The sequence below is a fragment of the Lycium ferocissimum genome, chromosome 11 (assembly GCF_029784015.1).
Source record: "Lycium ferocissimum isolate CSIRO_LF1 chromosome 11, AGI_CSIRO_Lferr_CH_V1, whole genome shotgun sequence".
NCBI lineage: Eukaryota > Viridiplantae > Streptophyta > Magnoliopsida > Solanales > Solanaceae > Lycium > Lycium ferocissimum.
Window position 1 is genome coordinate 20,904,619 of NC_081352.1, and position 72,089 is coordinate 20,976,707.

Below are 72,089 nucleotides of genomic sequence, written 5' to 3' on the forward strand. Positions count from 1 at the left end.
AGAAATAAAAAGTACAAATCACAGCATAATTTTCTTTTCTTCAGAAGCCATTGGCCCTGCAAGTTGTATATGTACTCGTATCACTGCCTTTTTAAAAAAATTCTATAAGTAATATCTTTCGAAAGTCAAACATAATAACTGTTTACTATTTATAATTGGAAGAGGCATACAATGAGGAACATATAGGATGTGTTGGAAAATGTTTTCATAACACTGATCTAGGACCAATTTGTTTAACGCTCTACATAAGATTTTATTATATGCAATACTGCATTTACTACTTATAATCCCCATGTAAAAAAATATCAGTCGCTACCAAGCCCGAGAAATAATTGTTTTTTTCTTTTCAAGTGCAACCAAAGCAGAGAAACCAAAAGACACGCTCTAATACCATAGCGGCAACAACGTAAAGGTCAGCAACAAACACTAAAAGCCAATAAAAGCACGTAATTCGTAGAAAGTCGAAGAAAGAATGAAGTCGGAAGTAGCAATAGAAATAAAAAGTAGAAATCACAGCATAATACCCAGGAAGACTGAAAGACCCTAAAAGTAGTAGTTGTAATTCACGCTTAAACGCAGATGAAGGATGTGTAAGAACGATGATTTCCAATCACCAACTAAAATACGAAGGCCGACCAAAAAAACCCAAAAAGGAGGAAACAACAGCAGTGAACAGAGCACAGGCAGTGTTTGGACTAAACTGTGTCATCCTCCACAATCACATTTCTTCCCCTACACAATAGCCCAGCCCAATTTAATTCCCTCACGTGCCCAACCATGTCCGCTATTTCTTCCTGTGTATTTATCAAAGACTTTAAATTGTCTTTTCTCGTGTCATCTCATTCACATGACATATTGTAATTAGGAATAGGATTTTATGTCAGTTTAGGTTTACACTAAAGAACGACTTTCATTTGTTAGATGATTTATACAGATTAAAAAATGTTACAATATCAGGAAAAAAATTAAAGCAAAGTGAATTGAAGTTAGGCATCCAATCTTAGTTATAGTGACAAAGAAAAAATTAAAATGATCATTAAAAATTATTTTAAAAAAATAGAAAAAAGATTATATCCAAGCTTTAAATTTATATAATTTGCTGATATAATTCTTACAAATTTTACCAATATAATATATACTTTATATAGTAAGTTAATTACTCTCTCTTCGTTCTCCTCTCTGCCTTCTCTTTATATTTTTCCTCTCTGTCTAATTCTTCCTCAAACCTCATGGCGGATGGAAACAAGACCATGGAGAGGCAGTTAGAAGGTATCAATGTTAGACTAGACAAAATTGATGAGGATATACAAGAGGGAAAAGAGTCCCTCATTTCATTGAAAATTCAGGTCTCTGATAAAGAGAAGGAATCCGCAAATGAGATTTCCAAAGTTGCTCAACTCAGCATGAATATGTGTCAAATCCAAGAGCAGAGAGAGAATCTTTTCAGGGGCTTGTATTCTAGAATGGACAACCTTGAAGAGTTTATAAACCCTGTTAAGGCTGAGATAGTTCCAACTGAAGAAGGCTCAGACAGTTGTCAGGCTTACAATGTGAGTGGATTCCATGAGAACTTGCCATTGAATGACCTAATGGGCAAATCACTGCGTAATTTCATTGATGAATCCATTGCGGTTAGGCTGGATGCATCAAAGCTGAAATCACACCTCATCTCTCAGTTCACACGCCTGATGGGAATGTTATTGCCGTCTCGAAAGTATGCCAAAACTTCCAAGTCTCTCTGGATGACACACTGCTTACCGTGGATTTACTTGTGGTGCCATTAAAAGAGGGTGACATTGTGCTGGTAGATCCATTTTTACGCATGGTTCAGGGGTTTTACTTTATGCATGGTGAGGTGAAGTTCAAATACCAAGGAAAGCAGTTTTCTTTGAAGGCACGAGAACAGAAAGTATCATTTCTCATGAGCGAGATTTTGGGCTAAATGTATCCGGTCATTAGTAGTTGGTTTCTTATTTTGTACTTCTTTCTTGTTGAGTTGGTGGTTTTTCATTACGTATTGTTCTATTCACTGCGGATGATTTATGTTTTCATGTTTAGTCCCAAAAGTTGACCCTTAAAAAAAAAGGTTAATTACTAATATTCTAATGTCTCAAATAGTAAGGAAAGGAGTTTCCTTTAATTTGCATGTGAGTCTTCTTAAAACATTAATAAATTTCATGAAACAAATTATATGACAAAATTTGGGTTTTAACAAGCTCTACATTTGTAATCACACCTAATAAGGTGAATTTTTAAGTGCATAATACTAACTACTCTAACTGAAGCTAACAACGGACATGCCAGACTGAAACATAATTTATTGCAAACATATCTTAATAGCTTAGTTATCCTTTTCCTAATTAGAATATGTCATTTTAATGAAATGGCATGAGAAAAGACAATTTAAATTCTTTGAGAAATACATAAGATGAAACAACGGACATGGTTGGGGACGTGAGGGAATTGTGTGGGGGAAGAAGTGTGCTTTCATTAGAACTATTTAATAATTTCTGACTGCTTTATGCAATTATATGGATGTGTGATGGAACCCGAAAACAAATATGCAGAATGAGGTAAAAGACGTTTTCGAACTGTGCTTCTTCCCCGATATGTTGGAGACTATTTGTTTCACTTAGTTTCCTTTCTTTGTTAGCTTCAACTACTTCAAATGTCTATGATACTTGTATACTACTATGTTGTAAGCTGTTAGTAGATTGGATAATGGATGAATACAACCCCCCATGGAACATCATGGACACTATTTTGGATATCAAAAAACTCCTGGAACAGGCTGATAGATGGAGCATAGCTCATTGTTATAGGGAAGGCAACAGAGTGGCTGACAGTTTATCTAACTGGGGATTAAACTGCAACTCGATCACTTGGATAACTGAATTTCATAATCTTCCCAAAGAAGTGAAAGGAGAAATGAATATGGATAGAATGCAGATGCCAACATTCCGGAATAATATTAGTTCAAACTGTTGTAATATAGATAGGAGGTTAGATAGGATTTACTCTTTTGATGTTCCTTAATGCCTTATGGATAGATGAAGAGGTTCTACTCTTCCTATAACATACTTTTGTAAGCTTATCAGAAATCCTACAATTCCCTTAGTATGGGGATGTCCATACAAGGTAGGTACAAGGAGGTTGATCTCCTTTGTTTTGTGTTTTAGATGAAATCAATAAAGTAGCCACTCAGTTAGAGTGGTTGATTGATAAAAAAAAAAAGGACCATTAAACAAAGTTTTTCTAGGCATTCTCTTCAATTAAGAGAAAGTATCACAACATTGATTTCAATTGCAAGACTTGTGCAGCTTGGAATATACTTCATATACTGTTATTATATGTGGTCGTAGTGACTGCTCTGTAGCAACCCTTTTAGCTTTTGTTCTGAGCACAAATACGTATTTTGGTTGCTCACTCATACGAAGATCTTATGAAAGCACTGAAGATCATCGCATTTCTAATGAGCGGAGTTTCTTGTTTGCTCTACTCTCATTATGTCCACAGTAATTGACTGCCGATAATCTTTTGTGAAGTCTAAGTAAGCATTTTGGGTACTGGAAACAACTGTTTCTATTAAGAAATTATGTGTGATGTAAATCTGCGATCCTTTACCACTTCTTGAAGGTTACACAAACAAAGCATAGAGCGTGTATCATAGTAATGTAACAATTATGGATTCTGTAGCATAGTACAACGTACAAACTAAGATGTCCGACCCGTAAATAGCACAGGCGACATCCCACTAGTGTCCACTAGAAATGCTATGCACAAAAGTTAAAGCAAACCAATCTGATCATGAACAATATGCAACGTGTCCTTCCGAGACTCATGGAACATGCTCGATATCCCTGAAGTACGCATGTTCAAGGGCGCTCTTGGGAGTGATTCTCTTTTTGGGGTCCAAGCAAAGGATTTTCTGGAAAATAGTAATTGAATTCAAAAGATTGAAGCCTGTGCATATAATTAGTGGTATTATTAAACACCTACTTACTGTCCCCATACAAGGGAAAAAAGCACTAAGCCTTTGATATAATCCGCTACATGAAAAACATTGACTTGCAAAACAAAAACAAAAGTCCTGGCCCCATTAGGTGTTCTCCAGATATAAATTAAAAATGCAAACTAAGGGATACAAGAGAGGGAGAGAACAAATAGATTTAGACTTAAAGAGATAGAAACAAATATATGTCATTTAGCTGTGAATACCTACAAAAATGTCACTGGATTTTTTCAGAGAAAATTAAGCAAAAACGTTGGAGTTTCATCCAGAATACAAGAAAACTTTGTTTGAGTAACGTATAGGAGTGATTGCAATATAATTACTATTAAATGCATCTTGTGTTACTGCTATGCTACGTGGAGTGTTCTTTTTTTTTTTTTTTTTTTTTAACATAGCACATTTATATCTATCATGAAGAGCACCTTATATTATTTTTTTTCGAGCTGTAACCTGTAGGCCTCATCACATAATAATGATACGGGAAAATAAATTCCCATCATTTCTCCAAACATACATATAGCCACCCGCACTAAACAATAACTAAGAGGAGTTCAGTTGTCGAGTTTAGTCTAGGAATAAAACAAAATAAAGCTCTTGCAAAGGATCCTATTGAAAGCCCTATGTCCTCACAAATAGTGTTGATCTCCCAAGACTGAGGGATCACTTTGTTAAAGAAATGCTATCTAGAAAGAACAACAGAGCTAAAAATAGAGGCAGTAGGTAATAGGCTTTGGCTCTGGCTTCTTCTTCATCCAGTCATATATCTTCAGGGGAACTCCCTGTTGTTGGAAATATGCAACTCCTGTTGTTGGAAACATGCAGTCTTGTAGGCCAACTTAACTTTGAGGGATCGAACTGGAAGAAAACCAACGTCACTTTTTTTTTCTTTGGAGTAGAAAAATTAGCAACTTTTCTTACAACAGATATTAGCATCTTTCTTAGTAACATAAAATTTGTTATCATCTATAGGATGAACGATGCTCTACTGACAATTCAGAACAATTTGATTTATGAGGTTGCGTATTTAGCGAAGTTGAACTAGTGAAGGCAACTAGTGAGCATGAAGTTGGGATAGAGATTGAGGGTCAGGGTGCGTTGATCCAACAGAATGCATTTTTTCATCGAAGTCGGGATATCGTGTACTCATATCATTTTATGGGGTTTGATAAAAATACCACACAAAACTGAGAGCCTGTCATATTTTGGAACGAAATTGATTCACTTTTTAATTGTGTTCCTTTTTACGGGGTGTTCTATTGTGGACTTTTCTGATGGATTAATTCATGCCCATAATATGGAAGGATATTTCCTGAAAGGACATTATGGAGTTGGTAGTAATTTTTTGCTTTCAATGCATAGGTAAATAAATTATGGTATGTCTACTTTATTTTTTTTAGGATTGTTGGGGGCTTCTTTTGTTTATAGTGTGATGACTAGGTTAGCTGGATGTAATGTATTAGTCTTTCAAGTTATTTTAAATTACTTTTTAATTTTTTTAAAAATTAGTAAAACAAACCCCTAATGAAAAGTTTTGTAATAAATAAAAAATTCAACTTGTATATCCGCTCGTACTAAACTTTTTCTAGTACTTATCGACTAGGCACATTTATTTTATTATTCATTAATTAAGATGGTTAACACATGAAGTCAAAACCCGCAATAATAAAACTTCAGTTGCAACACCTGGGTGTGACATATTTGCATACGGTGTAACACTATTCCAGATGGTTACAAATGAAATCAGCATAAATGTAAGTAGACAATTGTTTCATCAAATGATAGAACCTCTTGTTGAACAAGGAGAAACACTTGAAGCATTATTCAACGGAAGACTAAGAAACATGAGTTGTCAAGGAGAGATAGCAAAAACAAGTATTCGTCTTGGGGCACGTTGCATTGGAACAGGGAAAAATTCGTCTATCTGCATTGAGTATTTATAGGCAACTTCAAGACATAAAATTTTGATGTTTACCTTCAAAATGAAAAGCACCCCAACATAGTTGATGTAAAAGCAAAAAACTGTAGTATTTTCTCCAAAACTTCCTTTGGATTCCGTTACTTGAACACTTTACCTTTATTGATGCATTTATTTTTTGTTTGAAAAAACCAGCAAATTAATTCTTAGTTTACCATCTTTTATATGACAAACCTAATTAGCTAATTTTACCTAACTTCATTTGTGGATTGTAATATGGCCGTTTCATTCATTGGTTTTACGTCTGGATGCACAATGCATAAAACATACAAGCATTTTTGCACTTTTAAGTAATCAAATATTAATTATTATCTATAACAAAAAACTTTAATGAGTTTTCTTTTACATTTTAATTGATGTTGGTTGGCTTTAATGAGAATTAAATATAAGGGTGTTAAGGGGGCCGAGATAGAGTTTTTTTAGGGGGGTGTGGGGCGAGTTAGGGCTTTTTTAGTAGGGCGAGGGGGGCCGGGTCAAAACTTTTTAATTACCGATCTCAATACTTTATACTGTCCAGAGGCTTCACTAAAGCAAAATGCATAAGCAACACGATAAACACTTTTCTCCCATTCGGTCAATTGAACCTTAAAATTCTCCCCCAAAAGAGGTGTTGGATATTTAAACTGGGTCACGGGTCGCTCCATATGGGCTGACCCTTCCCATTTGAAAAGGATAAGGATAGAAGTTACGGAATAACTTCCCTGAAGAGAAGTTACTGCCAAACGTGGTTAATTTAAGAAATGGGCAAATCAGTTTTCTGCTAATCTCTTGAACGCCCTTCTTAAGAAAAAGAAAACCAACTCTCTGTTCTTCTTCTTCTTTCAAGAAGAAAACTTTTCTTCCGAAGGTTGTGCTATGTTGACACAATTCGAAAGGCATTTAGTTCTTGAAAATCAACTTCGTTTCCTAGTGAATCGAAGTTCGACTTGGGGGAACTTTTTCGATGGTGAGTTCAACGATCTTCCGCTACGCTAGAAAGGTACGCAATATTGTTCTTGCCCCGTGATTTATTCTTACATTGGCATCAGAGACTAGGGCTTTATTCGCTTCTAGTTTGAATAATTCTTTCTTAAATAATATGGATGAAAGAAAATAGCCATTCTCAAAAGACTAGCAGTTTCGTTGCAATTTTGCTTTGCTTCTGTGGCCCCGTGAAAAGAGACGGCAATTGCTATCTCATGAAAAGCCAATCAAGCTTTTGACTTGGCTTTGCAGGACACTTATTTTTCTTAATTAAAAGGTATCATGTGAAGTTTTAGTATGTCTCTCGACTTTGATAATAATTAGTTTTCACATGTCTTTAATGGTGACGATTTACATGATAAAACGTGATTAGCACCATTGCGGCTATTTCGATTTACAGTTTGCTAAGGCAAATTACAAATTCACTTGAAGTTGCTTGTTTTTTCATGTTGGTCACATCTCCTCTAAAGAACTGGTGACCCTTGACTTTAAAGAAAAGTGCTTTGGCGATTCTTGCTATTTTTTTAAAAAGTAATTCACTGTGAAAAGGGACTTGTAGTCCTATACTACAGAGAGATTTTCTTTGGGCAAACTTGATGACAAGTATTGTTGATATGACTTCAACTGTGTAGAATTACCAAGCATTTTTTTTTATATACAAACTTGCAAAGTCCTGAAAGTTGCAAAATTGAAATATTAGTGAGCAGACATGGCTTTGTAGTCATTATTATTGGAGACAATGCAATATGAGTTTCAATCAAGTTGTTATTTCAACAAATGCATATTACAGTTACACGGATTGAAAATAGCATATGTTATGTAGCTTTCTATATGAATGTATCCCATTTCATGGATTTAGTTATTAAAAAAAAAAAAAATCTATGTATATAGTCAACTCATTATTCCTTGGAGTGAATGGATTTAGCCAAGTCTTAGTCATTTTTTATTGATACTTGAGTGGTCCTGAAAGGTCTATAATTTATTTCAATAAATAAGAATATGACCTTTTGCTAATTTCTCTTCTACGAGTTAATGTGACATATGTTGTCACTTAACCATCCTAGTTGTATCCTTGTTCCCGTTTCAAAAATAACTGGAGGAGGACGAGCTCGAAGTTCTCCAAGTGAGAGTGACACTGAGAGCGGAGCTAGGGACAACGTAGAAGAGTACGTCGACACAGGACTATTTTCAGGTTTGATGGATATGATTCTGAGATCATCAGGTCTAATGTTTCGATGACGATATGAAGGATCTTTAGAGATGAGAGAGATTGTCATAGGGAAGGGAGAAGAAAATATGAGGAAATTTATAAAGTAAAAATGGACCTTTTTGCTACTATATCGTATTTGCCTATTTGGGGCGAAATTAGCAAAATTAATAACTCATTATTCATTGATTGAATTTTGGGTTGCTTTGTTCATATCGAGGAATTCTCTCCTAGAGCATTGGGGAAAAATATTGGATAATATTTATCATGAGTATGGTCTATATTAGTCCCTTTGTGTATATACTCTGACACTTGAAGCCAAGTGGGAGGAGAAAAAGGACATAGAAGCTAAGCTTAACAAGTCTTAAAGAGTAAAGAGATGTCCTACGCCTTCTTTTTATCAACCTTCTCCTATAGACAAGCTAGATAAGAATTTGCCTTAAAGAGTTGTAAACTTTTTTTTTTAATGAATATGTGTTATTTGTCTCTTCTGCTATATGTTCTGCTCATTTGTTATGTATAGCATAGTATGTAAGAGGATGTGACTTAAAGAATCTGTATGATTCTAGTCACAAATGTAATTTGATACATACTAAGAAATGATTCCCATTTTTCATTAATCATTTGGATAGTAGATGATGATTGGAAATTAAATGACCTTTTGATTCTACACTAAATGTGAAGTCATTATGGGAATTGATTTTCTTGAGTATGTATATCACATGCATAATTGATGAGTCTTACTTGCATGATTGTGTCTCATAAAAGACTATGGCTTTAAGAAGTATAATTGTTGATCTGAATAAAGGTGATAAGTCGAACGGCGAAAATCATGATACGTGAAGCCGTAAGATATGGTTTGTATTGAAAAATCAAGATGCTTTAAAGAGTATAAACCTCGTGATGTATCACCCAAAGGAGGGTAACACTACCTAATATAGGAGAGATCTTGATACTTACAATGCGTAGAAAAAGAAAGACTCCACTACATGTGGAATTATTGTAAGTTCAGTTGTTAATGATCTCATCTATGATGTGAAATATATTTTACTGCTCATGTCATGTAGGCACACTTATATGATATATATGTATATATATATATATATATATATATATATATATATATATATATATATATATATATATATGGCAAGATACAATTTTGACTCGCCTGAGACAGTTGAGAATCAAGTTTGACACGCAGAAGAAGTGAATTTCTCATCGTGTCAAGAAACACCAAAGGGTGATGTTTGGAATGATTGTTCGACTTAAAAGTGTTGGTCATGTTCTATTGGATGAGCAGTAAGGGCAGGCAGTGATTCAGTCTCTTCCCAACATTTAAGAATCTTTTAAAGGCTAACTTGACACCATAAAGATGGCATCAAAACAATTATCAATGTTAACCATCATGTGGAACTTGAAGATGAGCGGCTTGGTGCTGCTAAACCAATACCTAGTGCTTATGTGGCAAATCAAGTGCTATAAAGAAACTTCCACGCTTCAAGTGCAAGAAACTTAAATAGGGTCAAAGAGACTGAAGATGGATCCTCCAAGGAAAGAAACCTATTGAATTCCAACAAGGAAAAGTGGCATTACAAGAAGAAAGATAAAAATTGTGGTGCTGCAACTGTCAATATTTGTTCTTCTTGTATTAGGTTTCTCTCTAGCAATAATATTGCGAAAATTACTCTATAAAATGTCTTCTATGGTTCTGGACACCTTTATGATGGTTTATTTATGTTAAATAGTAATCATTCCACTTATGACTATTATGTGGACTAATATATTATCACATGCTATTTGCGTAATAAAGATGTTGTTACTACATGGCATTTATTACATAGCATGTAAGATTGGGTTGCATTGGGCAAGATAGAATGAATTGATTGGCTAAGGAAGGACACTTGGGTTCTTTCTCCAAAATAGACATGCCACTTGTGAACATTATCTTGTTGGAAAGATTACATATAAACCATTTGGGAAGGCTAAGAGAGCTGACTTCTTATTGCAATTAATCCATTCAGACGTCTGTAATTCACAAATACGAAGGCTAGGTCTGTTGTGTTTCTTTTCATTATGTTTGTCAATGATTTCACGCACTTTGATTATATCTATTTGATTTCTCATAAATCTGAAGCACTTGAATGCTTTAGAAGATATATGAATGAAGTTGAGAATCAATAAGAAGGCATGAATATCTATCAAGACAATTTGATAAATTATATAATGAAAAAGGCATTACCAGATGGTTAACTATTCCTTACACACCTCAACAGAATGGTGTAGCAGAAAAGAGGAATAGAACACTATTGGACATGACAAAGTCCATGATGGCGCAGACAAATTTACCTATCTCTTTCAGGGGAGATGCGTTATTGACTGCGGCCTACATATTAAATAAAGTGCCTTCTAAATCAGTTACTTTCACTCCTTATGAGCTATGGACTGATCATAAACCGAACCTGAATGATCTACGACCTTGAGGTTGTGTTGCATATGTAAAAGATCACTTTAACAAGTTTGGTATCTTTGGGTCCAAAAGGCAAGAAATTTATCTTTATAAGATACTCTGACACTCCAAAGGGTATGTGTTCAATGGTGATTAAAGGATGGAAGTGTTAATCACGAGATGTCATATTTCTGGAAAATGATTTTCCAAAGTAGGGCGAAATAAAGAATGGAGAGCCTCTTTATGAAGTGTTGAATTCAGACAGTTAGCAAATGTCTTCAGATATGTTTGATAATTAATATATGAAGGATCGGTTCCTGATCCAAGTGGGAGTCTTGAATCCCAAACTTTGTCTGAGGAATCTGAATTTCAATTACGTAAGAGTACCAGAAAAGATATACCTAAACGATCTTATGAGATTGAAGATTACGTTTTCTTGGTGGCTCCTACAGAATTGGATGAGCCTAATTCTATATCTGAGGCTTTAGCGTGTCCTGGAAAAGATGAGCGGATGAAAGAAATGAAAGAAGAATTAGAGTTCATGAGAACCAACAAAGTTTGGGATCTGGTTGACCTTCCTCTTAGCATAGAGATATTGGGAACAAATAAGTTCTCAAAATTAAACGCAACGCGGACAGGTCAATAGAAAGAAACAAGGCACGATTATGTCACGACCCGACTAGGCCCATGACGGGTACCCGGGGCTAACCACCGAGCACCGCTCATTCTATTACTTATCCTGCCTTCCTTCATATTTCTCATCATTCATAATCATAGAAAAACGACTTTCATTTAAAACATATTTACTTTATAAACATAAGCCCTTCGGCTATCAAAATAATATATACATGCATATACATAAAGACTGTGAGACCATACTACCCACACATACGTATCTACGAGCCTCTACTAGAGTACTAGACATATGGACGGGACAGGACCCCGTTGTGCCCAAAATATATGTACACAAAATACTGTCTCAAAATGGCACCTCCGGAATAAAGGAGGGCTTCTGCCAATCTGCTGATAGCTACTATGGATCTGCACCGTCTCCCTGTCTACCTGTGGGCATGAACACAGCGTCCAAAGAAAAGGACGTCAGTACGAAATGTGTACTGAGTATGTAAAACATGATCAATATCAATATGGAAACAAAATGGATAATCGTATGAAATAACATAAGATGGGAGACAATAGCATCCTCATCATAGCACGTACCTGCTTTCCGTAGGGACGTTCCATTTCTATTTCGTACTCACATACATACATTCATATATTTGCACATACATAGCCCTTACTTGGCACTTACATGGTCTTAACATATTCATACTCTAATCGATGGCATATACATGGCATAATCGTACTCATAAGGATGTCATACATATAGCTTATTCGCACTCATATAGGTATCATACATGTAGCTTATTATATTGCGTACCCGACCATGAAGGTTCGGTGTTATCCTTAACATCATTATACGTCACATAAGCATATCATGATCTTAGCACGACTAATCATCATCTCACATTCATCATAACGCATACATATACCCATCATAGTGTCGTATCTGTTTATACACATTTGAACAATATCCGTATTCGGCCACGTAGGGCTCGACAATATCCGTATTCGGCCACGTAGTGGCTCGACAGCATCCGTATTCGGCCACATAGGGCTCGACCATATCCGTATTCGGCACGTAGGGCTCGACAATATCCCACATTTACCTTTCGTACCCGGCCATAACGGGGCTCGGTGTGTCTCTTATAATCACATACACCTCATATGCTTATCATAGCTTTCCATAAAATATGCATTTACATCAAGGACAGTCTATTAGAAATAATATAATTTCCAAGACGTGAACTTCATAACATATACCGTATACTTACCATTGTTACTCGTCACATATGCGTATGCATCATCATCATGCACCTCATAGGTGTATTATAAGCTAAACATCATCATACATATCAAAGACTCATCATTTCTAATCATCTCGTAAGCATATCATGGCACTATCATAATTGCTCATCATAATTCATCACAATGCATGCATGGGACTCATGGACGATTACACTTTATCGGGGTGACGTAAGGTCGTGAACCCCCGATTACATTATAGGGCATTCATGAACATTCCACCTCACCTTGAAGGAATTAGCACATAAGGTGAGTGTATACAATAATCAACATCAATGAACTATGGATAGCTTCATTAGCTTTATAGGATCATCATATCATAGACTATAGCATCTCTTAGACTTAAGCTTATCATTATCATTATCATACTCATAACGTATCTCTTATCTCGTATGGCTATTCATGAACTAGGGCTCATAGTTTTCTAGAAGATAGGAAATTCGTAAAGAAGGAGGAAATTCATACCATAAGATTCATGCCTTAGAAAGAAAGGACTAGCCTTACATACCTTTGTCGTTTAACTATTCTATTGCTTGCTCGTTGTCCTTTAATGCACACGTTTTACCTTCAAGAGAATTCGTATCGGCATTAGCTACACAATTATATGAACGGGCTTATTAAAGCTAGAGAAAATTGGGCAGCATTTCCTTTGTTTATATGACTTCCTCCATATTCCATATCAACTCCCAAACATCTGTAATATCATTCATAATATCATAAATAACAATCATCATTTATCTATATTATTCACATTTCACAATTTCACTTCAATTTCCCCATAATCATAGTCATAATTTACTATTATATTCTTACATGTATAATACTCATTCCATGTTCTAAATGTCATTCACAATCTACCAACAATCACAACATATCCATTTTCGTGATGCATTCCAAACTACTACTCAACACTAGCACTATTCCCACATTTATGACCCATTTTCTATGTCCAAAGAAAATCCAAGTATTTCAACTTTTCAATACTTCAAATAATATGAAAAGATCATGAAACTCACCTTAGATGGTTTAGGAATAAATCTTGAGTGGTAATACTCTCCTTACACAAAAACCCTAGTTCACTTTTCTTGGGATTTCTTGACTTAGATGAACTTTGATGAATTTCTTACACTTGATTCACTTGATTTCTTGGTATTGATCTTTGATTTCCTTTGATTTCCTGTGGATGAAGAGTAGAGAGAGTTCTAGAGGGTTCTAGAGAGAAGTGGTGTGGAAATGAAATGAATTAATGAACGTGGGTCTCCTTTTAATAACTTAAAATCTGATCCCGTCGGGTAACTCTACGCCCATTTTGACGGGCCGTATAAATTCCTACGGACCGTCAAAATTGTCCGTAGAACTGCCCAGTCAAAAATGGGTCACTGTGACCATTTGACGCTGGGCTGGGTCCATTTTACGGACCGTAGGATTTCCTACGGACCGTCAAAAGTCCTACGGGGCGTCAAATGGTCCGTAGGATTTCTCTCTCGCCGACAGTCTGTCGTAGAATGGCCATAACTTTTTACTCAGACCTCACATTGATGAGAGGTTTGTTGCGTTGGAAACTAGACTCGATGAAATTCAATTTGAAAGAAAGAAACACACAAAAACTCCTCATATTCTAGGAGATATTCCCCCACCAATGTGGACCAAAATTTTGTCCGAAAATTTTGCCAAGTTTTACCAAAGTTCCCATAAACTCAATTCCTTTATTTGTTTGTTCTTAAATCCTTATGGAACCTTCTTAACACTTATTTAACACTTCATTAAAAATACAAGGGGCATTATAACTCTTCTCCAAAACTTCATTAAGTCATCATCAACTCGATACTCGTAAATCTTGCTCGACACATGACATATACCTCACTTTCCTTACCAACTTTAGTCTCCTACTTCAAATGTCTTTGAAATCTTAATTAGGACCATTAAGGACTAATTCTTACTTGCCCAAACATCATATACATCTTATCCTTCGTCAGCCTATTCACTGCACGTTAACGGGAAATTTTTCCGAGGTGTAACATTAGTAGCAAAAGGTTTTACTCAAGAAGCTGGAATAAATTATGAGGAAACTTTTTTTCACCAGTTGTGAAGTTTACCTCAATTTATCTACTTTTGGCTATTGTTGCACGTTTGGATCTAGAATTACACCAAATGGACATGAAGACAGCTTTTCTCAATGGAGAACTAAATGATGAACTCTACATGGAACAACCTGTGGGTTTCATCATTGAAGGCCAAGAACATATTGTCTGTAAATTGAAAATATATATTTATGGCCTGAAGCAGTCACCAAGGCAATGGTAATTGTAATTTCACAAGGAGGTGATGTTACACCCTGTAGTTTTGTATGTCGAGATTCGAGTTACCCTTCAGGAGGTATATGAGATTAGATGCGCCTATCTTATGTTTATGAGGGTTTAAGTTTATATAATAAGCTGCGGAAGGATTGGAGGGCAAGTGGATCAAGAAAATTAAGTTTTGTTGGATTTTGGAGGAAATAGGAGGGGTAATTTTGGCCCTACTTGAGGAAGGAATATCTTATGGTATACGAGGAGTTTTGAAGTGAAATAAATGCCTAAATTGAAGTTCGGGAAGCCTAGTTTCCAACTCAACAACCGCGCATCGATACGATGTCGAAGTAGAGAATTATGGACGTTACAAGTTAGGCGGGCAGAGCAAGGCGCGCTGCTACAGTGCTATAGTGCCAATCGACTCTAACCAACTATATAAGGGGCAAAATCCCATTTTTTTCTTCACAAATTTTTTTCCAAATATTCCAAAAAATTTAGCAAGCATATGAGGGCATATCTACACCATAAAAGTGAGGATTTTGAGTAAATTTCGAGTGACGGAGTATTAATCGAGGGCCGGACAGCGTGTAGTCGCGATTATAGTTTTGTTTGTGTTGGAGTTGGCCCGGATTCAAGTAGATATTGAAGATCTTCCTATTCTAGTGAAGGTAAGGTGTGAATTTCTCTTTATTAATGTTGATTTAGGAATATTTATGAGAATAAGAGTTATAATTATTGTGTTGGTGTTGTTGACTTATGGATGCAAGTTTGAAGAGAGTTTTGGATGAAAATATACATATTTGTCTTGTAGAATCTTGATGATATTGTTGTTGATGTTGTTGGTATTGTTTGGGAGTTGTTTTGGTATTTGGAGGAAGTGAATAATATGGGGGAGATCTTTGCCCAAATTTTCGTAACCCAAATTAGCCTTCAATGAGTAATGCTTATAAGTTGATGGAAATATGATGGAAGTATAATTAAAGATGTATTTCTCAATTTATAGGTTCAGGTGAAGGGCAACCATCGGAGTAAGGGATTCTTTAAGTGGTGGCTTGACGGATAAGGTATGTAGGGTGTTTGTTTCTCTCTTTCTTTGGCACGAATCCAACTAAAGCATGAACGTGAGCGTCCCATAACAAATTCATTCCATTCCTATGCTATGTATTTCAAATCTTAATGCCTTAATTACTTGACTGATTCTACCATATTATCATGTTAATCATCATTAAGTTATTTCCTTGGATTCGATACGAACTGCATAATTCATTCGGAGGTTACGACCTTATGTCACTCCGAAAGGCCGCCGTTACTTCATTGGCTTATTATGCATGGTGTATATATATATATATATATATATATATATATATATATATATATATATATATATATATATATATATATATATATATATATATGTAGATATATATATGCACTATTTTACTACACTGAGCCGCTCTATAGTCGGCCGGGTATGGCACCTATTATACAACCACTGATCAGTTGGTATTATATATCGAGTCCCGAAAGGGCCGGGTACTTACACACCGAGTCACGAAAGGGCCGGTTACTTATACACCGAGTCCTGAAAAGGCCGGGTACGTTATGCTGATGATACTATTTATATATATATATGAGCATATACCTGCATATGATTTTAAAACTCATGCATTGTATATTGTACGTTCTAGGATGGCAGGTTACTTCTATTCTCTTTGTACCTCCATCCTACTTATGTTATTGATTCCAGCCTTACATACTCAGTGCTTTTATCCGTACTGACGTCCCATTACGCGAGACGCTGCATTTCGTTCTGCAGGCACTGACAGGGTTATTGAGGAGCGATCGCATTAGGATTTTCCAGCTTCAGCGGTGTTAGCAAGTGCCACTTCTCTGGACTTCTTTGTCTTTTGGTATTTTTCTGCTAGTGTAGTATATGTTCATAGGTACACTCTTAGAGGTTCATAGACATAGTGGGGTATGTATATATTGTGTATGGTCACGTTAGCCTTGTCTTGGTCTGTAATACTTTCCTGTTAGCCTTGCCGGCTTTATGATACTCGTGATGTTATGGTGACCTTGTCGGTTCGCTTATGTACAGATATGTTGGATTATCGGATATTTCTATGTTGGGCCTTTTCTGCGTGCAGGTGTTCTTTGAATTACGGTATATGAAGTTCAAAGCAACTGTTAAGTCAGGTGGTCTCCGGCCCACGGGGCGGAGCCCGTCATACTCCTCGTCGGGGTGTGACAGGTGATCTCATATAGTCTTATCATGATCAGTGAAGACCATTTCATCTATGTGAAAAAGTCCAATAAAATGTTTGTAATTTATTTCCTTTACGTGGATGATATTTTATTAGCCGAAAATAATTTGGAGTATGTGAAAACTATCAAGTCATGGATTTCAAAGTTATTTGACATGAAAGACATGGGTGAATCTGACTATATATTGGGTGTTAAGATCCAAAATATCATTCCAGAAAAGTTTTTTGAGTATGTATCAAAAAACATAGATAAGGAAAGTTTGGAACGCTTTTGAATGAATAGTTGTAAACCCGTGGATACTCCTATGGCAAGAGGTGAAACTTTGAGCCTTGATCTGTGTCCAAAGACTGAAAAAAAAAGGAAGACATGTCTCGAGTTTCATATTCAAGTGTTGTCGGGAGCTTGATGTACGCTATGAGGTGTACTTGTTCAGACATTTGTTATGCCATAAGTCTGGTAGCAGGTATCATAGTAGCAGGTATCAATCCAATACTGGAAGAGATCATTGAAAGATGTGAAGAGGATTTTCTGATACTTGAAAGGAACTGCAAATTATTGACTATTCGATAGTGGTTCTGATTTACTCCTGAGAGGTCATATAGATGTTGATTGGGCTGGTGACCGGAATGATAGAAAATCAAATTCTGGCTATGTTTTCTTACTTACTGGTGGTACTATTTCACAAAAGTAAGAAACAAACTTGCACGGTCCTTTCGTCCATGGAAGCTGAATTCATGGCTTGTGCATCTGTAGTACAAGAAGTTGTTTGGTTAAGGATTCTTTAAGCATTTTCATGTTGCAAAGAATTCTCAGGGTTCCACAATTTTATATAGTGACAGTCAAGAGGCTATTGCATTTACAAAGGATCCTAAGTTTCATAATAAGATCAAACAAATTGATTTCAAATACATATAACTTCATTAGACATTATGGCAAGTGGAAACATAACATTGCAATACATGTCTTCACAAAGATGATGGTTGATCCTCTTACAAAAATCAATATCTAGAGACATATTTGAGAAACATGTTGTGGCTCTAGGTTTGCGAAGGGTATGTTGAAATTTATGTAATGCAAAATATACTCATCGATGAATTATGATTGAGATTATGTTGATATTCTATATGCATGTGATGATATCTTAGTGAAGGATATAAGTGTGTCGAACAAGTCACGAGATTGGCTCTCTCACACGAGCAATTTCCTCTTACGTTGAGGAACATGAAGATATGAATTCTACCACCATGTTATGACTTGTTTGTAAGCCAGATATGAGTTTCTCTAAGAAGATGAATTTGAGGATCATTGAAGAGAAAAACTCGGGTTAGACATCTCAAGGTGTCTAGACCAAGATCTGTGCAGTGTTGAATGAGTAAAATAATAAGACATGCGCGCTAACATATGGTGATAACACCGTAGCAAGTGTTTCATACCATGTGTGCTTAGCGACCAATGGGTTAATGGGGAATAGGTCCCTGCTTTTTTATTTTGTGAGACCCAGAAAGTTATAATATTGACTTTCCATTGGAATACCCTTTGACCTTTTACTGTTTCTTAAAGTACAAATCAATGTTGCTACTTTAGCATGTCACTAATAGCTATGAGTGATTCGGCAATACAGTGCATGTCTAGGAAAGCAATTGATTTGTGATGGATAGTTTCGAGTACAAAGGGAAGACAGCTAAGATTAACAATGTAACTTGTATTCACAGGTCGATCATTACACTTACAATAAGGGTAACAAGTGTAATTGTGGATAAAGTTATACATGAACTCGAGTTCACCTCTTTGTGAGGATGAGGGATCAGATAACTTGCTATTAGAGTAGCAAATGATGTCTGGCGTATTGCGAGTAATAAGATCCTCATGTTTGTTAGTGAATTCTTTCCGCATGTGATTGATTTCCTACGTGGAGCTCTTGTACAACCTTAATAGGTAAAGCTCTTGATGCTCGCGGGTTGCACGAATTACTTCCTAGTATGAATTACGTATGTTATTGACATAATACTGAATTCGGTCTAGCCCATAATGAGCGAAGTGGGAGATGTTGATATTTAAACGGAGTCACGGGTCGCTCCATATGGGCTGACCCCACCCATTTGAAAAGGATAAGGATAGAAGTTATGGAATAACTTCCCTGAAGAGAAGTTACTGCCAAACGTGGTTAATTTAAGAGATGGGCAAATCAATTTTCTACTAATCTCTTGAACGCTCTTCTTAAGATAAAGAAAACCAACTCTCAGTTCTTGTTCTTCGTTCAAGAAGAAAACTTTTCTCTGGTTGTGCTATGTTGACACAATTCGAAAAGCATTTATTTCGTGAAAATCAACTTCGTTTCCTAGTGAATCGAAGTTCGACTTGGGGGAATTTTTTCGGTGGTGAATTCAACGATCTCCCGCTGCAGTAGAAAGGTACGCAATATTGTTCTTGCCCCGTGATTTATTGTTACAAGAGGATTGATAATGTAAACATAATGATTAGTATAATCCATATGTTCAATCATCAAATAAATGAACCCATTACACGAAACAATTATTCTCAACCTATGATAAAAACCAACACCAAAATTAATATCAATCAATCTAGGATTTAGTAGAGGGAGGTGAAACTTAGGGCTCAACACAATGGGTCTGTTTAAGGACTGAGAATTATAATCATACTAGCCTTGAGTTCAAGAATCGAAGCTTTCGAGAGACCATCCAAAAGCAAAATGCAGGGAAATTAGATGATCTTGTGTGATACAACTTAAGAAATAAAGGGTTAGAAGTTAAAAGATAATACCACAGTTTGCAAACAGTCTTACAATAGAAAATGGGCTTGATTCGTAATCTTGAAAGAATATCCACCATAACACATTTGGAAGGTCCATAATTGTGACCTCACAATCACAGGTCCTTGTTGGTTTGCAATCACACTTGACATATACATATTCTTTAATGATTTTTGTTTTCTTGAAGAGAGGTAAAGAGTTGAGTAGTATTTGTTTGTCACTTGCGAGTAAAGCTTCGAGTGGCGATTGAAGAACACGCGCCGAAGGGCTTCACATGAGAGGTGTTTGTTTTGGCTTTGCTATTGCGAGTAGAGCTGCGACTATCAATGGCGAGTGGCATTGTTGGGTTTGAGACAGTGATAGGAACATCATCGTAAAGATTTTCTGGTTCCATTTTTAACCCAAAGCCTTAAAAAGTCTCTCTTATGGGAACCGGACTTTTAGGAATCAGTTCGGGGTTTTCAATGGGCTTCGGTTAGTTTTATTTTACTTTATTTTGCTGTTATGTTTTTAAAATTTTGATACAAAATAAGGTAACTAATTTTTCAATATTTTGCTATTAATTTGAAACTTAAAACTATTATTCTCTTCGTTCCTTTTATGAAAAAAGATTTTTTTTTTTTTTTGTTTTGCTTGTCTATCTTAACAAAATCGAAGAGATTTATTCTTTCTTTTAATATTGTCCTTATCATTAAGTAACTATATAAATTATTAAATCAAACATAGATTTTCAAAGCATAATTAATAAGGGTAATTTAGTAAACATAAGTCATCTCTACTTTAACAGAAAGCTATTTCTCCTCTTCAATATGGACATTTCAAGTGATGCTTCTACCCAAAGATAAAGCCCTAACACTGATCTCACCTTTCAAACTCGTGAAACTATACTTATGTTGGCTCAATTCAGTTCGGAAAGCAATCATCCTCCTGATTTCATCATTGGTGATGGATCTGCTGACCCATTTGTCTATTAAGCACTGATTATTATGTTATTGAATTTGAAGATTAGGGTTATAGAACTCGAACGCATTTCTTATTGTTGGATCTTCTTCTTTTCCAACGGAAAACTCTAACATGGGACTTGGCATGTAAAATCTTCACCATGTCTATGTCTTATCTTTTTTAATCAACTTTTTCCATTCATTAATGTTAGTAAAGACAAAATTTATTATCCTAGATAGGTTGAACGATATTCTACTGACAGCTCACGACAATTTGATTTATGAGGCTAGGGTACTCAGAGAAGTTGAACTAATGAAGGCAACTATGAAGATTGGAGCTCTAACATGCAACTTAGCATGTAAAATCTTCACCATGTCCATGTCTTATTTTTTTTTTCAAATCAAATTTTTCCATTCATTAATGTTATTAAAGAAGAAATTTATTAGCCTAGATAGGTTGAACGATATTCTACTGACAACTCACGACAATTTGATTTATGAGGCTAGGGTACTTAGAGAAGTTGAACTAATGAAGGCAAATATTAAGGTTGGAGTTGGGGTTGAGATTGAGGTTGAGGATGGGTGCGTTGATGAGGTGGAATGTATTTTTCATCGAACTCGGGCTATCCGTGTACTCATATCATTTTAGGGGATTTGATTAGAAGAAAAAAACAACGTAAACTCGAGAGACTGCCATACTTTGGGCCGGGATTGATTCATTTTTTTATTGTGTTCCTTCTTACCGGGGTGTTGTATTGTGGATTTTTCTAATAGAGTAATGCACATCCATAACATGGAAGAATTAATTCCCCAAAGGGCATAGCCAAAAAATACTATGCTATGTCTAGTTTATCTATTTTAGCACTGTTGGAGGTTTTTTTGTTTGTTTTTAGTGTCATGTCTAGGTTTGCTGGATGTAATGTATTAGTCTTTCAAGTTATTTTAAATTACTTTTTAATTTAAAAAAAAAATAGTAAAACAAACCCATAATGAAAAGTTTTGTAGTCAAGAAAAAATTTAACTCGTATATTCATTCGTACTAAACTTTTTCTTGTACTTATAGACTAGGCACATTTATGTTAATATCCATTAGTTAACATGGTTAACACATGAAGTCAAAACCTGCATATTGGGAAGGGTTCTCATATGCCCTTCATACAGTACATCAAAGTGAAAACGCTTGTGTCCTAGATCTACAACCAACAAATATCTTCTTAAATGAGACTGTTGATCTTATACTCTGCAATCTGTGACTTTTGATTAGTTCAAATTCATTAATAGGAGACGATTTTGGGACACCAACCTACAATGATAAAACTTCAGTTACAACACCTGATTGTGACACGTAAGGGGTTCGTGCTAAAGCTTAGCCCAGAGCAATAGCATGGTGTCTCTACATTTGAACATGTACGCTTGCTTTCTGGTGTTGATTTCCTTCTTTACGGTTACGAGGAAGAGAGTAGCGACGATAAAAGTTTGGCAACTTGGTCATCACGATCGCTTCAGGGACACTGCGAACGCGTAGAGTAAAGGGGCCGAGCTGACTACAATTAAACATTCAGCGAGATCACGACTAGGGCAGCACGATCACGAAGGGTTAATTCCATCTGTAACACCTCGTACCTTTAAACTAAGCATCGTCTATGACTCAGGGAGCCCCGAAGCCAAAAAGGGGAGTTTATATCGCAAAACCAGACTCAGTTCTGCAGGTGACACTCGACGGCCAATGGGATGGACCGTCAAAACGCACCATCCCTAGAACCTCGTTTTGCAAACTCTCTGGACTTTCTCAGGCTGCTGACAGTACGGTTGAATCGACGGACCGTCAATGATGCACCGTCAAAAATTTGACTTAGACCATCAAAGCAACTCGACTGGCCATCGAATTTCGAAGGACGTCAAAGTGCACCGTTAATCCTCCCCGACAGCAAATAGTATAAATACGACACTTCATTCTAGAAAATCAGTTTTCATGAATCCCAAGCCCTAGCACGAAGGTTTCTCTTCCCAACCATCTTCTACATCAAGGTAAGTCCTTTCCGCGTATTTTCAGGTGATTCTATCATAGTATAATCAATTCCTACGCGAGCTCCACTATTCTTAACGTACGGTTTTCAAGCAAACCCATCTCAAGGTTCAAAGTCCAAGCTTTTGGAATTCCATTGCAAGTTTGGAGCAATAACAGGTATGTAGGGCTTCTATCTACGTGTGGGAACATCTTTGTTCTTCCCCACGCCACGTGCTTCCATGAAAGTATGAAGTTACACCAAAACTAAGGTTCTAGCCATGTTCATGATAACCTTAATCACGTTTACTATGATATACCATGATTGTACAGATAATTCGTTATTGTTTTCTTAATACTCCATTTTGACTTATTGAGAATCTGTCCGTAATCAATGAAAATCCATGCTTCAAATTCAATGGGTTCTTAAATACAAGTTATGAACTATTATGCTTAATTTCATGAAAATCCTGCATGTCTACACGTTTTCATGCAAGTATATTATATAACTATATTCATGTTATAGTTCAAGTCATTTTATGAAATTCATGGGCTTCTTAGCCAACTATATCATATCCATGTTTTTGGGAGTCGCACAGATTACCGAGAAGGTTTTATACCTGAAACTACGTTTGCCAGCGTAGGATAAGGATCGATCCGCCCAGTTAGGATAATTCCTTCATATTGTCCCCATTGAGGGATTTGGATCCATTCATGTCATGTTTATGTCTTGTACCCCGGCAAGGTACAAGATGGCTTAGTTGATTGGGCAGAGATCAGACACCACATACTAATGTGGTGGTTTCATGTCTGTTACACTAATGCTCTCCCACAGATATTTTTACTTATATATATATATATATATATATATATATATATATATATATATATATATATATATATATATATATATATATATATATATATACATACACACACACACATGTTCATGTTCATGTTCATGTTCATGACCAGGTTACAGTTTCAGTTTCAGTTCTTATCATGTTATTTCCTATGCCATGTTTATTTCATTCAGTTGCTTTACATACCAGTACATTCAATGTGTTGATGTGCCTTTTCTATTGCCCGGGGTCTGCATTTCACGATGTAGGTACAGACTTAGAGGACGACGCATCTACTCAGTAGGACATTGCACGTATCAGTTGTTGGTGAGCCCCATCTTCTTCGGGGGTATTGTCATTATTTATTTTTATGATAGTTATACAGTTAAGGTATGCTGGGGGCCTTATCCTAGCAATCATGTTTAGCAGTTCAGACTCATGTTAGAGGTTTCATAGACTTGTCAGTTATGTTATGTCAGATATTCAGAGTCATCTAGCCATTTTGGCTCATTATTATTATTATGTTTATTCAGACTATTCCACATTATGATATTATGATATTTTCAGACTTACGATTTATAGTCCCACGCTTTACTTAAATTATGCATGTTCATAGTTTATTCCGCATCAGTTCATGCCCATGTTGAGTCAGCAAGACATGTGGTTCGCTCGCTCACATACAGTCAGGCATCGAGTGTCGTGTTACGCCTATGCCATAGTTCGGGGCGTGACAAAGCTTGGTATCAGAGCAGACTTACGATTTATAGTCCCACGCTTTACTTAAATTATGCATGTTCATAGTTTATTCCGCATCAGTTCATGCCCATGTTGAGTCAGCAGGCCATGTGGTTCGCTCGCTCACATACAGTCAGGCATCGAGTGTAGTGTTACGCCCATGCCATAGTTCGGGGCGTGACAAAGCTTGGTATCAGAGCCTATGTTCAAGTGTCTTAGGGAATCTATGAAACCGTGTCCAGTGGGGTCACTTTTATATGTGTGAGGGCTCCACACATATAAACAGTTGACCACCAAGACATTCAGGATTGTCTCACTTCTTTTATACTCTAGATCGTGTAGTTAGAGCAGTACTTTCAGGAATTCTTCTAACTCGTGTGAATTACGTATTTCAAAAAATGGCTCCGAAAAGAAAGTACACGAAGAAGACTTCAGGTACCAACCAAAGACTTCGCTGCGTGCGGCTCGGGAAGAAGACGTTCGATTCGGACAGGCTGCCGGACCCGGCGGCCCCAACAGTTACACCTCCTAGTGCTTCAAATATGGATGTCAGAGGAGCTATCCGGTTGCTCACCCAGATTGTTGCTAATCAGGCTCAACGTCAGGAAACAGCTCCTAGCGTCAGTGCTAGTGGAGGATCTACTAGTTCCAGGACTCAGGAATTCTTGTGGATGAAACCTCAAGTGTTCACAGGGACTAAGGCAAATGAGGATCCATAGAACTATATTGATGGGCTGCAGAAGGTGTTCCGCATTATGCATGCTACTGATATAGAAGCAGCGGAGTTTGGTGCCTTTCAGTTACAGGATGTGGCCCACATTTGGTATGAGTCATGAGAACAATCCCGAGAGGAAGATGCATTTCCTGCTACTTGGGATGAGTTTGCAGATGTTTTTCTTGACTACTTCATGCCAATTGAGTTCAGGGAAGAAAAGGCTAGTGAGTTGAGAGACTAAGGCAGAATAACATGACAGTCCAAGAATATTATCACAAGTTCATTTTGTTGGCCAAGCATGCTCCCCATATGGTTCCCGATATGAGGGCCGTAGTTAGGAGATTTGTGCTTGGACTCAAATCTAATTTGCACGGTGATGCAAATATGGCTGCTCAGAATAACAACATGACCATTTTCAAGATGGTTGCTTTTGTGAAAGGTAATGAGGACCGAATGAAGGAAGAATAAGCACTTCAGAAAGAGAAATAGAGGGAAATTAGTAAAAGAGCTAAGTCTGCAGGTAACTTCAGTCATGGGGGAGGTGGAGGCAGAAAATTATTTAAGAACGGGTCATCAGGACCCGCTCCATCTGCTGTTGGGGCCCTAGTCCCAAAGTTCAGGAATGATCAGAAGAAACAGAGTTTCAAGCTAACAGGTTTCTATTCTCAAGCTAGTGTGGGTCAACAGACTTATACTATTTCAGTTTACAACAAGTTGGTAAGAGGCACTCAGGTGAGTGTTGTTTGGTTATGGTTGTATGCTATAGTTGTGGCCAGTGACGCTATTTTCAGAGAGATTGTCCAACAGCTAGACTAGGTACTGGAGGTAATGTGGCCCAATGCATAAATTCAGCAGCTCCTTGTAATTCTCAAGCCCAGCAGAAGCGTGGAGCCGCAAAGTCCGGCAATACGGGCGACTGTCAGAACCTTTTGTATGCGCTGGCAGGTAGTCAAGATATAGAGGAATGTGTAGGTGTTGTCACAGGTACACTAACAGTCTTCACTTTCGACGTTTATGCCCTTATTGACCCAGGATCCACCTTATCTTATGTGACCCCATTTGTTGCTAAGAAATTTAGGATTGAACCAGAAAAGTTGCATGAACCCTTTGACGTGTCCACCCTAGTTGGGGAATCAGTTATAGCTAGACGTATTTATAGGAGTTGCCTAATTTTAGTCTATCACCGCAGAACCATAGCCGACTTAGCAGAGTTGGATATGGTAGACTTTGATGTAATCATGGGTATGGATTGATTATCTTCATGTTATGCCACAGTAAGTTGTAGAACCAAAATAATGAGATTTGAGTTTTCTAATGAACTAGTCATAGAGTGGAAGGGCAATTCAGTAGTACCCAGGGGTAGGTTTATTTCCTATCTAACAGCCAAAAAGATATTTCCAAGGGGTATATTTGTCACTTAGTTCGAGTTAGGGATACAGATGGCCAGACTTTAGCCCTCCAGTCCGTTCCAATCGTTAATGAGTTTCCAGAGGTCTTTCCAGAAGATCTTCCTGGAGTCCTTCCTGACAGGGAGATTGACTTTGGAATTGATCTATTTTTCGACACTAAGTCTATATCCATTCCGCTAGACAGAATGGCTCCTAGCAGAGTTAAAAGAGTTAAAAACCCAGATGAAAGATCTCCTTGATAAGGGATTTATTAGGCCTAGTGTTTCACCTTGGGGTGCGCCAGTCTTGTTTGTCCGAAAGAAAGATAGTTCCTTACGCATGTGCATTGACTACCGCCAGTTGAACAAAGCCACCATTAAGAACAAGTATCCTCTCCCTAGAATAGATGACTTATTTGACCAATTTCAGGGTGTCCATTGTTATTCTAAGATTGACCTCAGATCAGGTTGCCATCAGTTAAAGGTTAAGAAAGTTGATATTCCTAAGACTGCTTTCAAAACCCGTTATGGTCACTTTGAATTTCTTGTTATGTCTTTTGGGTTGAAAAATGCGCCAGCTGCTTTCATGGACCTTATGAACAGAGTCTTTAAGCCTTATCTTGATTTATTCGTCATTGTCTTCATTAATGATATTTTGGTGTATTCCCGTAGTGAGGCTGAACATGCAGAACATCTCTGAATAGTGTTACAAACACTTCAGGACCGTGAGCTTTATGCTAAATTCACAAAGTGTGAATTTTTGCTTAAGTCAGTGGCATTTTTAGTCCATGTAATTTCAGGTGAAGGTGTAAAAGTTGATTCTCAGAAAATAGATGCCGTAAAGAATTAGCCCAGACCCACTTCAATTTCTGATATAAGAAGTTTCTTGGGTCTGGCAGGCTATTATAGACGTTTCGTAGAGGTCTTTTCCTCTATTTATGCTCCGTTGACTAAGTTGACTCAGAAAAAGGTTAAGTTTCAGGTGGTTAGATGCATGTGAGCAAAGCTTTGAAGAGTTGAAGAAGAGGTTGACTTCTGCTCTAGTTTTGATGTTGCCAGAGGGAACCAAAGGGTTCGTAGTTTATTGTGATGCTTTGGGAATTGGTCTCAGATGTGCTTTAATGAAGCATGGTAAGGTGGTAACTTATGCATCTCGTCAGCTTAAGACTCATGAAAAAAAAATTCAGACTCATGATCTAGAATTGGCAGCCGTGATTTTTGCACTTAAGATATGGCGTCATTATTTGTATGGAGTGCATGTTGATATTTTCACTGATCATAAAAGCCTGCAGTATATCTTCAAGCAAAGGGAGTTGAATCTTAGGCAGAGAAGATGGCTCGAATTGCTTAAGGACTATGATGTGGATATTCTCTATCATCCAGGGAAAGCGAATGTGGTAGCCGATGCTCTTAGTCGACGTTCTATGAGAAGTTTAGCTCACGTTGAGGAAGATAAAATAACTATGACCAAATAAGTTCACCGTTTAGCTAATCTAGGAGTTCGACCCTTGGACTCCAAGGATGGTGGTGTGATTGTTCAGAACAGAGCTCATTCCTCCTTAGTAGTTGAAGTTAAAGAGAAGCAGTTTAGTGATCCCTACTTGTTACAGCTGAAAGAGGGGATTCACAAGCATAAGCCAATGGCTTTTAAACAAGGGGGAGATGATGGTACCTTGAAGTACCGAGGCAGATTATGTGTTCCAGATGTAGATGGGCTCAGAGAGCGAATTATGTCAGAAGCTCAGAATTCCAAGTATTCCATTCATCTAGGCTCCACTAAGATGTATCATGATTTTAAAAAGATCTATTGGTGGAAAAATATGAAAAAGAATGTGGTAGATTTTGTGGCTAAGTGTCCAAATTATCAGCAAGTAAAGGCCGAACACTAGAGGCCTGGTGGTTTGGCCCAGGATATTGATATTCCTGTTTGAAAATGAGAGATGATAAACATGGACTTCATAACAGGTCTACCTCGTTCATCTCGTAGACGTGACTCAATTTGGGTGATTGTGGACCGACTTACTAAGTCAGCGCACTTCTTGCCAGTTAAGACCACCGATTTAGCAGAAGACTATGCCAAGTTGTCTATTCGCAAGATTGTCAAATTGCATGGGACCCCAGTGTTTATTATTTCATATCGTGGTGCCCAGTTCATAGCAAACGTCTGGAAATCCTTTCAGAAAGGATTGGGTATCAAGGTAAACATCAGCATAGCTTTCCACCCTCAGACAGACGGCCGGGCAGAGCGTGTCATTCAGACTCTTGAGGACATGTTGAGAGCATGTGTCCTAGATTTTAAAGGTAATTGGGATGATCACTTGCCTTTCATTGAGTTTGCTTATAATAACAGTTATTATGCTAGTATCAAGATGGCACCGTTTGAAGCTTTGCATGGGCGAAGGTGTAGATCACCTATTAGTTGGTTTGAAGTTGGTGAAGCGGAATTGCTAGGACCAGATTCAGTCTACTAGGCTATGGAGAAAGTCAAGTTAATTCAGGAGCATTTGAAAACGGCTCAGAGTCGCCAGAAGTCCTATACAGATGTGAGGCGAAGAGACTTAAAGTTTCAAGTTGATGATTGGGTATTCCTTAAAGTCTCACCCATGAAGAGTGTTATGAGATTTGGAAAGAAAGGGAAGTTTAGCCCTAGATATATTGGACCTTATAGAATCCTGCGAAGGGTTAGTCTAGTAGCTTATGAGCTTGAATTGCCACATGAGTTGGCTGTTGTTCATCCAGTATTCCATGTGTCTATGTTGAGGAAGTGTGTGGGAGACGCGTCGTTGGTTGTTCCTGCTGATACTATAACGATTAAGGATGGTTTGACTTATGAAGAGATCCCCATAGCAATCCTTGATCGTCAGGTTCGTAAGTTGAGAACTAAAGAGGTTGCCTCAGTAAAGGTTTTATGGAGGAGTCAGAAAGTTGAAGAGGCTATATGGGAAGACGAAGAATACATAAAATCCAGATATCCCCATTTGTTTGAAGAGCAAGCAGAGAAAGCTCAAGGTAAACCTTCCATAATCCATGCCATGTCTCATGTTTCACGCTCATGTCATGCGTCCAGTGCCCAAGTTCCACGTCTCAGTATGCATGTTTCCATGTAACCATGTCATGTTAATTCAGTCTCCATGTTTCATGTCATGTTTCCTTCACGTTCATGTATTCAAGCCATGTCCAGTCCCAATCTTAACCATGACTTATCATTCGAGGACGAATGATCCCAAGGGGGAGATATTGTAACACCTCGTACCTTTAAACTAAGTCGCGTCCATGACTCAGGGATCTCGGAAACCAAAAAGGGGAGTTTAAGTCGCAAAACCAGACTCAGTTCTGCAGGTGACATTCGACGGCCAGAGGGACGGACCGTCAAAACGCACTGTCCCTAGAACCTCATTTTGCAAACTCTCTAGACTTTCTCAGGCTGCTGACAATACGGTCGAATCGACGGACCGTCGACACTAGGGGTGGGCGTTCGGTTCATTGGTTAGATTTTTCGGTTTCGATTTTTTGAAAGTGCACACCGAACACCGAACCGGACTAATTCGGTTCGGTTCGATTTTTTGAAGTTCATTTCGGTTCGGTTTTGATTTTTCTAATTTGGTTTTTTTCAGCATGGGCCTGAAATGGGCTAATTTCTGGTTGTAAAATGGACTTTCTTTTTGATCAAAAATGAGTTATTTTATGCTTTTTTAATTCAAAATGGGCTATTTCAATTCATGATTACATCAAACACAAGGAAATGATCACGTTATTTTAGTTGGCATGCCTAATTAATAGGCATTCAATTTTCACATGAACTTATAACTAATATAGTAGTGAAACACAAGTACAGAACATAAATTACTGAACCAAGCCCAGCTATATAGGACGTTGAAGAAATACTAATACAAATAGCATGAACACAAAACAGTAATCCCATGGAATTAACTTGTTAAACGTTCTAATTTACAGCAAAGCAAAAATTAAAGTTTAGGGAGGGTGTTACTAGTTACTACAGAAGTTCTACCATTTACAGTGTACCCTAGTACATCTAAAACTTATACTATCTATAATTTGTCCAAGCTAAGACTTTGAAGTTCAAAGTTATAAGAGATCTAAACAAAGTGATATAGTTGAGCTTATGACACGCCAACATCTGCAGATACATTAGCATTTAGCCACACCAACAATAAAGGCAGCAGTGTGGGAGACGCCACTGCTTCTACACTGTTGGTGGACTCTATGTATCATTGTATAGCTATAGTAATGTACATTTATAATAAATCCACCCTTTTCAATGGCTACAGACCTACAGCATTATAATACAATACCTTAAAATATAAATTTAGCTTTAAACACACTAAGATAAGCAGGCAGCAAATTCAAAATCAGAAAGGGGAATGAGCAGGTAGGCCTTTATAGAATCATGCATCGACTAGCTATTTCTTAAGGAAACAGAAGAGGCAAACTAAACTCAGCCCAGAAACACTGTAGTAACTTCGGTTAAACCGAAATACCGAAGAACCGGTGACCCGGAACCGAACACCGAATTTGTTATATAAAAAAACCGAAACCGTATCGAAAAATCGAAACCGAAAAACCGAATTAATTCGGTTTGGTTCGGTCCGGTTTTTTGGTTTTCGGTGTTTATGCCCACCCCTAGTCGACACGTCGACGGACAGTCAACGATGCACAGTAAAAAATCTGACTCAGACCGTCAAATCAACTCGACGGACCGTCAAAGTGCACCGTCAATCCTCCCCGACAGCAAACAGTATAAATACGACACTTCATTCTAGAAAATCAGTTTTCACGAATCCCAAGCCCTAGCAAGAAGGTTTCTCTTCCCAACCATCTCCTCCATCAAGGTAAGTCCTTCCCGCGTATTTTCAGGCGATTCTATCATAGTATAATCAATTCCTAAGCGAGCTCTACTATTCTTAACCTAGGTTTTTCAAGCAAACCCATCTCAAGGTTCAAAGTCCAACCTTTTGGAATTCCATTGCAAGTTTGGAGTAATAACAGGTATATAGGGTTTCTATCTACGTGTGGGAACATCTTTGTTCTTCCCCACGCCACATACTTCCATGAAAGTAGGACATTGCACATATCAACTGTTGGTGAGCCCCATCTTCTTCGGGGTCTTGTCATTATTTACTTTAATGATAGTTATGCAGTTAAGATATCTTTGGGGGCCTTGTCCTAGCAATCAGGTTTAGCAATTCAAACTCAGGTTAGAGGTTTCATAGACTTGTCAGTTATGTTATGTCAGATATTCAGAGTCGTCTAGCCATTTTGGCTCATTATTATTATGTTTATTCAGACTATTCTGCATTATGATATTATGATATTTTCAGACTTACGATTTCTGGTCCCACGCTTTACTTAAATTATGCATGTTCATAGTTTATTCTGCATCAGTTCATGCCCATGTTGAGTCAGCAAGCCATGTTACGCCCAGGCCATGGTTCGGGGCTTGACACCGTCAATCTCGCAGTCGCGCAAGGATATCGTGATGAAGGTATTTAAGTGGCAGTTATGAATTTTAGCAGTTATTTTCATGGGTTTTGAGCAAGTAGCTTTCAAATTTGATGATTCAAAAGGTGGTGTTTCAGCTCCAAATTTAAGGTATGGATTCCTTATATCAATCTATTGATTATGTGTTAATTTCTTCGAGTTTATCTGCGAAATCACGTAACTTAAAAGTTTAAATTGCGGATTTTGACCTGAGACCTAAAAGAGGAAATTTGGACTTTAGATTGTGAAATTGATATCAGAATCAGGTTTTCATTATAGAATTGAGTTTCATAGCTTAGGGTAACACGTTCACAAATTATGTATTATAATATGTATATTTATTCTTAATATACAAAACATATAAATTAACCCGCTATTACGTCTTAGAGCGGTCTAAAAATGTAATTATCCCAATTTTAAATGCACTGAACTAATAAATGAACAGTTCATCCCGGGTGGGATGAGTCTTGTTTTTATAGACTAATTTTGCCACCTCTAATCTTAAGCACACTAATGCACGTTCAATTTTCGAAGTGGAAACTTCTCTTTCATCGTAACAAATGCGCAACTTTCGTGGTGAGGTCATTTGTACATGAAACTGGTAAATTTGGTCTCATATTCCTTGAATAGGAATAGTTGAGTATTTGGTGGAGAATATTCATCTCACCCGTAGAATTGTTTGGTAAACTGGAATGGGTAAAGCCTTCAGCTCTTTTGTCCAATTTTAGATTGACAATATTAACATGGAGAGAAGGCAACTCTCTTTTCTAGCTTCTTCAATTCTTTTCTATTTACTTACCAAATAAGCAAACCAACCTCAACGCCTTTCATCGTACTTCCTTCCTCATACCCTACGTTATTCTCAATTTTCACACTAAATGTTAGTAACACCGTAAAACAACCCCGAGAGAAGGAAAACTGAAGATTATATCTCAAGTTAAAACACACGCAAAAATGCAGGTTGAATCCTGAAGCAACACACCTTTCCATAGAATATATCGCCAGGGTCAAGGCAATGTACATCTTGACAAAGATTCTCAGTGAAGTGTTAATTCTCAAATAATACACTCCACTCGTTGAAGATGACTTTGGATACAGAACGACGAGGGCTATTGAAGTCAATTCATAATCATCAGAGCGAACTTTGGGAAAAAGGCCACGAGGGGTAAATAGATGAAAACCAATTGCTCAAATGTTCCCTGATGTTCTTCTGCCACTCTTGAATTCAACTTATCCACACCTTAATCGAAATAGATGAAGATAACAACATATGCTACATTACACCATAAGCTTCTTCTTTCCAACAGTAAGATCAATAGAACAGGCTATTGTGTCCTCATCCTGCTATTCTCTGCAGCCCTCACTTGCAAGAAATAAGGATGGGCCTGCAAAACAGGGAGAGAAAAACTAGATATTAGGTTTATGCCAGAAATCTGAGAACCAATACAGATACGTGATATCAAATGCACTGGTGAAAATGGTACATTTACACACACATGCAAAACACCCTTTGGCTGTGCATATATATCATAAACACACAGGGATAGCAACAAAATAAAGAGCCCCCGTCATGATGAAGTGATAATTTCCACACACAGAAGAAACAAAGAAGTTTAAATTCCAGGAACCTCCATCTAGTTGGATCCTTCTCTTGTCCACCACACCTATCCCCTTATAATCTCTCTCCTGGGACATGTGTCCTGTTTAAAATTATTATTGTAGTTGGCTCTTTATAATCTGGTCTTAATGCTGTAGGTTTTCAGAAGTCACCTAATCACTTGCTACTATTCTTAGGAATGCAGCAATACTCATTTGGTAACAACCAAAAGCATATACAAACAGAAGTTATGACCCCAAATAGCAGCTCAAATTATATGGACTTACCATTGCTTCTTTTGCTGTAAGTCTATCCTGATGATCATAACGGAGAAGCTTGTCAAGAAAATCTATAGCCTGCAATTACACCTCAAGATCAAAGGATCAAATTCTGAGCAAAGATTATTTGTTTTAGCATGTTAAACCAAAGTGGTTTTAGCTTAAAAAAAAATTATAACAGATTGAAAGGCACATACCTCTGGTGACACTAAATGCTGATTATCTCCATTAATAAATTTGGACCATGGCTTCCTACTGTGTCTGCAAGAGAAGTGACTATATTAGCCATCAATAGCATATATTTTTTACTGCAATCACATATGCCACAATTCTGTGGAAGCTAAGTGTTGAGTTTTATTTCAGTAACCCTGTTTAGTTGTACTCCCTCCATGCCATTGTTTGACCAACTAGATATTTCCATACTTCTGCCAAAACTAGCTACTGAGATTATCTCAGTAAGTCAGCAACCCTATCTAGTTAAAGCTCACAATTAATTTGTACTCCCTCCGTCCTATTTTCTCTGACTCGCTAACTATTTCAGTTATTAGTATATTTCTAAAAATAAAGACCTATTTCCTTAAATATCAGTTTCAACAATGTTCAAAGAGTCAAATGTGTTGTAAACTGCGTTACATTACTTTGAATTTTCTCTATACGTCTATATCCTTTTCAAATTGTCCAACTCTCACCTTAACTCATGTCTACCAAACTCGAATGTAATAAATCACTCAAAACTTTATCCTAGGTTCTGAAAAAGTCTAACCATGCAAATCTTTTTTATTTACAAGGAACAACAATGTATATTAAAAAGGAATTGATAGAGCAATTCATTTCAATAGGTTTATGATTGGTGATGAAATATTAACAAGGTTAAAGATGAGAGCCTGAAGCATACCTCCCAACCATCGCCTCCAGCTGAGGATCAAGTTCTAGTTGATACTTGTGCAAATATGCATTCAACTCATCCGTTCCAAGTACCTAAAAAGATGATTCTCCATCAATCCCAATCGAGTAGGTAAGATCTACTTGCACCTGATAACGTTTCAGCTCTTACTAACAACTGACTACTCTACTGGTTGATGTAACTATTACCTTAGCAATTTTGACAAGCTGGTCCTGGTTATCATGGCCATAGAAGAAAGGTTCCTTGCGGAAGATCTACACAAAGAATAATAGTCCTATTAAGCACAATAACAAGAAGTGGATAAAAAATAATGCACAATGCAATCTCTAACAACTTGTGGTCCTAGTTTCAGACGGCCCAAAACGGCAAAACCTCAGATCTAGGAAAACAGATGAAGCACCATGTAATGGCTTAAAGCTTCTTACCATTCCTGCAAACATGCATCCAAGACTCCACATGTCCAAAGAATAGTCATAGTCTTGCAAGTCAACTAGAAGTTCAGGGCCCTTGAAGTATCTGAAAAACAAGCAATAACACATTCAAACTTGCTGCGATAGTCTTTTATAGACCAAGAAGACGGCACACAATCAAACCAGCAACGGCCACTAGAAAATTTTTGATACATTATGTACCGTAGATTTACAGTGTGTCCAACTTGACCTTAAACTGGTTCTCGTTTAACCTGAAACCTTCTCTAACTTTCTCCAAGCAAATATTGACCGCTGTGGTATCATTTATGGATTCATGGAGAACAATCATAGATTCTTTTGCCAAGTCCAGGAAACTTACAAGCTGGAAAGGGAAACATTCCATTAAATGGTTACACTCCTAAGAGCTCCTCCTGGCAATCTTAACTCTTAACAGTAGATATAGTGAAACCCAGCCGCCTATTACTGCTAGCGTATCAAAGTGAATGAAGTTCCCTTTGAAGGAGTCACCCATGAACCTCGCGGTTGGGAAGTGGCATCACAAACATTTTGAGATGAAAAAAAAAAAAAAAAAAAAAAAAAAAAAAAAAAACTCCAAAAGACTACCCCAAATAGATGATAAATATCTTATGTTTTCTGAGGCAGTGTAGTCTGTAACTAAACAGCCAACTTAACAAAGACCTACAGGACTACAAGCTCAAATTTCCCAGAGAACAGTTTGTAAAGTGAAAGTAGAAAGAAATATTTACAATAAGAAACTGTAAATAAGACATATTTTGCTGGCAAAGCAAACTGCACCTATTCCACTAATCAGTTTTAGCAAAATATGCCTTACCTTGAAGCCACACGAACATTATATTCCTTTCCTGGATGGTAAAATTCAGCAAGACCCCAGTCTATCAAGCGAAGCTTCCGCAACTCGTGGTCTATCATAACATTATGTGGCTTGACATCTCTATGCATTATTCCTTGCGAATGACAATAGTCTAGTGCCTGCAGGTTCATAAAGAAGTTTCAGGTCCCACTTCCACCACATAATGTATACGAGGAATAGGCCAATAGTGAACTAAACAACTGTTATAAGAAGCTTTATTGTCAGAAGTAAGTCAACTTTAAAGACAGTAAGAAACTATGAGTTTTATTGTTTAGCAACTTGCTAGTCTAAAGAAGGTTTCCTTTGAGCATCAATATGTAACTGAAACAGACTTCTAAGACGGAGGTTATCGCGGGTTAGAGGAACCCACTTCCTCTTGGAATTGTTGCATACAATATACCCTTCAGCAATCTATTTGCAAACTCCACATTCCCCACATCCCCCCACCCCACCCCACCCCACCCCCCCCCCCCGCCCCACACACACACACCCAAAAAAAAACCCTTCTTTTCCTATGAGTTTTTTTTTAATGGGAGCCCATAGATGGCTCCAAGACCTAGTTAAGTTTAAATAAAAAGGACGAAACAGTTGTTACATTGAACTCAAAGACGACAAAAGTCCCGCCTTCTTTTTCTCCTTTTAAACCCTTACTTTCCAAGAGAACCATAACAGGAAAAGAACAAAGAAAAGAGAATACAGTACAACAACAACAACCACCCAGTGAAATCCCACAACATGGGGTCTAGGGAGGGTAGAGTGTACGCAGACCTTACTCCTACCAAGGTAGAACAGCTGTTTCCGAAAGACTCTCGGCTCAATAGAAAGCATAAAAAGAGGTCAGGTAAGGCCAAAAAATTCAAAGCGATATGGGAATGAAAATAACGAAAGCGACTAAGCTATGATGAAGCAGTTTGCAAAGGGGCAGTAACTATCACAGATAAAATAAGATAATCAAAATACAGAAAATCACAGATAATAGCAGAAATCAAAGCACAAGAACTTACATCGCGATAATGCGACTACTAATATGACAGGATAAACGATACTATCTACTAGCTTTCTACCCTAATCTGAGTCCTCTAAACCCTCCTATCTAAGGTCATGTCCTCGTAAGTAGAATCGCGCCATGTCCTGTCTAATTACCTCTCCCCCAATACTTCTTCGGCTTACCCTACCTCTTCCGAAACCATCCATGGCCAACCTCTCACACCTCCGCCTTTGGGCATCCGTGTCTCTCTCTTCACATGTCCAAACCATCTCGATCCGCTTCCCGCATCTTGTCTTCCATGAGGCCACTCCCACCATGTCCCGATAGCCTCATTCCTAATCTGTCACTCTTGGTGTGCCACACATCCATCTCAACATTCTCTTCTCGGCAACTTTCATCTTTTGAACGTGAGAGATTTTAACTGACCAACACTCCGCCCCATACAACATAGTCGGTGAGAAAGAAAAAAAACCATTCTGGATAAACAAGACACATGCGTACTTTTAAGGTACAAGTCAGTCTAGAAACAAGGAACACTACAAATATTTTAACTTTAGGTCCCTACTCCACACAAACCATCTGCAGTACAGGACAGCTCAGGAAGTTCATTTTCTTTCTATGTACACCAGAAATAAAACATATAAAAGCTAGGTAGCTTTCTCTTCGAGTAAATTGCATCATATGAACGAAGTGGCTTAAAGATAGAAAAGTAGGATCCCAGCGTTGGGGCTTGGCCCTTGCCTCTTGATACAATTATGCATCTACTGTAGGTCTCAGGAAAAAATCAGTTCCAAAGATCAAGCTGAAAAACACTATTTAACTCCAATGAATTAAGCAGTTATGGGAAACCAAGAGTACCGAGAGAGTTATTTTTTTTGAGAATGAGTACCGAGAGAATTATCAGAATCATGAATCCCTAGTGACAATGGATATTTTATCGGCCTATCCTCAGAACCACAGTGGAATTGATAGTTGTGCATTTTTCTTTGGTACACTTATCTCCAAAAATAGCTGCAACTTCGAGGTTCAAGATTACTTTACACCGAAATAATGCCTCGTGAAATCCATGTCTATCTATTCCATATACTTAAGACAGTCACAAACCAGCCAAAGTACCCCATATCTATGTTGCTCGGACTCGGCTGCAGGTACCTAATACAGGTGCAGATCTAGAGGTTGGATTCGTCACATAAATACTACGATTCGAGGATATGGATCCGCGTACAGGATACAACAAATAAGTATAAAAGAATAATATATATTACAATTAGCTATTTAATATTGTTGAAACATAACTTATATTTTGATTAACAGGGTGATATAAATCCTATGTTGCTCAGCTGTCATGGAAAAGCTAGTGGATGTTCATCAAATGGCTTTTTTATGGGGAAGACAAATTATGGATGCAACTTTACTTGCAAATGAGCTGGTGGATTCTAGAGTAAAACAGAAGAAACCCGGGATTTTGTGCAAGCTTGATACTGAAAAGGCCTATGATCATGTCAATTGGGCTTATTTGCTGAACATTCTAAAGAATATGGGTATTGGAGACAAATGGATTAATTGGATCAAATGCTGCATATCCAATGTGAAGTTTTCTGTCCTAATCAATGGAAGTCCAGAGGGTTTTTTTTCATTCTAGCAAGGGTTTGAGACGGGGATCCACTTTCTCCTTTCTTATTCCTACTGGCTATGGAGGGTTGAATTACATGATCAGAAAAGCCAAAACAAATGGATGGATAAGGGGCTTTGGGGCTCAAAACAACAGGGGAGAAGGCATGGAAATAACACATTTACTATATGCTGATGACTCCTTGGTGTTCTGTGAGGCAGAGGTTGACCAAATCAGACATTTAAGGGCTATTTTGACCATCTTTGAAGCCATTTCTGGGCTTCATGTCAATTGGAATAAAAGTTGTTTACATCCAGTGAATCAGGTGAATGATTTACAAGTGTCGGCAGGTAATCTGGGGTGTCAAACTGAGTCACTGCCCACAAAATATTTGGGAATGACATTGGGTGCTAATCATAAGGCAAAGGAGATATGGAATGATGTGCTTGAAAGATGTGAAAAGAAATTATCAAGATGGAAAAGTCAATACCTTTCACTTGGGGACAGACTGACATTGATAAATTCAGTCTTGGAATGAACCAATGGGCAACAAATGAAGTGAATGCTACCTATGGATGTAATGTTTGGAAGACTATTAGAAGAATGTGGAATGAATGTTGGGAGAATTTGAGCATAAAGGTGGGGGATGGGACAAAAACTTCTTTCTGGGAAGATCAATGGATTGGTCATTGTAATCTCAGAAGTTTGTTCCAAGATTTACACATCATCAGTCTCCAAAAGAATGAAAAAATATCTCAAATGTGGACAGAACAGGGATGGAATCTGGTGTTTAGAAGGGCATTGAATGACTGGGAAATAGGGAGAGTGTCGGATCTGCTTTTGTTGCTTAATTCCTTCACTGGTACCACAAATTCCCCAGACATACCAGTATGGAAACTATGCAGCAAAGGGAGCTTCACTGTCAAGTCACTATACTGGGGAGAAAAACAAGGTTGTGAACCCATCACTGATTTGGCCCTGGAAATTTATCTGGAAAGTCAAAATTCCATATAAGGTTACTGCTTTTGTTTGGTTAGTTTTGAAGAGGGCCTGTCTTACACAAGAGGCCTTACAAAGAAGAGGTCTACAGATATGCTCAAGATGTCTATTTTGTGGGGAAAATGCAGAAACAAATGAGCATTTATTCCTTCATTGTGAGACAACTGCACATCTGTGGCACATGTTCTTTTGTATACTTGGGGTGAATTGGGTATTATCAAGATCAACTTTAGAACTCTTATGCAACTGGAAAGCAATTGGAAGAAGAAATGCACAAGAACACTGGTGGCAAGCCATTCCAGCTTTTATTTGGTGGACAATATGGAAGGAGAGAAACTCAAGACAATTTGATGACAAAGAAAATTCTATTCAGATAGTAAAAACGAAATGTCTTAGTCTCTTGTATTTTTGGTGTAAACAAGATATGGTGGGGGAGATAGGAGATTTGGTAGGTTTTCTAGGCAATATGTAAATTGTAATTTGACTTCTACCCCCCAGGCCACTGCTTGTGGTTTTACTTGTAAAGTACCTTGAGCAGCCGCAGTTGATATGCTGATACTTTTGGATGAAATACAAATGTTACCTTATTCAAAAAAAAAAAAAAAAAAAAAAAGAAAAAAAGGTGCAGGTATCCAACACGGGGGTAGATCTAGATGTCGGATTCTTCATCACATAAATTTTAAGATTAAAGGGTATAGATTGGAGTACGGGAATGGGTGCTTTGATACAGCTAATATATATATATATATATATATATATATATATATATATATAGGTTTTCTTGGGTCAATTTGGGCTATGTATTCACCGCAACTTTTAGATGGATTGCATTGGGCGAGTCAAAATGGGTTGAGTTAATAAAGGGTGTGTCATTAACCCTCCCAAACATGGACAGGTTGAACAGGTCATGTTTTCATGGGCTAACTTTGCCACCGCTAGTCACTGCACCCAAGATACGTTGACAAAATCCAGTGCGGATCTCACACCCATACCCAAATCATAAGTGACAAAGGTGTGGGGCGAGGATTTTGAAAAACTTAGCAGCACAACCCCAAACAAGGGTGCAGATTTATAGTTACCAATCCCAATTCCAAACAACTCCTTGTGAATAGTAACTTGAACCAAAGGGCCATCACAAAATAAAAGAGTGATTCTGCATATTAATATGGAGGGAACTCCCAAATCCTGGCCAACATTAAAAAAAATTATACGGGATAGGCAAACCTTTGGCTAGATAAATAAGGCATACATAGAACTGATACCTTCAGTAATATGAGAGAATGAAGGAAATTGAAACAACGCATGCGATGAGGGGGGGGAAATAGTGGCTGCAATCAAATGGATATATCCTTTTACCTTGAGAAGCTCATATATGTAGTACCGTATATCATAATCCGTTAACGTTGGGTACAGTACTTTGAAATCTGTACTGTTCACATACTCAAAAATTAAGCTTGGTGTTTTTGAGTGCTCGTCTCGGACAATATCAAGGAGTTTGACAACGTTTGGTCCGCCACAGAGGTTCTGCAAGATTTTGATCTCTCTCTTGATCTACACAATTACCATCAATAACAATTCAAAAGCATGTAAACAATCGCAATCAAATCATTTGGTGAAGCAGTTCAGAATTAGAGACGAGAGAAATATGCACCAGTGGATACATAAAGATATCAAACTGACTAAAATAAGCTCAACAAAAATAGACCTATATTTTAGGGATTCAACATGACTGAAGCAACCAATTTTACAGACATCCTACTTTTTACAGGGTTCCACATGAGCAAAAGCTACCTACTACACAGATATGCCTAGACAGTGAATCAACACGTGAACAGATTTGAATTGACCATAAACGAGTTTCATAAGATAGATAAAACTTTCTCTATAAGGCTGTTAAAATAGACGATTTTCAACAAATGTTCGGTTAACAGAAAGTACTATGTGTTAAACAACATAATAGGAACTTTATACAAGACAGGAAAAAACCAATTTTACAATTTTATTTTTTTTTTACTTTTCCTTTGAGAAGCAGAAACTTTTTATTTTATTTTTTATAATCGACAAATCCTTGAGGCCTAGTTGGTGCACGGTTCAAAATTCGGTGGAAAAAGTACCCACCCTTTTAAACCTTCTCCACTTAAACACCAGACTATTGTCCACAGGGTTTGAACTCGTGACATTTGCCTAACCAACATTACTCAAATAAACACAATGTTGCCACCTGTTACATAAAGTACCGGTAAACCTAAGGTGAAAATACAAAAATTCATACCTTTTTCTTCTTAACAGGTTTCAGGATCTTGATTATGCACTTCTCATTGCTGTTAACATTTATACCTTCAAAAACTTCACTATATTTTCCTCTTCCAACTTTCCGAACAACCTCATAGTCATCCTGATCACTGGAATAGTAAAGCAGGAGGAAGGTTAGTGAGAATAATACAATACCTTAGGATGTATTAAATTAGAACTAGTAAAAAGATTGTGAACTGAAACAAAATCTAATGAAATTAGTGGTATCATCATCCTAATAGCATTCGCTGAAGCAAGATTAAATTGTCAAGTGATGTGATTCCAAAACATCGGAGGCCTTGGAACTTGATCAAAACATCACAGGACTTAGATTAACAACCTACACTCTCTCTTTAGCAAGACAAGGTTTTATAGTTTCTTTCGAATTGTTTTTAACTTCAAGTATATACATCACCAATGACTTAAGGCCAAGTAAAATGGTTATAAAAATTTATACATGTGGCAAGTAACTCAGAAAGGATCTGGAGGCATCATTGGGGACAAAAAGAGATGGAAGTGCAATGATAAGCTTGGACTATATTCTGCGACTGTTATGATGGAAGAAACCAAAACATGCCTCAATTTGCATTTACTGGAGTACATGGGCCCTGCGGCAGGAAGATTGAGCAAGAAGCTGTGGAAAGAAGTAGCTGTTATTAATGTGCTGATTGTTAGTCCATGCACAGTGAGGGGAGATTTCAATACAAACAAATTCAAAAACGAGAAGCTGGGAAGGGAGAAATACAAGATCAATGAGGGATTTCTCTAGAACTACAAATGACCTTTCTTTGACTGATCTTCCAATTCATAGAGGCACATATTACATGGTTCAGAGGCATTTATAATCACAGTGTTTCAAGGCTGGATAGATTTCTTGTCTCAGAGACATGGGATGAGATTCAAATTCTCAAAGCAAAGAGTGTTGTCCAGAACAACGTCAAATCACTGGCCTACTATTTCTGAATGTGGAGAATGGGGAAAGGCTATATCAAGTTCAAGAATATGTGGTTTGAGCACCCGGGATTCATTGAGATGGTAGGGAAATGGTGGAACTCTTATAATGTATGAGGAAAAACTGATGCTATGTTAGCTAAGAAGCTAATATTACTGAAAAATGACATTGAAATGGAAGAAAAAAGTATTTGGAAGCTTCAAAGAAAGGAAGAATAAAGCAAAGAAGAGATTACAAGAATTGGACCATCAGGAGAGGAGGGGCGGGGGGGTGGTGAGAACAGGAACAGAACCACTGTTGCTGAAAGGAATTTAATTATCAAGGAGCTTGAAGGTATTGTAAACGCATAAGAACTGTTTACGAGACAAAAATCCAGATGCCTTTGGGTCAAGCAAGAAGATAAATACAAAAAAAAGAAAAAAAATCATAAGATGGCAAATGCACACAAAAGATACAATGTTATTGATAAACTAGTTATTGAAGGAGATTTGGTGGATAATGAGAAGAGAATCAAAGATCATATCTTGGAGTTCTATGAAGATATCTTTTTTGAACCTGAGCTATGGAGACCAACATGGTAGAAAGTAACTTGAAGATAATTTCTGAGGAAGAAAAAGGGCGGCTGCAGAAACCATTCACCATGGAGAAAGAGGAAGGGGTAATAAAGTTGTTTAAAGGATAGAAGGCACTAGGCCCAGGTGGTTTCAACTGACTTTTTTTTTCCAGAAGTGCTGGAATAAAGTTAAAGAGGATGTGTTAAAAGACAGTAGAATTGTTCTTTCAAGAAGGCACCTTTGTAAAGAGTTTCAACTCTACTTCTATTGCCTTGGCCCCCAAAAAGAAAGGGGTGGTAAAAGTGAAAGATTTCAGACCAATTAGTCTGCTCGGCAGTGTTTATAAGATTGTGGCACAACTGTTAGCTGAAAGACTCAAAATGGTGATAGATAAATTGATTTCAGCAAATCAGACTGCATTTATAAAAGGTAGGCGGAGGCGGATTACTGATGCAGTTTTGGTGTCCAATGAAAGTGTTGAATGATTTTTTAAGAATCATCGAACTTGATTAGAATAAGCCTATGATCATGTAAACTGGTCATGTTTATTAAATCTTGTGGAACAAATGTATATTTGGAGATAAATGGCTAAAGTGGATTCAGTATTGTATATCAACTGTCAGATTTTCAATCTTAATCAAAGGGAGTCCCCAAGGATTCTTCAAATCCCAGAGAAGGCTGAGGCAGGTGATCCATTGTCCCCATACCTTTTTGTGTTGGTGATGGAGGTCTTATCTTTTGGAGGAAAATTGACCCTAGTTAAGCAGTGTTTTGGACAGAATCCCTACATAGGGTAACAAAAGAAAAGAAGAGTGGAGTACTGGGAGTTAGAAATTTACAGCTACACAATAGAAGCTTATTGTTGAAAAGGTTATGGAGGTATAATACAGAAAACCAATACCTCTTTTCAGTTGGCACTTTTTCTCCCCAGTAAACAGTGTGGATAATTTTTTGGATTTTATTAGCTCCCTAACTCTAGCACAGTAGGGTCTTAGGGGATATCTTTTTGGATCTTTTGACTGGTTTACAGATTTTTGCTCAGCTAGCTTCATGTTAATTCTTGTTTGAAGCAGCTCTATGCTTAGTTGTAACCTCTGCATCTTCTTGATGCCATTCTAATACATTTTAATTACTTCACCAAAAAAAAATACAGAAAACCAATACCATGCGGAAAAAATTGATTGATGCCAAATATGTAAAAAAGAAATGATATTTTGGAGCCCTGCTCCAATCCTAGAAACTGCCAGAGGTGGAGTTTGGAGAAGCATTTGCAAACTGTGGACAGAATTTCAGAATTATATGAAAGAAGACATGGGATGCGTGATTAAATTCTGGAAAGATGTTTGGGTAGGAAACGACTGCCTTAAAACAAAATTCCCAACAAAGAGTAATTGTTCTAGTAAGAAGGAAGGATTTCTGGCTGAATTTTACTCAAGTTCAGGGTGGCAAATCAATTCTAGGAGAAGGTTAAATGACTGGAACTTGAAGAATTCGTCCAATATAGCAGTTGAATACCACCGTTATAGTTGAGGATAAGGTGGATTCTTTGATCTGGTTAGCTAGCAGTGAGAATTAATTATCTGTAAAGAGAAGTTATAGAGCATTACAGAAACATGAGGGCCAATGGGAGGTATCATGGCCATGGAAATGCATTGGAAGACTAAGGCTCCCACCAAGGTTGCCTGCTTGAATGGACTGCTACTTTGGAGGCTTGTTTGACCCATGACATTATGACAACCTCCAAAAGAGAGAAGTTGCACTGTGCAGCAGGTGTTTTCACTTTTCTATGTGAAGAAGCTCAGGAGACTGTTAATCACCTTTACTTCATTGCAACTTCTCTAGGTAGTGTGAGTATTTGTGGTGTAACATGTGTGATGCCAGGAAATGTCAAGAGCTTGTTGGAATGCTGGCAGAATCAGAAAACCAAGAGGCCTAAACAGATACCGAGAACAATTCCACTTTGCATCCTATGGACCCTATGGCTGGAAAGAAACAAGAGATGCTTTGAAGATAGAAAGAGTCACATTTCTATTGTCAAGAACAAGTGTACTCATAATTTGTAGTTTTGGTGTAAGGAGGGCCTGATAGAGGATATGGACCAATATATTGACTTTCTAGATAAGCTGGGAAGTTGTGTGTGATGGCCAGATAGAATTGAGATTCCTGTTCTGATGTAATTGCTCCACCACCTTGGTAATTTATTAATAAATCTTAATCCTACCTTAACAAAAAAAGAAAACATAGACCTTACCTTTTTCAAGAAAAATTTATGCTTACCAGTTTAATTAAGGTCTCAATCACCTACTCCGATTTCTTGTCTTCATATAGAGCATGCAAAATGACTTAATTCCAAATAAAACTGGCATAAGGATTTGTATGAACAGACGGTAGCGAGGCACCAGCCATCAGAAATGAAAAGAAATGCCGCATACATGCAAAATTCTCTTTCTTTTCTTTTTTTCTTTTTTTCTTTTTTCTTTTCTTTTTTTTTTTTTTTTTGAGAAAGGTAACAGTATGCATACATGCATTTTTTTTTTTTTTATCAGTTGCATGCATGAATAATTCTTGCAATATATCAGTTTCCAACTTACTCTAAACGTTTATAAATGTCAAAAATGAAGACATTGTAAGTTTTGGAGCCCATCCCTGAAGCCATAGGCTCCAATCTAGCTAAGAAATAATCATTAAAGCTAGCGTAAGCAGAAGACTGGAAACTTCCCTCCTCGGATGCATTTCACATCAGAGATGGGCTCTCCAAATGTCAATAAAGGCTTTCTTTTCCTTATGTCGTTTAAGATTAGGGGTTTATCAGCCAAACCAGCACCCATACCAAAAACACTCGGAATTTTCTTCAGCAATTAATCAACCAATCAATCAACTATGCCTGAATCCATACTAGTAAAGCAACTATATGAATCCTTAATATCCATTATGCCATATTTGGATCAGAGGCGGATTCAAGATTTAAACTTTATGGGTTTAATCTTTTTTAATCTTTAAGGTTCTTAGCATTAAACTCATTTTATTTTAAAGTTATGGGTTTATATCTACTATTTATTAATCTTAACAGACTTTTACACATAAATTTATGCTCCACATCGAAAGTGCTGGGTTCAGATGAACCCGGTACTACTATGTTGCATGTGCCCCTGATTCGGACTCATTTAGTTCCCAATACTAAATAATTGTCTCTTAAAGTTCTATAAACTTAAGGTACTCAATCTACACTTGAAGGGTTTATCCCAATAATACTAAATAAAAAGGATTACTAATATAACACATCATAATATACAAAAGTATAAATTACATAATTTCAATCATCAATTACTAGATGATTAGAGATAAAAGGAACCAGAAAAAGTTACCCCCATTGTACAGTAAGGGCTTCATAACCCCTTTCAGCAATAAATCAATCAACTATGCCTCAATTCATACCAGCCAGGTTGACTATCTGGAATTTGGTTCCTGATACGACATAATTGTCTTTTAAGACAAAAATTCTATACAATTAGGGGTCGCTTAGTGGCTGGTTAGAGTTATGCAGGTTCTTAATAATGCAAGGATTAGTTACAGGATTTCCTTATTCCATCTTCTATCCTACATAAAATAATACATAGATTCCCTCATAACTTAAACATGTATTAGTTAAACATGTATTAGTTATGCAGGATCCTAAATTACTACCCAAACACCGTATTTAGCGTGCTGAACTTTATACATAGCCAAAACATCCTACCAAACATGATACTTCCTCCGTTTCAATTTGTTTGTCTTACTTTTCTTTTTTAGTCTTTTTCAAAAACAAATGCCTCTTTTCTTTTCTGGCAACTTCTTAATTCCAACTTTCCACATGGCATTTTTAAGGCCACAAGATTAAAAGGATATTTTGGGACATTCAACATATCTTTAGTTTAAGACCACAAGATTTAAAAATCTTGTTTCCTTTCTTAAACTTCGTACCAAGCCAAAACCAGACAAATGCTAAATAGAATGATTAACGGAGAAGGTAATATGACACATCATAATATACAACAACAATATAATTTCAAGAAATAAAAGGAAGGAAGAAATAATTACCCCCATTGTACAGTAAGGGCTTCATAATCCCAATATTCTCTAGGTCGAAGCACATTAACATCAGTGTAAACTTTAGCTTTCGACATAATTTTACCGTCAATCTCCAGTTCCGAACTATTGATCTTATTATTAAAACTGATGAAAGTGACTGGCTGTAGCAGGTTGTTAGGAAGGGGAACACGATAAGCAACAAGGACGGCACACACTAGAGTGATACGGAAGAGGAGAAATTGAGTGCATCTTCCATGTGATGAAGCCACCGCCAGTGGTGTAATTGTAAACTAGTATGCAGTCGTCAACATGTTACAGGGAGAAACAATTGGGGTAATTTTTGGAGTGTTAGATGGAGTTTTGGGTGTGAAGTTGGATATCACACCTGGTCCAAGGACCTGGACAGTGATTTTGCGGGTGGGAGTTTGGGTCTGAACCTGAGCCCTAAAATTATTAGTGGTTCATGCCAAGTGGGCACTTACAGAAAGAGTGACAGTTTAAAATTTGGAAAATAAACCATTATTCCATCTACTTCTCTTATGTTTGATAGGAGTTAATTAATAGTCTGTTTGGCCAAGCTTTTAAAATTAACTTATTTTAAAAAGTATTTTTTTAAGGTATTTTTGTCGAAAAGCAATTTGTGTTTGGCCAATTAATTTAAAAAGTACTTTTGAGCAACAATTAGTGTTTGGCCAAGCTTTTAAAAAGTACTTCTAACTTCTAAGTGCATTTTTCTCAAAAAGCACTTTTCAGTGCGTTTGGGCAAAAGCTATTTTTTTTAGCTTCTGAAAAACTGTTTTTGCTACTCCCCAAAAGCACTTATTTTCTCTCAAAAGCCACAAACACTTCATCTTTTTTAAAATAAGCACTTATTGCAAAAAAAAAATGGAGAAAAATAAGCTTGGTCAAACAGGCTATAAGACCTCATTTAAGATTGAGTATTAAGATATGTGAATACATATTTGAATATTAAGATATTGTATTAAGATTTGAATGTAAATAATTGAGACGTTGTTTTCTTAAAATCTTAATATATAACTCTTGTGTTCATTTGAAAAATTAGTAAATATAAAGTTGGTAATGGATATGACTAAAGTGGTAGTTGTGAGTTACGATTGGGGTTGGAGTTGTTGTTGGTCGTAGGTAGAAGCTAGTTAGGATGGTGGCTGGTGGTTGACGGTAGCTTGTGGCGGATAATAATAATAATAATAATAATAATAATAATAATAATAATAATAATAATAATAATAATAATAATAATAATAATAATAATAGCTAATTGTAGTAGTAAATATAATGATGTTTGGCGATATATAGTGGTGGTTGATAGTGATTGTCAGCTTTGTTGTGGTGAAGGTGGTTGGTGGTGATGATTGTAAATGATGACCAGTGGTAGTGACAGTTGATTGTGGTGATTAGGGGGCGGTGGTAGTTGTGGCTGAGGATGGTGGGTGGTGGTAAAAAAAAAATGGTGGGTGGTGGTAAAAAAAAAATGGTGGCCAGCGGTAGTTGATAGTCATGAAATGTCATCTTTGTAAAATCCCTCAATAGACGTTTTAATAATATTATGATGTTTAAAAAGTGTACACACATGTAGCATCCCCGCACACACGGTTCTCGAATTAATCCTAAGAACAACCTGGCGCTCGACCTAAATAACTCTTGTCGAACAATCCCTGAACCTAAGTCCCCGCTTACGACCTTATTATCCTCCGGCCAAACCAGGACACATGGCCCCGGGGCATACAAAACATGGGTCACACCCCACATCTCAGCCTCACACGAGCCAAACCTCCACCTTGCAGGCCACGCCACAGGCCTCTTCAAACCCCTTTAACCTAGTCTCAAAGGAGAAGACACATGTCTAACAAATTCCTTCAACAGCCTTCATGGAGATCGGGTAGGGAATATCGGCCCCAATGGTCGAATCAGCTCGGCAAACTAACTAAAGAAATGCAAGTCAGACTTGGACCCCAAGCATCCATACGACTATAAACAACAAAAGAATGATAAGCTTCAAGGGCATTCGAAAACCTTTTAAAAACCATTAACCCAATAACCCGATATCAATAAACTAATAACACTTTTTCGATTCGGTTTATCTGTTAAATCGGTTTTTGCACACCCCTAAAATAAAATGTGGGGTATGCTGCAAAGTGAAGCAACTTATTCAATGACTGTGTTGACAAAACTTGGGCGACATCAGGTCTCGCTCATGCCTACGCAACACTTAGTCTTCTCAGCTTATTCTCCTTGTGAGAAGACTTATTCTCCTTGTGAAATTATATTTGTATACATTCTCTTTGATAGCTCTTATTGAAGAAGATAAGATAACGTGTACCCGTATTTACCCTTGAAATAATTGACAGTGCTCAGTTTTAGCTATCTATCTTCCGGCATTGTATCACAGCTCGCAGTCTTGAAGGATATTAATGGAATTCTATACTCTTTCTCTCTATTTTATCATTCTACAATTGATTGTAGAGCACCGTGGGGCCTTAGCTTACTCAATATTACTTTGTTAATTACTTATTATCGCGTTTTTCATTTCTCAGCGTCAGAATGACAGATAATTTATCATAATTCTCATCCCCTGAGCATGTTAAAATGGATGCAGAAGTAATGGAGGAACAACTAAAAGACCTCCAACCATATGTCAAGCTCTAGAAAGACAAAATGGAGAAGCAAAAATTGGCTCAGGTGGAACAAATGCTGAAAATATTCGAAGAGTTCAACATTCTTAAGCAACAAATCTCATAACTATGGTAAAAGATTTAGACCCCAACTAGCCCTACTATACAACACGTACTGCGACAGACCGTGATAGAAACTTTACCATTCTGGTGGTTAATGGAGTGCGAGGCACATCAGAGACAGGGTCTAATCGCAGTAATAGCCTGATCAATGATGTGTCCCGCGGATCGCACCCAATAGAGATAGACAACATCCTCTGGGCCACAATCTACAACAAATTTGAGAAGTTAGAGGCACGATTCGAACGCTTGCCCAGCGTGCCACCTCCTATGAAGAAGACGCTCGGCGCTCGTCGACAGTATGCTGAGGGACCATTCAGGGACTCAATATCCACCACGGAGTTGTAGCCAAAGTTCGTTCCACCAAAGATGAAACAAAACGAAGGGACAACGAACCCGGGTGATCATGTAGCCTCAATGTTCGAAAGAGTTATCATCTTAGTCATCCCAACACAAGTAAGAGAGGCAGCCAAGTGCAAGAGATTCAGATCTACTATGCAACCAGCCTTAGACTGGTACATAAAACTTTCCCCAAGGTCCATAGGTTCTTTAATAGAACTAATGGACACTTTCGTCACCAATACGCCTGCTGACACCTATTTTTGACCTCCCATAATTTATTTTAATTACCTAGAGTCTTTGAATATTAAGCGGAGTGAAATATATATTTGTAGAAGTCAAAATGATTTTATAAAATTATTTAGCTAATATTTCACCATTTCATTTGTAAAATAATTTCTATAATATTATTAATCATCTGGAAATTAATTTACATATTCTTACAATTATGCTACTTTTGCTAAAATTAACCAAGAGATAAAATAATTTACAACAATTATTTATTTAATTGTTTAAATTATCAATTAGTAAGTATTTCACTCTATTTAATTCAAGAAATTTTATTAAGTGAATAAATGAATCATTTCTACCCCTCAATACTTAATTTTTCATATGTACAATTTATTAGAAATAATCATAATTAATTGAATATTTAATTGTGGTTAAATTCCATGAATTATTTACTGCATGGCTAATATTGGTGACAATTGAAATGATTAATTGTTAGTCTAATTATGGCCTTACTTGAAATAGCCAAATTCATTGGTTCAAGTCAATTAAAGTCATTGTTGTAAGATTAGCCTTCAATTGGTTGTTTGAATTAGGTGTGGCCATATTTTGAAATGTTCAAATTATGGATAAAACTTCAAATTATGGCTATTGCATAAATTTGCATTTTTCTACCCCTCCTTATAAGCATGTATACAATATATACACATATATCATGTATATATATGTGTATATCGGGCCCCTCTCTTTTTTTCATAAAATTTGGACTGAGTCCAACCCAATACAGGACCAGACCCGGCCCATGAAGTGCTAGTATATATGTGCGTGTCCTCAGCCAAACAGACCCCTTAAAGGGGTCATTTGGTTTTCTTCAAGGGTTTCACCCGAAACCCTAGCGCCGCCACCATTTTCCCTTCTCTCTCCTGCGTCATCTTTGCCATATTTGGCAAAGTAGCAGGTGTACAACACCTTTTTCAGGCCTTGAATGGCCGGATCAAGCAAACATTTAATGCTCCATCTCCAAACTCACCAAACGCAACCTTAGTAAGGTATAATCCCTCATTTTTCTTCACTTTTCTGCATTGCAATGGTCTTATGGCTGAAAAACTTTAATTATTTTTGCTTGCACTTGGTTTGAATACTGAATTCCTATTGGCTCATGATGAACCATGAGGATTGACCCATTGGTGGGTCGAATCCAACCATTTATGAATTCTTAAGGTTAAATCTCAGCCTTTGAGTGTGGTTTTCAAAGTAAGCAATTCTCAGAATTGCAAAGTCCCAAACTGAGTTCAGATCGGGTTTTTTTTTTTCCAGATCTAGGGTTCTATATAAGGAACCTTATTTCTCACTATTTGAGAGGACTAGAACGGGATATACATAGATATTCACTCAAAACCTCGATTCCTCTTAAGTTTTGGCAAAAATTGCTTTGAAACTTCAATTTTCAAGTTAAGTAAAATTTTAATATTTTTGTTTTCTTTCTAGTGTGTGGCTGAGTGTTGGAGGAGAGAATTGAAGTCCTCAAGTTCAAATCTAGACCAAGGCTGCACGAAAAAGAGGTAATTCCTCTCCTCTTTTATTTTCTTGCATTTTTATCTTCTTAGCTTGTTCTGTGTTAGTTTAATTTCCTGCTTTCACATGATTTGTATGTTGTTTAGTTTTAGATGCCTATATGTTAAAAATAATTTGTTCTTGTTTAGATGTGTAAGTTATATTTGTGCTTAGTTTAATCTTAGATTAAAAGCTTTTCTCTTTTTGCTTTGATTTTGTGGTTTTCCAGTGTCAATCATGTTTACCCATTAGTTTAGATTAATCATATTTACCTTGTTAGAGTTCTTACATTGCTTTATCACTACTAATCTAGATTAATGATTAGCTAATCATGCTTATCTGGTTAATTAGACTAAGTGTTTGTGATTTCTGATCATCATGTCTAGATATTTATTTTGGGTTAAGGGCTTATAATCTTTGTTAATTATGTCTAAGTGTTTACTTGCCTCAGGATTGATATGACTTATAAGTTTTCTTTTATTGGTCAAAACATTAGTGTCTTACCTGCTTTGGATCTGTTAACCTCTAGTCTGATATATCATGTTTTGTTTGATTTTTTTTAGGGCCAGTTGGTTCATGATCTTTTTTAACCAGGCTCACTTACTTAACAGACTGTCTAGGACTATTTAGCCTATATTTTTGTTTCACTCAAGTTTGATAAATCATGGATCATAGTTAATTAAGTAAGGCATATGTGTTAGTAATAGCTAAACCATGTTCATTAATTTGAGTTTGTAACTTTACTTAAAGGTGTCCTACATGTTCCTCTAATTAACCCCAGACCAAACTTGTTGATTGTGTTTCATGTATGCTTGTACTGGTCCCTTCCTTTAAAGTATTGGTGAATATTTTGATTGCACCATATGAACCAACATGTGCACTATTACATTCTTTCTGGAATCTGGGCTGAAAACAATACTAATGGCCTGTCATGCCTTGTTGAATATTGGTGTTAAGCTTCTTGTTGGCATTCACTTGTGGTCTGCTAAAATATCCATGTCCCTATTCTATTTGAAATTTTGGTGTGTCGTTCCCTTGGGAATCTGTTGTTGCCTATACCTGCATTTAGTTTGGACATAAACAAGGATTTTTATTTTTACTTGAATAAAATGAAGTAGGACCTATAGGGTATATTAACTAGAGGTGTCACTTACAGGCATGTTTGACCTATAGGTGTGACTTACCTGGTCTTGAGAAAGAGTGGACTAGGCTTTGAGTTTCCTGTCAAACTCAGCCTAGTCATCCTCTTCTTAATAAATTGGGGTTCCCCTATGCTAGAATATCCTTTATGGGACCCTACTAAGTGGTATGAACCTGTAGAGCCTTTGAAGAAATTACTCTAAACTGTGAGAAAGTTCTAAAAATGGCAAGGTGTTTGCTCCTCTTTCTATGTTTATCTAAAGGACTCTTTGCTGTGTAAAGTGATTGGTTTGGTTTAAATTATTCTGGTTGCTATAGCTTGGCCTAACTTGAGTTTGTTTGAACTGTGCCTTATTTAGACTTCATTTCCATAAACTCTATTTTGGTTTGGTTTAAAGAGAATCAGAAAGCATAATGTCTAACTGATGTAATCCAAACCTGCCTGCCCAAGTAATTTTAGTTTGGTCTCATATTACATTGTGAATCTGTGTGGTTTTGCTGTTGATTTCTTTTAGTTCATATTTTCCATCCTTGGGATCTGGTTCACACTCATGAAATTGGATACATAGTTGAGTCCTAATGGCTTGATATAACAACACTACTTTTACTTAATATCTGAATTATCTAAATCTTTTTTTTATATAGACTTCATTTATGTTGTTCTCTATACTATGAGTTGTGCTATGCTAAATGTATACAGAGTATACATGACTTGTGTACACCTGGTGTATACAAGGAAGTATACTTGGTATACTCTTTGAATAAAAGCTAAGAGGTTGAGTATTCATGATTTGGGCCAAATCTGTCCTTTCTTTGAAACTATACACCATGGGACCCTTTAAGGCTAAAATAAGTAGAAATATGCACTGCATAACCAAGTTATCTCTTGAGGATCAAAAAGTGACATGAAAAACCTTATCTATCAACTAATACCCTGCATTTGTTTGCCTTTGTACCATGCATATCCTGTTTACTACATCTTATTTTTCTTCTTTTGGGAGTTTGTCCTTGTACCCTTCGAATGGAGCTCTTAAACACTAGGTAGAACAGAAATATGTCTTTACCAGGGTTAAATATTAGTTTATGTTTGAATATACAGGGGATATACCTAAATATACTAGGTATATATATAGTTTCTGTATATCTTTGGTATATAGGACTTGTATGCTGAAGTATAAACATGGTATACTACCCACATGAACTCTGGCTATTGGTTATGTATGATAATAGTGTTGAATTGAACCTAGTCCTTATTTGTTTGGCTGCATTAGGCTTATCCCTTTGCATTTTGGGCTCATTCTTTGTTTACCTTCGTTAAAGTGGTATTTAGCGTGTTCTCTCTTCATCTTGTGGTTGGGCTCTCCTCTATGTTTTTTTTTGTTCTCGGTATTTAGGCCTGTCTAGTTGAGTTTTTTTTTTTTTTTTTGGCAAGATGATCCATTTGGGCTTTGAATCTTTTTAGTTGTGATTGATTTGGGCCTGGGATTTCCCATAGAGTTTTCATATGTTTCTTTTAAGGAAAAGGGTTCAAAACACACTCAAACTTTGGCCGAAATTGCTATAACACACTTCAACTTTCATGGGTCCGGCGACCCCCTGAACTATTTTAAACTGAAATATTGACACCATAAACGATGATGTGGCACAGCAAGTGTGCTCACTCTCTTGTGAGCAAGTGACAGGCAAAAAAGTAAATAAGAAAAAAACTAATTTGACAAGTGTCATTTCTTAATTGGAAACTATACAATTAATTAAATTTGATTAACTTTACTCATGCTCTCGCTCTCTCTCTCTATCTAGCCCCTTCCCTCTCTTACATCTCTCAGTCATGGTCCCACTAGTTAATTTTTTTTTTTAAAAATTTTCATCTTCTCCCACCAGTGGCGACAAGCAGCCCACCAGTGGCGATCTGGCCACCGTGTCACCGTTTGGTGGAATTGAACCACCGGGCCACAACCATTTGAAGCGCAATATAATTGCGCACAAACCCCAGGAATCACAATCCACAAATTCAGTCCAAGCAGCCACGAATTTGCAAAAGCAATCTGCGATCACTGTAGCAATTTCGCCTGGGCAGCTGCGTTTGGCACAAAGAATTATTTTCCTCTCGAATTCTAGGTTAATTCGTGTTAATTCAACACTTGGAGCAGATTCTCCACCATTTGATCTACCTACAGGCAAAGATTTAGAGAAAAATTCAATATTCAAAGCAAAGTTACATGAAATTAAATAACTTCCGATGTTCATGGTTCAATTTTTGAAAGATCCTCAAAATTGTAATGGAAATCTTCTTGATAATAACTTGGTTGTTGTTCAGAATGAAATGATAACTAGAAAAGGACGAAAAATAAATAAATTATGAAAGATATACTACTAGAGAAAATAGGAGCGTGTATTACACATTCCAACAAATGTTTGGGGATGACGTTTTAATGGTGTCAATATTTCAGTTTAAAATAGTCCAGGGGGGTCATAGGACCCCCGCAAAGTTGGAGTGTGTTATAGCAATTTCGGCCAAAGTTTGAGTGTGTTTTGAACCCTTTTCCCTTTCTTTTATATATATGAGTTGTCACGCCCCGAACCATGGCCTGGGCGTAACGTGACACTCGGTGCCTTACTGCATGTGACCGAGTGAATCACATGACTTGCTGAACCATCATGAGGCATAAGATGAGCGGAATATAACGTGAATGCATGGTGAGCCTTTATAAAATGTAATAAGCCATAATACTTAATAAAAATACTTGTTTAAACATGAGTGCGGAAATAACATGAATGAGCCAAAAATGGCTATACGACTCTGAAAGTCTGACATAGCATAACTGACTTGTCTAGTCTATGAAATCTCTAACATAAGTCTGAACATGGAAAACATACTCGTTGGGACAAGGCCCCCAGCATACCTTTAAATGCATAGCTAATAACATAAAGATAACTGACTAAACCCCGAAAAAGATAGGCCTCACCAACAAGCTGATAAGTGCGAAGTTCTACTAAGCAGATGCGTCGTCCTGTAACTCAATACCTGCATCGCGAAATGCAGGCCCCCAGGCAATAAAAAGGGGACGTCAGCACATTGAATATAGTGGTATGTAAACCAACTGAATGAAATAACATGGGACATGGAATAATATGATAAGAAGTGAAACTGAAGGCCTGGATATGAACATGAGCCTAAATACACAACACACACACACACACACACACACACACATGTATATATATATATATATATATATATATATATATATATATAACATGAGTAAAAATATTTGTGGGAGAGCATTAGTATAACCGACATGTAACCACCACGTTAACACGTGGCGTCTGATCTCTGCCCGATCAGCTAAGCCATCTTGTACCTTGCCGGGGTACAAGACATGAACATGACATGAATGGATCCAAATACCTCAATGGGGAAAACATGAAGGAATCGTCCTAACTGGGCGGAGCGATCCTTATCTTACGGTGGCAAACGTAGTTTCAGGCTGTCTGATCTTATCGGTAATCTGTGCAACTCCCAAAAACATGAACATGATACAATTGGCTAAGAAGCCCGTGATTTTCGTGAAATAACTGGTAATCATGGTTTCATGAAGCATGACTTGTATTTAGCATGTGTGTATCTTGTATCATATCATGAGAGTAATTGTATAATATAATTGCATGAAAACTTGTAGACATGTAGGATATTCATGAAATAAGTATTTTTATTTATAAACATGCGTGCAAGAACCTATGGAATACAAGATATTGGTTTTCATGGATTACAGACAGATTTTTAATAATCATAATGAAATATCAAGAACACAATGAAGAATTACTAACTATTATAATCATGGGACATGGGCCTAGGGTTATCATGATCATGGTCAAAACCCTAGTTTTCGTATAACTTAGTAATGTATGGAAGAAGGGCGTGGGGAAGAACAATGATGTTCCCACACGTAGATAGAAACTCGCATACCCGGTAATGCTCCAAACTTGTATTAAAAAATCGTTTGGGAAGAAGATTTCTAATCCTTGGCCTTGAATTCTTTAGTGGGTTTTCTTGAAAACCCTATGTTAAGAACATGAAATTTCTACTTAGGATTCATGGGAAATTGATGGAACTCACTTAGGATGGTCTTAAGGAGATTACCTTGATGCTTGGAGAAGTTGAGAAGAGAGAACTTTCGTGTTAGGGTTTGAGAGGAATGAGACTTATGAAATAAAACTGAAATTCCTGTCTTTTAATTGTCTCAGTCGCAGAACACGGCCCGTAACACTGGACCGTAACGTGCGTCAAAATTCCAGTAAGCTTCTAAGTTTTGAGGTTGGGTTACGGTGACCTGTTACGGGCTGTAACACATGTTACGATCCTTAACGATGAACAGTCCTTTGGTCCAAGTTATGAGATGGTGATTTTTCAAAACCACACCCGTTACGGTATGAACGACGGTCTATAACACACGTTACGGTCTGTCCCTTGTAGCGTAACGCTGGGTTCTCTGAACTAAAACCTATTTTCGATTCCAACACTCTCCTTCTTGGGTTTCTAACCTCCTGAGTCATAAATATGGTTTAGTATTGATTTTACGAGGTGTTACAATATCTCCCCCTTGGGATCATTTGTGCTCGAATGATGGGTCGTGGTTAAGATTGGGACTAGACATGGCTTGAATAGACGAACATGAAGGACACATAACATGAAACATGGGACATAAAATGACGTGATTACATGGAAACATGAGTACTGAAGCATGAGACATGAGCGCTGGATACATGACATGTGTGTGAAACAGGAGACATGACATGGCATGGGCTATGGAAAGTTACCTTGAGAGTTCTCTGCTTGCTCTTCAAACAAAAACGGGTACTTGGATTTCATATCCTCTTCTGCTTCCCATGTAGCTTCCTCAACTTTCTGACTTCTCCATAACACTTTCACTGAGGCTACTTGCTTAGTTCTCAACTTGCCGACCTGACTATCAAGAATAGATATGGGGTTCTCCTTATAGGTCAAACCATCCTTAATTGTTATAGTATCAGCAGGAACAACCAACGACCGGTCTCCTACACACATTCTCAACATGGACACATGAAACACCGGATGTACAACAACCAACTCTTGTGGCAACTGAAGTTCATAAGCTACTAGATCGACCTTTCGCAGAATTCTGTAAAGTACAATATATCTGGGACTGAGTTAGCCTTTCTTGCCGAATCTCATAACATCCTTCATGGGTGAGATTTTAAGGTTCACCCAATCATTAACTTGGAATTCTAAGTCCCTTCGCCTCACATCTGAGTAAGATTTCTGGCGACTCTGAGCCGTTTTCAAACGCTCTTGAATCAACTTGACTTTATCCATAGCCTGATAAACCAAATCTAGCCCTAACAATTCTGCTTCGCCAACTTCAAACCAACCAATCGGTGACCTACACCTTCGCCCATACAGAGCTTCAAACGGTGTCATCCCAATGCTAGCATGATAACTGTTATTATAAGAAAACTTAATGAGGGGTAAGTGATCATCCCAATTACCTTTGAAATCTAGGACACATGCTCTCAACATGTCCTCGCAGTCTGAATAGTGCGCTCTGCCTGACCAACTGTCTGCGGATGAAAAGTTGTGCTGAGGTTCACCTTGGTATCCAATCCTTTCTGAAAGGATTTCTAGAAGTTCGTTGTGAACTGAGCACCACGATCTGAAATAATAGACACTGGGGTCCCATGCAATCTGACAATTTCATTAACATATAACTTGGCGTAATCCTCTGCTGAATCTGTGGTCTTGACTGGCAAAAAGTGCACCGACTTAGTAAGCCGATCAACGATCACCCAAATAGAGTCATGCCTCCTAGCTGAATGAGGTAGACCTGATACAAAGTCCATGTTGATCATTTCCCATTTCCAGACATAAATATTGATATTCTGAGCCAAGCCACCAGGCCTCTGGTATTCGGCTTTCACTTACTGACAATTCGAAAACCTAGCCGCAAAATCTGCTACATTCTTCTTTATATCATTCCACCAATAAATCTCCTTAAGATCATGGTACATCTTAGTGGAACCTGGTGAATGGAATACCTGGAGTTGTGAGCTTCTGACATGATCCGCTCTCTGAGCCCATTTATATCTGGAACACATAATCTGCCTCGGTACCTCAAGGTACCATCATCTCCCCTTTGTTCAAAAGTCGTCGTCTTATGCTTGTGAATCTCCTCTTTCAGCTGCAACAAGTAGGGATCATTAAACTATTTCTCCTTGACTTCAACGACTAAAGAGGAACGAGCTCTATTCTGAACAACCACACCACCATCCTCGGAGTCCAAAAGTAGACTGGCCAAACAGTGAACCTCCTTGGTCATAACTCTCTTATCTGCATCAACGTGGGCTAAACTTCCCATGGAACACTGACTAAGAGCATCGGCTACAACATTCGCTTTCCCCGGATGATAGAGAATATCCACATCATAATCCTTAAGCAATTCGAGCCATCTTCTTTGCCTAATATTCGCCCTCCCTTTGCTTGAAGATATACTGCAGACCTTTGTGATCTGTGAAAATATCAACATGCACTCCATACAAATAATGATACCATATCTTAAGTACAAAAACCATGGCTTCCAACTCTAAATCATGAGTCGGATAGTTCTTTTTGTGAACCTTGAGCTGACGAGATGCATACGCTACAACCTTACCATGCTACATTAAGACACATCCGAGACCAACTCCCGAAGCATCACAATAAACCACAAACCCTTCGATTCCTTCTGGTAGCGTCAAAACTGGAGTAGAAGTTAGTCTCTTCTTCAACTCTTCAAAACTTCGCTCACAAGCATCTGACCATTGAAACTTAACCTTTTTCTGAGTCAACTTAGTCAACAGAATAGAAATAGAGGAAAATCCTTCTACAAAACGTCTATAATAGCCTGCTAGACCCAAGAAACTTCTTATATCAGAAATTGAGGTGGGTTTGGGCCAACTCCTTACGGCATCAATCTTCTGAGAATCAACTTTAACACCTTCACCTGAGATCACATGACTTAAGAACGCCACTGACTTAAGCCAAAACTCACAATTTGAGAATTTTGCAAAAAGTTCGTGATCTTTAAGAGTCTGCAACACTATTCTGAGATGTTCTACATGATCGTCCCCCTCACTACGGGAGTACACCAAAATATCATCTATGAAGACAATGACGAATAAATCGAGATAAGGCTTGAAGACCTTGTTCATAAGATCCATGAAAGCTGACATAACAAGAAATTCTAAATGGCCATAACGGATTCTGAAAGCAGTCTTCGGAATATCGACTTCCTTAACCTTTAACTGATGGTAGCCTGATCTGAGGTCAATCTTGGACTAGCATTGGGCACCTTGAAGTTGGTCAAATAAGTCATCTATTATGGGAAGATAGTACCTGTTCTTAATGGTGACCTTTTTCAACTGACGGTAGTCAATACACATGCGTAAGGAACCATCATTCTTTCGGACAAATAAGACTGGTGCACCCCAAGGCGAAACACTAGGATTAATAAACCCCTTATCAAAAGATCTTTCAACTCTTTTAATCCGCACTGGAGCCATTCGTATGTGGTAATAGTATCGCCGAGTATCGAAGTAGATCAATTCCAAATTCAATCTCCCTGTCAGGAGGGACTCCTGGAAGATCTTTGGGAAAGACCTCTGGAAACTCATTTACAATTGGGATGGACTGGAGAGTTGGAGTCTGGGTATCTGAATCCCTGACTCAAACTAGGTGGTAGATATAACCCTTAGAAATCATTTTTCTGACTTTTAGGTAAGAAATGAATCTACCCTTGGGTACTACTGAATTACCCTCCCATTCTATGACTGGCTCATTAGGGAACTCGAATCTTACAACTTTGGTTCTACAACATACCGTGGCATAACATGAAGTTAACCAGTCCATACCCATGATCATATCAAAGTCTACCATTTCTAATTCTGCTAAGTCAGCTATGGTTCTGCGGTGATAGACTAAAACTGGGCAACCCCTATAAATATGTCTAGCTATGACTGACTCGCCCACTGCGGTGGACACCTCAAAGGGTTCATACAATTTTTCTGGTTCAATACCAAACTTCTTAGCAACAAATGGAGTTACATAAGATAAAGTGGATCCTGAGTCACTAAAGGCATAGACATCAAAAGTGAAAACTGTTAGTGTACCTGTGACAACATCTGGTCTAGCCTCTGTATCCTGACAACCTGTCAACGCATACAAACAGTTTTGACCACCGTATGTATTGCCGGACTTTACCGTTCCACGCCCATGTTGGGCCTGATTGTGACGAGGAGCTACTGAATTTGTGGACTGCATCACATTACCTCTAGTACCTTGCCTAGCTGACGGATAATCTCTTTAAAAATGACCCCTCTGGCCACAACCATAGCATATATCCATACCCATACGACACTCACCTGGGTGTCTCTTACCACACTTGCCGTATATCGGATTGGTATAAGTTGACTAACCCATACTAGCCTGAGAGTAAGAACTTGATGGCCGAAATTTCGCTTTGCTTATCATTACGTAACTTGGGGATCGGGGCACTTCCGTGGACGGAGCAGTCTCGGGCCGACCGTTCTTAAAGAACATCTGTTGTCGTTCCCGCTGAATTGACCTGTAAATTTGGCCTCTTGTTGAATTCTCTATCTTTCTCTTTTTGTAAGGCTTCCTCTTCCTTCAGCCTCATCTCATTTCCTTGTACAAAAGCAACTATCTTGGAGATAACATCCTCGTTCGTGCGTAAATATTGGCCCCATCATACAAATGGGAATAAAGAGCTCCAACAAACCTCTCACCCTCGCCCTCATGTCTCTGGTACCATATGGAGCATCGCTAGCCAGTACCGACAAATTTCAAATAGTAGTCCTAAACTGACCTGCCATTCTGCTTAAGCTTCAGAAATTCCTCGTACCTTAGCTTCTCTGACCTCTATTGGCATGAAGTGGTCTAGGAATACGCTTGCAAATTCATCCCATGTAGCATCAGGTGCATCCTCAAGTTGGGATAATTCCAAGATTCATACCAATCGGGTTAGCAATGCTCGAATATGAGCTCCAAAAGTAGTTTCGATTTCCGCAATCGTCGGCGACTTCGAAGATTTTTCAAGAGCATCGATGTAGTCCGAGGGTCCTCATCTTTTCTTTGTCCCCGTGAAGACCGGGGGATTCATCCCGAGAAAGTCCTTAGTCTTAGAACTCTCCATTATTCCCTAAACTTGACCTGCATTCCCGACGCCGCTCCGAGCTGCTACCAACTAAGTGAGCATGCTAATAGCGCTTCTAACATCAATATCAGTAGTTTCGGGTAGTGGAACTGGAGTCTCTGCTGGAGTAGTCATTGGTGGCGTAGTCTCTCGGTATAAGTAGGCTCGATCCGAAGTGGCTTGGACAGCCTTTGTCCTTGCAAAACATTACCTACTCTTTGGCTGTTAGAAATCTTCCTCTTTGCAGGCATGGTTCTGAAAATACGTACACGCACGAATTAGAAAGGGATCCCGAGAGTACTACTCTAACTGCACGATCTAGAGTATGAAAGAAGTGAGACAATCCTAAATGTCTTGGTGGTCAACTGTTTATATATATGGGGCCCTCACACATATAAAAGTGACCCCACTGGATACGGTTTCATAGACTTCCTAAAGACACTTGATCCTAGGCTCTGATACTAAGGTTTTTCACGCCCTGAACTATGGCCTGGGCGTAACACGGCACTTGGTGCCTTACTGCATGTGACCGAGCGAACCACATGGCTTGCTGAACCATCATGAGGCATAACATGAGCGGAATATAACGTGAATGCATGGTGAGCCTTTATAAAACGGAATAAGCCATAATACTTAATAAAAATACTAGTTTAAACATGAGTGCGGAAATAACATGAATGAGCTAAAAATGGCTATACGACTTTGAAAGTCTGACATAACATAACTGACTTGTCTAGTCTATGAAACCTCTAACATAAGTCTGAACATGGAAAACATACTCGCTGGGACAAGGCCCCCAGCATACCTTAAAATGCATAGCTAATAACATAAAGATAACTGACTAAACCCCGAAGAAGATGGGCCTCGCAATAAGGCCGATAAGTGCGAAGTTCTACTAAGCGGATGTGTCGTCCTCAGTAACTCGGCACTGCGCATCGCGAAACGGAGCCCCGGACAATAAAAAGGGGACGTCGGCACATTGAATCTTTGGTATGTAAGCAAGCGAATGAAATAACATGGGACATGGAATAACATGATACGAAGTGGCGAAGGCACGGACATGAATATGAGCCTGAATACACACACATATATATAACATGAGTAAAAATATTTGTAGGAGAGCATTAGTATAACCGACATGTAACCACCACGTTAACACGTGGCGTCTAATCTCTACCCGATCAGCTAAGCCATCTTGTACCTTGCTGGGGTACAAGACATGAACATGACATGAATGGATCCAAATCCCTCAATGGGGAAAACATGAAGGAATCGTCCTAACTGGGCGGAGCGATCCTTATCCTACGGTGGCAAATGTAGTTTCAGGCTGTTTGATCTTCTCGGTAATCTGTGCAACTCCCAAAAACATGAACATGATACAATTGGCTAAGAAGCCCGTGATTTTCGTGAAATAACTGGTAATCATGGTTTCATGAAGCATGACTTGTATTTAGCATATGTGTATCTTGTATCATGGCATGAGAGTAATTGTATAATATAATTGCATGAAAACTTGTAGACATGTAGGATATTCATGAAATAAGTATTTTTATTTATAAACATGCGTGCAAGAACCTATGGAATACAAGATATTGGTTTTCATAGATTACAGACAGATTCTTAATAATCATAATGAAATATCAAGAACACAATGAAGAATTACTAACAATTTCATACATATTATAATCATGGGACGTGGGCCTAGGGTTATCATGATCATGGTCAAAACCCTAGTTTTCGTATAACTTAGTAATGTATGGAAGAAGGGCGTGGGGAAGAACAATGATGTTCCCACACGTAGATAGAAACTCTGCATACCTAGTAATGCTCCAAACTTGTATTAAAAATCTGTTCTTGGAAGAAGATTTCTAATCCTTGGCCTTGAATTCCTTTAGGTGGGTTTTCTTGAAAACCCTATGTTAAGAACATGAAATTTCTACTTAGGATTCATAGGAAATTGATGGAACTCACTTAGGATGGTCTTAAGGAGCTTACCTTGATGCTTGAAGAAGTTGAGAAGAGAGAACTTTCGTGTTACGGTTTGAGAGGAATGAGACTTATGAAATAAAACTGAAATTCCTGTCTTTTAATTGTCTCAGTCGCAGAACACGGCCCGTAACACTGGACCGTAACGTGCGTCAAAATTCCAGTAAGCTTCTAAGTTTTGAGGTTGGGTTACGGTGACCTGTTACTGGCAGTAACACATGTTACGGTCCTTAACAATGAACCGTCCTTTGGTCCAAGTTACGAGTCGGTGATTTTTCAAAACCACACCTGTTATGGTATGAACGACGGTCCGTAACACATGTTACAGTCCGTCCCTTATAGCGTAACGCTGGGTTCTCTGAACTGAAACATATTTTCGATTCTAACACTCTCCTTCTTGGATTTCTAACCTCCTGAGTCATGAATATGGTTTAGTACGGATTTTACGAGGTGTTACATGAGTATCTGGTCTGCGTTTTTATTATCCAAGTATTTAGTGCCTTAGTTCAAATGCTTAGACCTTTTACCAATCCTTACTTTTTTTTATGTTCCATGTGATCCAATACTGGGCCACTCGGGCCGCTCTCTGCATTTGAACCTCATTAGGCCAGAGGCCCAACAACCCTTTCTTGATCGAGTCCACATGAATATTGGAAGTGAATATGATAAAGGCCCATCCATGGGTAAAAATGGAGGCTCTTTTCTTTTCAGTTTTAAATTATATATCATGTATGTATACGTATATGTATATGTAAATACTCATGTAAAATATTGAAAACCTTCTTCGCGTAGAACTAGGAAAACACGTATTATTTAGGAAAGTCACCAAATGACTTTCAAAGAAACTCGGGTAATAATTGTTTCGCATAAACTGGGAATTTAACAACAATTTGTTCTAAAGGCAAGGTCAGTCACAAAAAATGAAGAGTTGGGATTTGGTTAAGTTTTGAAATAGATTCAAATTTTTTTTCGAATATAGATAACAGATTTTAATTAGGAATGACATGTTTTTTTTATATAGAAAACGTGTAATTGGTTATACCAAAACAAATTTTGGCTCGAGCCAATCTGGGCAAGATTTGAGAACATTTCGCGTATCTGGACTTGAACGAAATCTTGAGGAAAAAATAAAGGCAATTTGGGGTGAAGCCCACGTTTAACTTGGATTAAAAAGAAATTATTTGGACTGCATTTGGACCAAAATTTTTGGACTGGGTTATGATGGTGAGATGAACTTGGACCCTGAAATATTATTGACTTACGGGCTTCAATGATTAAAATGGACCTAATTTAATGAACTTGTGTTGTTTTTTATATATATGTATAAAACGGAGATATACTCCATATATTTTCACGTATAAAAACCCGTAGGTACTAAACCCATTTTGATAGGACTAGAATAGTAGTGACTCTATTCGGGAGAAATCCCGAGTGTGTCCTAATCCGGTAACAAAGTGAGTTAAACACTTACGCGGATTTTCTAAATCAAAACCCCTTTTCTATAAGGGGACTTTTTTGCCAAATTTTTTCTTGAAATTATGATATAAATGAAATGAAATTTTTGTGGAAAACTGAATATTTTTAAACAAATAAGTACATTAATCACACATTGAAGCTTGTAGGTCAACCGTATTCTACGGATCTTTAATACCAGGGTGCGGAAAACCTTCCCTAGTTGGTCCAAAAGATTTTTTTTCTTATTTGAAAAATAATCTTTAAGCCCGGTTTTTCTAGTTTTCCATAAATAAATTAGGTGGCGACTCTAAAAAAAATACTAAAATCCAATTAGAGCACCAAGAACCTCGTAATAACTTTTATGCATTAACCCGCGTAAAAGCGAACTGTAACAACACCAACAGTAGAAGAGAGAGAAATGTCCTTCAATTTGTGCTCTTAATCAAACACTAGCTAGCCCAACTGCGCAATCGCATCCATCTCAGTGCTATTGTGCTCCTGGACCGCAGTCACTTAGCAAGATAGTGCTGCTTTGCATTATATTTCATTGCACAATTTATCCAAAACATAAAAAGTATAGTCCTCTTGTTCAAACGAACCTCTACTAACATTTGAAACGTCATTTATAAACTCAATTTCGCGTTTTATAGTAAAAAATCATCTTCGCAGCAACTATGAATATTTGTTTCCAATAGTATAAGTTTTGAATTATCTGAATAAGAAGAGTGTAGGCATTTGATTAGGATTAAAGATTATAACAAGATATATACACGATCATAATATAATTAACCAATATAATGCTTATAACATTAATCAAGTAGACATGTTCCACTATTTGTTTATTTCCATTAGTATAAATTTTGAACAATCAAATAAGTTTAATGTAATTATACATTATGTGATTAGGACTGAAGATTAACTTTCTCTTAGTAATTCAAAAGTTAATAAGAAATATACTCTAACATTACATAATTAATAGTTATGATTATATAACTCTCAAATAGATCACATTAATCAACTAAACTTAGTTAAATAATACTAAAAACTTATAATATAATTATTTATATGAACTTTCTAATGTCTAATCTGTATAATTAAAGTAATAAAATAATGTAGCACATATCTAATCTCATTTAGCGGTCTGATCCAAAAGGTACAAATGTACCAATTTGTCCAAATAGCCAACAAACATCATAGGTAGCCCATAATACTACTATGTTAATTTTATTGCCAGGACTCCCTAGAAATTTATTTTCCTCCAAAGACTTAGACTTTTCTTCTTCTCTGCTCGTCTTTCTTCGCTGGTAGTAAAACTTTGCTTTGGTTCATATGAATTTTTTCATCAATTTCAAAATTCTTTTATCTATGGCTGAAAAACAAAAAGAAAAAGGCTTTGTAAGACCAACAAAAAGCATGGTAAATTTTGATAATACACTCTTATGAATTCATGTTAAAGTTATCCAACTTGCTGTCAATGGTGGTAGGAATAGAGTTTGGTTATATATGCAACTATTGCAACAAAAGAGTAACTGGGTCATATTATAAAGTCAAAGGACATCAGTAGTGGTGTATGTGCGGCTTTGAAATTGGAGCATGGTCAAATTGACTGTAAAAAATAGTCCATCAAGTAGATGCTAGAAAAAAAAGATTACCTTTCACTACTAGAAGGTTCTGATTTAGTACAACAGAAAAAGAATAAAAAGGTACAGAAGGTAGAAGCTATTGAAACATCTTTCAACATTCATTAAAGAAATAATGCGGAGAAATTGGCAGCCCATATGTTCTACACATCAGGTTTATCCTTTAATCTAGCAAAGTCTCCATATTTCAATAAGTATTCATAATTTCTAGCACAGAATGCTCTACCTGGTTAGATTCCTCCAACATATAAGAAGGCTTAGAATAACTCTTTTAGCTCAAGAAAAGACTCACATTAGTAGAAAGTTGCAGCCAATTAAAAAAATCATGGAAAAAAGAAAAGGTTGTCAATTTGTTCGGTTATATGATCGGATGTTAAGAGACGGTCATTAATAAATATAATGGTGTCATCTAGTGGGGGACGAATATTTTTGAATTCCATTAATTCAAGTGGGATTGTGAATATGTTGCTTCTCTATTTATTAAAGCAATAGAGAAGTTGGTTCGGAAAAATGTTGTTCAAGTTATAAGGGATAATGTTAGTAATATGAAACTTGCCAACAGTATCATAGAGCAATCTTTTCCTGACATCCTTTGGAACCATGTGTAGTTCATTGTTTAAATCTAGCAGGTAAAAGCATGTGTCAACCTTTGGAAAAATTAACACACTTTATTAATTGCAAATGGATAGTAGAGTTGATTAGTCAATTGAGCAATTTGAAGAAATTTGTGGTGAATCATGACATCGTCCATTCTATCTTTCTAAAATATTCGGACTTGTGTTAGTTGAGAGTTTCCGAAACAAGGTTTGCTTCACATATTATCAAGGCAACTCGTGTTCGTAAAGTGAAGTCATTTTTAGACAAAATGGTGATGGACGATGGATGGAAGCAATATAAGGGAGATAACATGTGAAATTGAATCTCTTATAATGGATGATGAATGGTGGGATAAAGTTTACTTATTTTTAAAGTTTACGTAACCAGTTGTATCTATGCTTAGAAGTGTCGATCTTGATTGTCGAAAGTTGCACCTTATTTATGACATGTGCGACACAATGATCGACAAAGTGGAGAAAATTACTGTTGAGCATGAGGGGAAGGATCTCCTTACCGGTCAATCGGATTTCTTTGATATAATTCAAGGAATTCTTATGGTTAGGTAGAACAAAAGTAATACATGTTGCATTTTATGACACATTATTTGGTTCCAAAATACTATCATGAAATATGGCTCAAAGGTGAAATGGAATTCGAAGGCAATCGTGTTAATGAAGATAGTGAGATTTCTTTGAATAGGGTAAAATGCTTTCAAAAATATTTTAAAAATTCAAATGAAATTTCTTTGGAATATGGAGCATTTTGTGGTGACAATAATTATTTTGGTGAGCCTCATGTTATTGAGGTTATGATGTATAAGGAACCTCTTTCTTGGTGGACGAATCAAGGCGTTTCAGCTCTCCTTTTATAAAATTTGGCTTCCAAATTGCTTTCGCAATCGGCTTCTTCCTCTTGTTGTGAAAGAAATCGAAGCACTTATTCTATGATTCACAATATCAAGATAAATAAATTAGCAACTTCAAGAGACAGAGATTTGATATGTATACATTATAATATACATTTGCTCTCTCGCAACGAAAGAAAAATATACAAATGGTCCGAACAAGTACTGGATTTGGGTATGTGTACAATTTCTTAAATAATATATTGTATAATAAAAATTTTCCCTTTGAAACGTATCTAATATATTCATTTTCATGTTGTTCTAGGTGGAGACTATTTTGATATTGATGAGGCTTCTAATGGATTACTTGAGCTATCGATAGATGAATCTCAATTAGAAGTGGTGGTCTTTGGAGAAGAATTTGAAGATTTGGAGGAAGTTGAAGATATTGAAGAAGAAAGCTCATTTGAGTATGACTCGACTCTCTGTTTATGTCTTTTTTAACATGACATGAAGTGTGTATAAGTCTTTTTGAACATGACTTGATTCTATGTACAAGTCTTTTTGAACATGTATCTCTCTGTTGATGTCTTAAACTTATTAGATTTCAGATTTTACTTTGTTTAAGTTGGATTATCTTAGTCTCATTTACTTTATAAAGTTATACTCTGTATCTTGATTACTGAAGGGGCAAAGATGTGGAGTAAGATCAAGAGTTGTGCAACTCTTGAATAAAAAATAACTTTTCTTAGGCTTTATGTCAAATTCTCTTAATCATCTTTGTTATGCTTTTATATGTTTTTAATATTTAGTTTGCCACTTTATTGTGTAAATTGTAGGAAAATGGATGAAATATTGTCCAGACCGGAGAACACAATCTAGCACTCTAACTGCCTGAATGGAATACAAATTACTTATAAGTTTCACAAAATATCTCTTATAACCTAAGCATATTTTTGTAGCTATATTCTTAGAATTTTGGATTATTTTTTACCGAATCCCATACCTGTATTCCTACCTGGATCCGTATCCACGAGTCTTAAATTTAGATCATACCGAATTCAACCTCTATATCAGTACTCGTATCCAACACCCGCACCCGAGTCCGAGAAACATAGAGTGGTAGAATATGATCCATCGTCTATGTACAAACCTTTTCATTTTTTTCTCACCAATGGAGCAATCGGTTTTTATCGTCACCGATCATTTGTTTGCTGCCACACCTAATTCAATCAGTTTTTGGTCAGTAATTCTTCAAAATCGACTGTGTTAGGTCAAGTTTTTCACTCGAAACTAACCCTAGTTTTTGTACATCCACCACGTCAATAATATTAATCTACAATATGCACAATTGAACTTCATCAATCCAGTTCAAACAATTCAACATGATCCATTTTCGGGTTTACAAATTGGTATCAAACTCTTCAAATTCATTCTTCTTTATTACTTCTGTCCCTTAAGTCAGGTATTTACCTCACTTGATGAACCTTAATTTTTCAAAACTAGAGTTCCTGAGCAGTTTTGAGAATCCTTGAAAGAACTTGAATTTCAAGTAGTTAAGATGTCAATACATGTATTTAATGAAAGGAAATTGTTAAAAACCTTCAATAAATACTTACTTTAGTGTGCATTTATGGTGGAGTCACTCGTCCTTCTCTAAATTCAAATCTTGCAAAAAAAATAAAAAGGATAAGAATATATCTCTCTCCCCAACATTTTAGCTTTTAGAGGCTTGAGACTAATCATGGCTATGGTTGTGCTATCGTTGCCACAACTAATCATTGACTGATGGTCCTTAAGGGTTAACCATGGTGACGGTTGGGAGACCCCTGCTACGATTGGCTCATGCCTCCTCATTCCCTTCACTCTATAAAATGTCATAGTCGAATTGTGCCCATGGTTGGATGCCATGCAGTGGCGGAGCCAGGATTTTCATCCAGGGGGTTCAAAAATTCTAAAAGGTAAATATACGAAGAAGTCAAGGGATTCAACACCTACTATATATACAAAATAAAATAATTTTAAGTTTGAAAATCTGTTTGTAATTTTTTCACCGGGGGTTCGGATGAACCCCCTGGATATAAGCTGGCTCCGCCCCTGATGCCATGGCATCAACTTGGGCTTAACTCTCTTTGAAGCCACATTCATTCTCCTCACTAGAACTCATCACGCTTCAACCTGTGTCCACAATTGAAGTCTAATCCCTAGGGTCAAAAATGTGCTCTATCCAATCCTATTGCAGACAAGAATTCCTTTTTCAAGTTCAATTCAAGATTCATATACATTTAATTTTTTTACCAACAATGAAATAATTAAGCACAAGATATGAATAAATAATCCAACATTGATAAATTAATCTGTCAAAAAGATATAAGAAATTCAACATTCAAACTTGGATTCAATAACCCCAGAAATAAGAAATTGTAGAACTAAGATGGAAAAAAAAAAAAAAAAACTAGGCGTTGAAGTCTCCAAATTATTGTTGTTGTGTGCTGCTCCTTCAACTTGTGTTTCTACGTATCCAGAGAAGAGCCCCTACAACCTCCGAAATTTTGCTTATATATTGTACAAACTATATGAGTGATTTACAAGAATAACCTTGGAAGTGGGTGATCTTGAACTTTTAATCCTACTTGCCTATTTAAGTCTAACAAGTTTTGGCCTATCGACAAAACTTTTGACTTGACTGTGAAGGTTTTCACGTGAGGCAGCGGAAGATCAAAAGTTCAAGACCAATCATTTCCAAGATCAAATGGTGTAATTTCCAGGAAATTTATCCTTGGACAAATCAGCTACACAGCTTT

The 72,089-nt window shown here is 37.2% G+C and overlaps 1 protein-coding gene and 1 long non-coding RNA gene across 2 annotated transcripts; one reads left to right on the plus strand and one right to left on the minus strand.

Moving 5' to 3' along the window:
* Positions 1 to 6,534: 6,534 nt before the first annotated feature.
* On the plus strand, positions 6,535 to 24,215 carry LOC132037563 (uncharacterized). Its single transcript, XR_009409924.1, has 2 exons — positions 6,535 to 6,966; positions 23,913 to 24,215. It is a non-coding gene; the product is annotated as an uncharacterized LOC132037563 (long non-coding RNA).
* An 8,725-nt stretch (positions 24,216 to 32,940) lies between these two features.
* LOC132037840 (casein kinase II subunit alpha-2) lies at positions 32,941 to 47,951 on the minus strand. Its single transcript, XM_059428477.1, has 10 exons — positions 47,535 to 47,951; positions 41,932 to 42,061; positions 41,016 to 41,210; positions 36,022 to 36,179; positions 35,184 to 35,274; positions 34,947 to 35,012; positions 34,750 to 34,832; positions 34,052 to 34,115; positions 33,864 to 33,932; positions 32,941 to 33,364 (listed from the first exon to the last, which is right to left on the minus strand). The coding sequence occupies exons 1-10, from the start codon at positions 47,618 to 47,620 to the stop codon at positions 33,305 to 33,307; spliced, it is 1,002 nt and encodes a 333-aa protein (XP_059284460.1). The 5' UTR covers positions 47,621 to 47,951; the 3' UTR covers positions 32,941 to 33,304.
* Between the last annotated feature and the right edge of the window lie 24,138 nt (positions 47,952 to 72,089).

Excerpts from the sequence above, each read along its gene's own strand:
- LOC132037840 (XM_059428477.1), bottom strand. The coding sequence starts at position 47,620 with ATGTCGAAAGCTAAAGTTTACACTGATGTTAATGTGCTTCGACCTAGA. Across the intron at positions 35,013-35,183 it reads GATGCATGTTTGCAGGAATG|ATCTTCCGCAAGGAACCTTT; the intron begins GTAAGAAGCTTT and ends TTCTTTGTGTAG. Across the intron at positions 34,833-34,946 it reads AGCTTGTCAAAATTGCTAAG|GTACTTGGAACGGATGAGTT; the intron begins GTAATAGTTACA and ends TCATCTTTTTAG.